Raw genomic sequence first — 72,089 nt, 5'->3', positions numbered from 1 at the left:
CTAATAAGTTTTTAAAATTATATTGATAAAGATCTTTGTACATTTGTGTAACTTTGATTCCTAAATATGTGAATTGTTCATCTTTATTAAAGGGGAAAGGACTAAAATCTATTGTTTTTGCCAAATCGTTAATGGGGAAAAGAGTACTCTTAGAATAGTTCAGTTTGTACCCTGATATATTGCCGTATGTACGTAGTATGTCAATGAGAACTGGTATAGATTGCCCAGGATTCGATACGTATAATAAAAGGTCATCTGCATAAAGCAACACTTTGTGTATCTTATCATATCTCGACACCCCAGTAATCCTATCATCCATTCCCAAGGCAATGGCCAGCGGCTCTATAGCTACATCAAAAACAAATGGTGACAGACAGCAGCCCTGTCTTGTGCCACGACTCAGTGGGAAATAATTTGATGTCACCGAATTGGTGCGAACTGCTGCCAGTGGTGTTGAATAAATTGTTTTAATCCAGGATATGAAAGTTGTGCCAAATCCAAATTTGTTCAACGTTGTGAATAAATATTGGCAATCCACCCGATCAAATGCCTTTTCAGCATCTAATGAAATGACTACCTTGGGGTGTTGGGTGGAATGTGAGGAGTACAACACATTGAACAAGCGACGCATGTTGTAAAATGACTGTCTCCTTAATATAAAACCTGATTGATCTGGGTCAATTATTTTGGGCATCACTGTTTCAAGACGCTGGGACATAGCTTTTGTGAGAATTTTGTAATCACAACAGAGCAAACTTATTGGCCGATAAGAGTTACATTCTCGAGGGTCCTTACCTTTCTTAGGCAATACAATGATAGTAGCTTGATTCATAGTGTCAGGTTTACACAGAAAAGGGGATAGTTTAACTGAAAAAGTTTTATAAAATTCGACTGGCAATCCATCTGGACCAGGTGATTTGCCATTTTGCAAAGAGTTTATGGCATGTGTTATTTCCTCACTTGAGATTTTGGCATACATGATAGTCTGGTCTTCGGGACTGATCTTCGGAATTTAGAGTTTTTCAAAGAAGGTCTGAATTTCACATGGATTGGTAGAATCTTGAGATGTATAAAAATTAGTATAAAACTCTTTAAATTGCTCATTTATAGTTGTGGGGTTGGAAGACAGTCCCTGCGCCGTGCGAATTTCAGTTATTGTTTGATCAGCCGAGATTTGTCTGAGTTGGTGAGATAATAATCTACCAGCCCTATCTCCATGCTCGTAGTAGGTTTGCTTTGTTTTCAATAATAATCTTTCAGCTTGTTTAATGGAGAGATTGTTAAATTCGGATTAAAGGACCAGTCGTTCTTTATACAGATCTGGATTTGAAGAGGTGGCATAATTGCTATCTAACCGTTTAATTTGCTGAGATAAATCAGTGAGGTGATGAAATTACAGTGGGCCTATTCATCTGTTAAGACAATTGACAGTATATAGCCATTTTACGGATTTGTCCCCTGACAGTTACAGTTCGGATTAATCCTTGATAACTTTTCTCTGACGCTTGTGCCCCAAAAATATAATTATTAAAAAAGTTGCTCCGCAGTGCTCAACAGACACGTCTTACTCCATTGCGTGCTCCACAGCGCCCCCGGAAATTTGTACATTTTTAAAGTCTGGTAGATTATTTATATCTCATTTCAACCAGAAAAAACAGACACTGTAAATAAATACAAATCTTTATTATAAATGCAACAGGAAATAATTTAACAATGACTGCAGTGTGATTGTAAAGTAGGATTTCTGTGACAAAACCCTCATGATGAATTTTTTTAATAGTCAATTCAACTTGTAATTACATCAAAATATGTAACTGCCTTTAATGCTGTTATCAGGACAAAGTCATTTCTAAAATATGAATTTGAGCACAATAAGTGGAGAGCTTCTACCTGTGCAAATGTCTTTTGACTTTGAATTCGTGGACATTTTTAATGATCCTGTTGTGTGGGCCGCTGAAGAGGAGGTACTGCTGGCCCACCACCACCAGTCGGCGCCCTGCTTGGAGTGCGGGCTTCAAGCATGAGAGGGCGCCGAGACAGAGTGACAGCTGTCACTCATTTACACCAGCTGTCAACAATCACCGTCATCTCTATAAAAGCCGGATCATTACTCCACCTCCTCGCCGAGAAATCTACTACCGTCAAAGGTAATCTTTTCTTCTGTACCTAACGATATTATTATCATTATTATTCTGCTTTGCAGCCGTGTTCCTGCGTCTCAGTCCCTGCTGGAGTGGTATACAGTGAGAGTCAGCGACGTCTTTGCCTCTCACTCCTCCTAAGGAAGCGACTGACAGGAGCTGCACGTTTGTTCTTTATTGGAGGTGGAGGTTCTCCCTCCCGAAGGAACTAGTTCCAAGGATTACTGGGTGTGTGGATACACACTCACCTTAACTGTTTTGTCATCTTCTGCCAGCAGTACCAGGGTCTGCAACAGAAGACGGTGACCACCTGGGGACTCAGGACTTGGCGGCTCCGGTGTTCTTCAGGCCGTTGGTGGTGGAAGCTGTGTGGGTCCCGGCTCTCAGATCGCCAGAGGTCTCCTATCTTCGAGCCTGCCCGCACGTCACCTTGTGTACAATTGGCACTATCTGTATCTGTATTTAGTTGTGCGATTCACAACATTAAATTGTTACTCTTTGTCTTATCCATTGTCCGTTCTTTTGCGCCCCCTGTTGCGGGTTCGTGTTACGACCCTTTCCCAACAGATCCATTCATTTATTGTTAAAATATAAAATGAAACAGCTTTTTTAAAAATAATAAAATAGTTGCTGTTGAAAGAGCCTTTTATTTAGAAGCAGGTGTTCTGCTGGATTCTTGGGACCAGATGAAGGTCTCTTCTGCAGCTTTGAACTCTGGTGGTGTTGCTGAAAAGCAGAGATGTTTTCTTTCGACTGGACTTCGCGGTGTTCAGCTCATCAATGGAAGTTTGGTTGTCTGCACAGCAAATTTACCTGATTGGGACAAATAAAAAATTTTCTTAAAATATAAAGAAACACTAAACAGTTTATATATTAAAAAAAGAAGAAAAAAAACCAGAAAAAAAAACAATGAAAAAAAAAAACGCCCGAAAGAAAAAATTATTTAAAGTTGAGCTTTTGTGGTCTCCGAAAAAAGCTGTAGCTTTATTTGGTAAAAATAAAAAAGACTGAACCATTTACAAATTAAAGCGTTCACTCAGATCAACTGTGCTAAAAGGCTAAGCTAACATTAGCCGATCAATAAACCTTCACAGCAGTTCAGCAAACGTCACGTTTTATTTTTACATTATTCTCACCTCGATAAAGCAGCAGAACTAAACTCCGCTGGTCAAACTGGGACTTTGCATATATCCAAAAAGTGGGAGATTTCAGACTGAGTGGATTTGCTCCATCACCCCGGCTGCCTGCCTCGGTCTGCCCAGTGATGATGCCTGAAGGCCGGCTTCTCCTTGCGGGTCGGCCCCGTCATGGTTCGATCGATATCCCACCAAGTCGTCAGTCCTCCCTCGGTCGGCGTCACTCTGAAAAGTAGCTGAAAAAAGCTTCTCCCAGCAGAGTGATGGGAGAATCGGTCTACTGCTGTTTTTTTAAAGCTTTTTTTGTGGTTCAGGCGATGCAAATTCAAAATGGCAATCGCTGAACTTTTGTCAGATTGTGGAAACAGCCAGAGTGTGATGTAGCAATCTCCACTCCCTTTAGGCTTGCCAACTCTCTGAAAAATAAATAAGGGATACCTCATCACCAGGGCCGACCGACCATTGCCTTCACCCTTCCCAGCGTCTGTGTGAAATGATTTTTAACCATTTGACTGTTGACTTGACCCTGAATTTAAGTAGATGCATACATGCATTTGTTCTGATATGAACACGTGAAAAACAAATTATTATTTAGCAATTTATTTTTAGTGCAAAATAAATTTTCACTCACAATTTCAATATGAGCATTCTGTCCTGCTTCAAAGCATAAAATAAAAAAAAATATTTAAAAATAAATCTCTCTGTAGTGCTATTGCTTAACTTAAAATTGTATAAATTAACAAAAAACAATTGAAAATTTGTATCATCCAAAACAATGTAACAGTGCAAAACAATGTAACAGTGCACATTTACACATTTAGTGTAATAAAAAGTCTGAAACGTAAACAATACTTACAATACTTATAGCTGTTGTCGCCAGCCATTTTCCTTTTCTCATTTGCCCCTGTATTTTTGCATTCTTTTTTTGTTTGTTTTTTTAGGAGGAGTAGTAACGACGTTAGACATTGCTGTCCGTAGGCATATGTGCAGTGCCAGTGTCGGTGTCTGCATCGATATCAGCCATGCTGCTTTGTTATTGTCGTCCAGCGACCGTCGTCGGCTCATGATGTCGATATCTTCTTGCGAGCAGATGTCCCTCGACCAATGAGATAAGACTGATTCTGTATCGTCAACTCGTGTCTGTCAGCTCATTGGTGAAAAGCAGGAGAGAGGCTGGGATCAAATTTACCGTAAGTTTCCATATAAAGCGCCAGTCAATTCCATTGACACTTTACAGACTTTTTGATTCTCACAGAAATACGGGACAAACTGCGTCCCGTTTCAGGTCAATACGGAACGCACACTTTTATTTCCAAATAAGGGACGATTCCATTTTTCAAGGGACGGTTGGCAACCCTAGCCCCCTTGCCGCTTCTGAAGCGAAGCGTCTGATGTCACGCGTCAGAAGCTTATGAAGCATTCAATGTGAAAGGCCCTTTACACAGAGCAGACCAGCTGCATGGATGATGGAGTCAGTAAACGTGTCATAATTAATTCAGTCAGTAAAAGCAGTCACAGTAGTTCCCATTCTATAAAGCTGTGCCAACATTTTTTTTTATTTTTTATTTTGCGTTTTCAATCAGTCTTGTGGTTATGTGTCACCTTTTTATCAAATTGCTGAAATCAAATCTCAGCTTTGCTGGTGAGATGGTAACACGAGGCTATATAACAGGGGGCACCATTTGTAGCTGACCTACTGTCAGAATGTGAAGGCCAATAAAATCTTGTTTGATAAAAGAAAAAAATATTTACTCATGTGGACAATGAACTGAAAAATGAGTAAAAGCTGCAACTGAATGAATATACAGATGTTTGCACTTCAACACGGAAAAAAAAAATAACATAGGTATCATTATGGCAACACTGTTGTGAAAGTGTAGTGACACGGACCCACAACAGGGGGCGCAAATGAACGGTCAATAGATGAGCCAAAAAGTAACAATTTAATGTTGTGAAATGTGCACAACGAAATACAGACAGTCTCAGAATATAATTACAGTCAAATCACAAAGGTGACGTGTGGGCAGGCTCGAGGATAGAAGACGTCTGTCCTGAGAAGAGCCGGAACCACACGATTTCCGCCACCACCGAACCTGGTGAATACTGGAGCCGCCAAGTCCCGAATTCCCAGGTGATCACCGTCCCCGGCTGTCGGATCTGGTACTCCAATGAAGTATGATATCTCGGCGATGAAGTGGAGATGATGTCTGGGTTTTATGGAGTGAGATGATGAAGAATGAGTGACAGCTGTCAGGAAGTAATGAGTAACAGCTGTCACTCCCGGCTGTGTCCGTGGCGGCAGCGCCCTCTCGTGCCTGAAGCTCGCACTTCAGGCAGGGCCCCCTTTGGTGGTGGGCCAGCAGTACCTCCTCTTCTGGCGGCCCACACAACAGGACCCCCCCCCTCAACGGGCACCTCCTGGCGCCCGACCAGGTCTATCGGGGTGTCGGCGGTAGAAGTCGGCCAGGAGGTCCGGATCCAGGATGAAGCTCCTCTTCACCCAGGAGCGTTCTTCGGGTCCATACCCCTCCCAGTCCACCAGATATTGGAACCCCCGGCCCATTCGACGGACGTCCAGGAGCCGGCGCACTGTCCAAGCCGGCTCCCCGTCAATGATCCGGGCAGGAGGCGGCGCCGGACCGGGAGCACAGAGGGGTGAGGTGTGATGAGGTTTGATCCTGGAAACATGGAAGACCGGGTGGATCTGCAGTGAAGCTGGGAGCTGGAGCTTCACTGCGGCAGGGCTGAGGACCTTGAGGATACGAAATGGGCCGATGAACCTGTCCATCAGTTTAGGAGACTGTACTTGGAGGGGGATGTCCTTCGTCGACAACCACACCTCCTGCCCGGGCTGGTATGCAGGGGCCGGGGACCGCCGGCGGTCTGCATGGGTCTTGGCCCTCGTCCGGGCTTTCAACAAGGCAGAACGGGCGGTGCGCCACACCCGACGGCACCTCCGAAGATGGGCCCAGACCGAGGGCACACCGACCTCTCCCTCCACCACGGGAAATAATGGGGGCTGGTACCCCAAACACACCTCAAACGGGGAGAGGCCGGTGGCAGAAGACACCTGGCTGTTATGCGCATACTCGATCCAGGCCAGATGGTTACTCCAGGCCGTCAGGTGCACGGATGTTACGCAGCGGAGGGTCTGTTCCAGCTCCTGGTTGGCCCGCTCTGCCTGTCCGTTCGTCTGTGGATGGTACCCGGACGAGAGGCTCACGGTGGCCCCCAGTTCCCTGCAGAAGCTCCTCCAGACGTGTGAGGAGAACTGGGGACCACGATCAGAGATGATGACGGTGGGTATCCCATGCAGACGGACGACGTGGTGAACCAGGAGATCTGCTGTCTCCTGGGCTGTTGGGAGCTTAGGGAGGGCCACGAAGTGGGCCGCCTTGGAGAATCGGTCCACTATCGTGAAGATGGTGGTGTTGCCCTGGGACGGCGGGAGGCCCGTGACGAAATCCAGGCCGATGTGGGACCAGGGGCGATGAGGCACAGGTAACGGCTGGAGTAGTCCTTGAGACCTTTTATGGTCTGCCTTGCCCCTGGCACAGGTGGTGCAGGCCTGGATATACTCCCGGACGCCCACCAGAAGCGCTGCCGGACAACTGCCACAGTCCTTCGCACCCCTGGATGACAGGAGAGCTTGGAACCGTGACAGAAGTCCAAGACTGCAGCTCTGGCCTCTGGTGGGACGTATAAACAGTTCTTCGGACCTGTTCCTGGATCCGGGCTCCGTGCCAGGGCCTCCCGGACGATCTTCTCCACGTCCCAGGTGAGGGTGGCCACGATAGTGGACTCCGGCAGGATGGACTCCGGTGGATCCGACAGTGCAGTTTTGACCTCCTCTTCGTGTACCCGGGACAAGGCATCCGACCTCTGGTTCTTGGTCCCGGGGCGATAGGTGATCCGGAAGTCAAAACGCCCGAAGAACAGTGACCAGCGGGCTTGCCTGGGGTTCAGCCGCTTGGTGGTCCTGATATACTCCAGGTTCCGATGGTCAGTGAAAACCATGAACGGCACAGACGCTCCCTCCAACAGGTGTCTCCACTCCTCAAGATGCCTCTTTCACCGCAAGGAGTTCTCGATTGCCGACGTCATAGTTCCGTTCAGCCGGGGTCAACCTGCGTGAAAAGTAGGCACACGGGTGAAGAACCTTATCGGTCTCTCCGCTCTGGGACAGCACGGCTCCTATCCCTGAGTCAGAGGCGTCCACTTCAACCACGAACTGGCGGCTAGGGTCGGGCTGCACCAAAACTGGCGCAGTAGAGAACCGTCGTTTCAACTCCTTGAACGCGGCTTGGCACCGATCCGACCAGGTGAAGGGGACTTTTGGAGAGGTCAGGGCTGTCAGGGGGCTAACTACCTGACTGTAGCCCTTAATGAACCTCCTATAGAAAGTAGCAAAGCCGAGGAACTGTTGCAGCTTCCTACGGCTTGTTGGTTGGGGCCAATCTCTCACCGCCGCAACCTTGGCCGGATCAGGGGCGACGGAGTTAGAGGAGATGATAAAACCCAGGAAGGACAAAGACGTGCGGTGAAACTCGCACTTCTCGCCCTTCATAAACAGTCGGTTCTCTAACAACCGCTGCAGGACCTGACGTACATGCTGGACATGGGTCTCAGGATCCGGAGAAAAGATGAGAATATCGTCCAGATATACGAAGACGAATCAGTGCAGGAAGTCCTGCAAGACGTCGTTAACCAAGGCTTGGAACATCGCGGGGGCGTTGGTGAGGCCGAACGGCATGACCAGGTACTCAAAGTGACCTAACGGGGTGTTAAATGCCGTCTTCCATTCGTCTCCCTTCCGGATCCGAACCAGGTGATACGCATTTCTAAGATCCAGCTTAGTAAAGATTTTGGCTCCATGCAGGGGGGTGAACACAGAATCCAACAATGGCAACGGGTATCAATTGCAAACCATAATCTCATTCAGCCCCCTGTAATCAATGCATGGACGGAGTCCACCATCTTTCTTGCCCACAAAAAAGAAACCTGCCCCCATCGGGGAGGTGGAGTTCCGGATCAGCCCGGCAGCTAATGAGTCCCGGATGTAGGTCTCCATTGATTCGCGCTCAGGTCGTGAGAGGTTGTACAGCCTGCTGGACGGGAACTCAGCGCCTGGAACCAAATCAATGGCACAATCGTACGGACGGTGCGGGGGAAGGGTGAGTGCCAGATCCTTGCTGAAGATGTCAGCAAGATCGTGGTACTCAACCGGCACTGCCGTCAGATTGGGAGGGACTTTGACCTCCTCCTTAGCCTGTAAACCGGGAGGAACCGAGGATCCTAAACACACCCGATGGCAGGTTTCGCTCCACTGAACCACCACCCCAGACGGCCAATCAATCCGGGGATTGTGCTTCAACATCCATGGGAAGCCCAAAATCACGCGGGAGGTAGAAGGAGTTACAAAAAACTCAATCTCCTCCCGATGGTTTCCAGACACCACCAGAGTTACTGGTTGTGTCTTGTGTGTGATTAAAGGGAGGAGGGTGCCATCTAGTGCCCGAACCTGCAATGGCGAAGGAAGCGCCACCAGAGGGAGCCCTACCTCCCTTGCCCATCTGCTGTCTAGCAAATTCCCTTCTGACCCCGTGTCCACCAGTGCTGGGGCTTGAAGGGTTAAATCCCCGCTCAGGATTGTAACTGGGAGTCGTGTGGCAATCTGTGTGTGTCTCACGTGAATGTTTTGACCCCCCCCTTAGCCCAGTCTCTGAGGGCGGTTGTGGTTGTGGCCGTTTGGGGCAGTTTTTCTGTGTGTGCTCTTTTGAGCTGCAGAGAAAACACTCCCTGCGGATCAGCCTCCTCATTTTAGCCCTGTGCGTTTCCCTAACAACGTCAGCAGGGGGAGCTGTTGCCCCACAGAGCGCTGCGGCTGTGGAGCGTGGGGAGGGCGGCTCCTTTTCGAAACCGGAAGGGAGAGGGGCGGCGCGTATCTGGCCACGTCCTTCGCCTCGCTCCCGACGGCGTTCCTCCAACCGATTGTCTAACCATATAACGAGATCGATAAGCCCATCTAAATCCCGCGGTTCCACCTTAGCTACCAGATGCTCCTTCAGGACTAACGACAGTCCGTTTATGAAGGCGGCGCGGAGTGCAACGTCATTCCAGCCGGACCTCGCAGCCGCGATGCGGAAGTCAACTGCATATTTGGCTGCACACCGGCGCCCCTGTCGCAATGACAGCAGCATTGTTGAAGCAGTCTCTCCTCTGTTAGGTTGATCAAACACTGTTCTGAACTCCCCCGCAAACCCAGTGTATGCTGATAACAACCGTGAGTTCTGTTCCCAGAGCACCGTAGCCCAGGCGCGTGCCTTACCCCGAAGCAGAGCAATCACATAAGCTATTTTACTAGCATCTGATGCATACATGACGGGACGTTGTGCGAAGACGAGCGAACACTGCATGAGAAAGTCCGCGCACGTCTCCACACAACCTCCGTACGGCTCAGGAGGGCTTATGTATGCTTCAGGGGATGGTGGGAGGGGTTGTTGAACCACCACTGGAACGTTCATATCCTGCACAGGGTCGGCAGGAGGAGGAGCTGTAGCAGCGCACTGAGCGCTCGCCGCCATCTGCGCAGAGAGAGCCTCCACCCTGCGGTTCAGGAGGATGTTTTGCTCGGTCATTTGATCCAACCGAGCCGTAAAGGCGGTGAGAATGTGCTGCAGCTCACCAATCATGCCTCCTGCAGACGCCTGCGCTCCCTGCTCTCCCATTGGTCGTTCAACAGCCGGGTGACGCCCCTCGGAGTCCATGACGCTGGCCGAGATATCCTGTTGAGAAAGTGTAGTGACACGGACCCACAACAGGGGGCACAAATGAACGGTCAATGGGCAGGCTCGAGGATAGAAGACATCTGTCCTGAGAAGAGCCGGAACCACACGATTTCCGCCACCACCGAACCTGGTGAATACTGGAGCCGCCAAGTCCCGAATTCCCAGGTGATCACCGTCCCCGGCTGTCGGATCTGGTACTCCAATGAAGTATGATATCTCGGCGATGAGGTGGAGATGACGTCTGGGTTTTATGGAGTGAGATGATGAAGTAATGAGTAACAGCTGTCACTCCCGGCTGTGTCCGTGGCGGCAGCGCCCTCTCGTGCCTGAAGCCCGCACTTCAGGCAGGGCGCCCTTTGGTGGTGGGCCAGCAGTACCTCCTCTTCTGGCGGCCCACACAACAAACACAATGGCACACACACACACACACACACTCACACACACAAGAGACTGTGAGGAAGATAAAGGAGAAGGAGAGAGGTGGAAGCCAAATTCACCCTTGGGGCACAATAACTCACCGGTACACTGCCACAGGATGTAGCAAGATTAGGTCTGAATCATATTTTTTCCTCCAGCATCATTTTTCTTTGCCATGATTAGCATGATGGTGAGCACTGAGATCAACTGCAGCCTTGCATTTATCCCTTTTCTTACTGCCAATCTGAAGAAGTGCACAACAAGAAAGCCAGAGTCTCGGGTAAATGAATAAAGGAGTGACTTCTTAATGGTAGACCATTTATGTGATTGACACTAGGGATGGAAAATTAATAGCAGCGTTTACAACAATTGAGCCACTGAAAAGTATGAGAACTGTGTATATGCACTTTGCTACCACCTGATCTATCAATCAAAGTTAGGCCTTTTTTTTTCCTGTGGACAGATGTGCTTATGTGAAATCCGACATTTCATGGAATCTCAGTGTTGACACTGAGATTCCATGATTTGAATTTTGATAATAAAACAAACTGAAGCACCAGAAGGTGATTCTACTGAATCCTTCATTTTACTGTCAACATGTACAATCAAATATATTTCTGACCAGTCCTTTTACCTTTGAGAATATGTCTGAATTCAGAACACTTAACGTAATGCATTGCTTTTTACAACATGCAATATCTATGAGAATAGGAAAACTGTCAAAAAATATGTGCATTTCTCATATGTCCAGATCAGATTTTTGATTAACCTGAGCACCCTGTTGTTTCCAGTCCACTTATGTTTTCATTAAAAGCAATTGGCAACACCTTTGCAGCCTTGAAGGGGCTGTATAGCCACCCAAGAATTTCAGTAGCTCCACCACAACAGGCAGTTCTACAGCCTGCATCCACCAGGCCTTTGGTCCTGCGTGGCACCAGTAATAATAATAATCATAAATTTAATTTATAATCCACTTTACATTTGCAATAAATCTCAAAGTGCTACAGCAATTAAATCAAATCAAATTAATTTTATTTATATAGCGCCAAATCACAACAAACAGTTGCCCCAAGGCGCTTTATATTGTAAGGCAAGGCCATACAATAATTACAGAAAAACCCCAAAGGTCAAAACGACCCCCTATGAGCAAGCACTTGGCGACAGTGGGAAGGAAAAACTCCCTTTTAACAAGAAGAAACCTCCAGCAGAACCAGGCTCAGGGAGGGGCAGTCTTCTGCTGGGACTGGTTGGGGCTGAGGGGAGAGAATCAGGAAAAAGACATGCTGTGGAAGACAGCAGAGATCCATCACTAATGATTAAATGCAGAGTGGTGCATACAGAGCAAAAAGAGGTGAATAAAAAGAAACACTCAGTGCATCATGGGAAACCCCCAGCAGTCTAAGTCTATAGCAGCATCTATAGCAGCAACTAAGGGATGGTTCAGGGTCACCTGATCCAGCCCTAACTATAAGCTTTAGCAAAAAGGAAAGTTTTAAGCCTAATCTTAAAAGTAGAGAGGGTGTCTGTCTCCCTGATCCAAATTGGGAGCTGGTTCCACAGGAGAGGAGCCTGAAAGCTGAAGGCTCTGCCTCCCATTCTACTCTTACAAACTCTAGGAACTACAAGTAAGCCTGCAGTCTGAGAGCGAAGCGCTCTATTGGGGTGATATGGTACTATGAGGTCCCTAAGATAAGATGGGACCTGATTATTCAAAACCTTATAAGTAAGAAGAAGAATTTTAAATTCTAATCTGGAATTAACAGGGAGCCAATGAAGAGAGGCCAATATGGGTGAAATATGCTCTCTCCTTCTAGTCCCCGTCAGTACTCTAGCTGCAGCATTTTGAATTAACTGAAGGCTTTTCAGGGAACTTTTAGGACAACCTGATAATAATGAATTACAATAGTCCAGCCTAGAGGAAATAAATGCATGAATTAGCTTTTCAGCATCACTCTGAGACAAGACCTTTCTAATTTTAGAGATATTGCGCAAATGCAAAAAAGCAGTCCTACATATTTGCTTAATATGCGCATTGAAGGACATATCCTGATCAAAAATGACTCCAACATTTCTCACAGTATTACTGGAGGTCAGGCTAATGACATCCACAGTAGGGATCTGGTTAGACACCATGTTTCTAAGATTTGTGGGGCCAAGTACAATAACTTCAGTTTTATCTGAATTTAAAAGCAGGGAATTAGAGGTCATCCATGTCTTTATGTCTGAAAGACATTCCTGCAGTTTAACTAATTGGTGTGTGTCCTCTGGCTTCATGGATAGATAAAGCTGGGTATCATCTGCGTAACAATGAAAATTTAAGCAATGCTTTCTAATAATACTGCCTAAGGGAAGCATGTATAAAGTGAATAAAATCGGTCCCAGCACAGAACCTTGTGGAACTCCATAATTAACCTTAGTCTGTGAAGAAGATTCCCCATTTACATGAATAAACTGTAATCTATTAGATAAATATGATTCAAACCACTGCAGCGCAGTGCCTTTAATACCTATGGCATGCTCTAATCTCTGTAATAAAATTGTATGGTCAGCAGAATCAAAAGCTGCACTGAGGTCTAACAGGACAAGCACAGAGATGAGTCCACTGTCTGAGGCCATAAGAAGATCATTTGTAACCTTCACTAATGCTGTTTCTGTACTATGATGAATTCTGAACCCTGACTGAAACTCTTCAAATAGACCATTCCTCTGCAGATGATCAACTACCCTTTCAAGAATTTTTGAGAGAAAAGGAAGGTTGGAGATTGGCCTATAATTAGCTAAGATAGTGTTTTGAAACACAAGGTTCGGTCAGATCGGCACACAGAAATGATCACACAGACTGCATTTTGCTAGAATAAAAAGGCGTATATTTATTCCCCACAAAAGCAGTTACATCAAACACAAGTGGTTGCAGCGCATTTTTCTCTTACCGTGACGCCTTTAAGGTGGAGAGCCAACACCTTCAGCAGAGTGCGCCTGTCAACCGGCTGGGCGTTCGTACGTTAACCCGCAGCAGACTCTGTTGAAGCATGGTTCTACTCCCTCTTTTCTAGTGTGTCCGCGAAGGGAGGGTGAGTGGCCAACTCAACCTCCCTGGCGCACATAATTTCTTTAATCAACAGGCATCTGAAAGTTATTTCAAAGATATAATAAAAGCAGTTCTTCACTCCCAGTTCAGAATGATCCCAGCATGCTTCACTCCCAGTCGTTAGTGGCTACGAAAACAAAGTCGTGCTATCAGTGTAATAATAACAAGTACATCCAGCTCTTCGCTCCCAGTTCAGACTGACCCCAGAGTGCTAAAACAAAATTAAATAACAAATACATTCTCAGGGTTACTTTAAGACAGGTGCAAAACAGCACAATAACATTTTTATTATACAGATAGCTGGGTCAAGTGATGGCTTTTTAAGTAATGGTTTAATTACTGCCACCTTAAAAGCCTGTGGTACATAGCCAACAAGATAGATTGATCATATTTAAGATTGAAGCATTAATTAATGGTAGGGCTTCCTTGAGCAGCCTGGTAGGAATGGGGTCTAATAGACATTTTGATGGTTTGGAGGAAGTGATTAATCAAAGTAACTCAGACAGAAGAATCGGAGAGAAAGAGTCTAACCAAATACCAGCTTTACTGAAAGCAGCCGAACATAAAGATATGTCTTTGGGATGGTTATGAATAATTTTTTCTCTAATAGTTAAAATTTTATTAGCAAAGAAAGTCATGAAGTCATTGCTAGTTAAAGTTAAAGGAATACGCGGCTCAATTCTTATTTTCTTCAATTAGTGATGAATAGTAAGATGTCCTAGCTTTACGGAGGGCTTTTTTATAGAGCAACAGACTCTTTTTCCAGGCTAAATGAAGATCTTCTAAATTAGTGAGATGCCATTTCCTCTCCACCTTACGGGTTATCTGCTTTAAGCTGCGAGTTTGTGCGTTATACCACGGAGTCAGGCACTTCTGATTTAAGGCTCTCTTTTTCAGAGGAGCTACAGCATCCAAAGTTGTGCTCAATGAGGATGTAAAGCTATTGACGAGATAATCTATCTCACTCACAGATTTTATGTAGCTGCTCTGCACTGTGTTGGTATATGGCATTGAAGAACATAACAAAGAAGGAATCATATCCTTAAACCTAGTTACAGCGCTTTCAGAAAGACTTGTACTGTAATCAAACTTATTCCCCACTGCTGGGTAGTCCATTAAAGTAAATGTAAATGTTATTAAGAAATGATCAGACAAAAAGGGGTTTTCAGGGAATACGACGTCTATTAGATAAGAAACCAACACTTTTATTTTTTTAACTATATGGATTTGAATGACGTGCGATTACACCAATCATGCTTGAACCCTCGTGCGCATGCGTGAATTTTTTCACGCGTGTCGGTGATGTCATTTCCCTGTGGGCAGGCCTTGAGTGAGATGTGGTTCAGCCCTCTCGGCTGAATTCCTTTGTTTCACACGCTGCTCGAGACGGCGCGCGTTGCTTTATCAAAATTTGTGAGGAATATCCGAGTGGACACTATTCGAGAAATTTAGCTGGTTTTTGGTGAAAAGTTTAACGGCTGATGAGAGATTATGGGGTGTTTCTGTTGCTGTAAGGACTTCCCACGGAGCGGGACGTTGCGCAGCGCTTCCAGTCGCCGTCGTCGGCCTGTTTCGACCTGAAAACATCCTAATTTAAGGCTTAATTCACCCAGGACGTCGTGAGAGAACAGATAAGATTCAGAAGAGGCCGGCATGAGGACTTTATGCGAACATTCCACTGTTTAAGGACATTTTGTAATGAAAGACGTGCGCGCAAATTTGCCGAGTCATTTCCGTGACGACTCGGCGAATCTGTGTGCGCCGTGACAGGAAAAACACCTCCATGTTGAAAACCATTTGTAAAATTCAGGCGGCTTTTGATGGCTTTCAACAAGTGAGTAACTGAGAAATTGTTTAACAGCTTGGGCATGTTCCAACTTGCCCGTTAAGGTTTCCAACGGACGTGTTTTTCCTGTCGCGACCCCCCCGCGGTCGGGTCCGGCCTGACATGCGACTCTGCCCGCATGTTCTTTCATTACAAAATGTCCGTTAACAGTGGAATGTCCGAATAAACTCCTCATGCTGACTTTTTCTGAAAGTTCTCTGTTCTCTGATGACTTACTGGGTCAACAGAGCCTGAAATGTGTAAGTTTTCAACTTGAAACGGCGAGACGCTGCCGCCTCGAAGCGCAGGTCACCGTCAGGCGCCGTGGGCCGTCCTTAAAGCGACACTACCAGACCAAAATCTCTCATCAGCCGTTAAAATTTTTACCGAAAACCAGCTGAATTTATCGAATGGTGTCCACTCAGTTGTGCCTTACAGTTTTTGAAAAAATTTTTATCAAACAAAGCAGCAGTCTCTGAGCCATTCCTAAACAATGAAAAAACGACGAGAGGGTGGGCGTCTCCTCACTCAAAGACTGCCCACAGGCGAATGACGTAACCGACAGGCGTGAAAAAACTCTTGCATGCCCACGAGGGTTCAAGCATGTCTGATGTAATCACACGTGATTCAAATCCATATGGTTTTTGAAAAAAATAATAAGGTTGGATACTTTTCTAACAGACCTCGTACTGTTAAGTCTTCAGTTTCTATGCCATATGTCAGAACAAGATCTAACATGTGGTTAAAGTGGTGGGTGGACTCATTTGCATTTTGAGCGAAGCCAACTGAGTCTAATAATAGATTAAATGCAGTGTTGAGGCTGTCATTCACAGCATCTATGTGGATGTTAAAATCCCCCACTATAATTATCTTATCTGCGCTAAGCACAAGGTCAGACAAAAGTCTGAAAAATCACAAAGAAACTCACAGTAATGACCAGGTGGACGATAGATAATAACAAATAAAACTGGTTTTTGAGACTTCCAATTTGGACTTCCAAATTAAAAGGAAAGATTGATTAAAAACAGAAACAAAAAGTAGGCAGATTATTAAAACAATCACTAGAACAATAGGGGAAGCAAAAATTTGAACGTCAATTAAAACATTGGTTAAAAAGAAATGTTTTAAGGCCCTTTTTAAAAGATTCAGTGGTCTGTGGTGCCCTCAGTTGAGGAGCCAGGGCATTCCACAGACGAGTGGCTACGTGGAAGAAGGCACAGTCTCCTATGGTGTGGGATTGCGTCCTAGGTATGAAAAGAAGATGGGTGTTGGAGGAGCGAAGAGAACGTGCAGGACAGAGAGGGGTGAGGAGTCCTGTTAGGGATGATGGGGCGTTACCATATAAAGTAAGTAGTAAAACTTTGTATGTGATCCGGGCAGAAATAGGAAGCCAGTGAAGTGAACAGAGGATGGGAGTGATGTGCTCATGCTTACGCACTCTCATCAGGACCCTGGTGGCGCTGTTCTGCACATACTGAAGTCTTTGTATGTTCTTGCCAGGAGTCCCAATGAGAAGTGCATTGCAATAGTGCAGTCTGGAGGAGACAAAGGCGTGGACAAGCTTTTCAGAATCAGAAAAGGAGAGTGTGGGCCTAAATTTAGCTATATTGTGAAGGTGAAAAAATTAGGTTTTACAGATGTGTTTTATATGTAATTCATAGGTGAGTTGTGGATCAAAAATGACACCAAGGTTGGTAACGGTGGTGAGAAGAGCAATATTTTGACCAGAAAAAACTATGCTGAGGATTTTGTGTTGTTGAATATGATGAACAGTGCCAATTTGAATTGCTTCTGTTTTTCAACTGTTAAGATGGAGAAAATTTTGCTGCATCCAAGCCTTAATCTCCTCCAGATAGGCTGTGAGGGTAGAAAGAGGGGTAGCTAGAGAAGGAGAGGAAGCAGAGGTTGAGGGAGATGGAGCAAAAGCAGATGGTGTCTCAGACACACTGCCACCCAGCCTCAGATACAACTGAGTATCATCAGCGTAGCAGTGGAATGAGACCCCATAACTGCTGATGATGCATCCAAGTGCCACCATATACAGGTTAAATACAAGGGGTCCCAGGACTGATCCCTGAGGTACCCCACAAGAAACAGGATGGCTCAATGATCTGGCATGCCCAATGAACACTAATTCCAATCTCTCAGATAGATAAGATCAAAACCAATCCAGGGCAGTGCCAGTGAGCCCTACAAGGTGCTGTAGTGGGTGGAGCAGGATAACATGATCCACCGTGTCAAAGGCTGCCTACAGTTCAAGAAGAATGAGGACAGAAGAAAACCCATGGTCAGAAGTGACCAGCAGGTCCTTTTTGACCCTGACCAGTGCTGTCTCTGTACTATGAGCTCTACAGAAACCAGATTGGAGTTTTTCCAGAATACTGTTTTCATGTAAATGATCTTGAATATAGACCAAAACTGTTGTGGTTTGCCCCTGGTCTGCTGGAGGGTTGCACGGCACGTCTCCGTCGTGGGCCCTGGAGGGTCATTCCAGTTCCCCGTGGATCCTGGAGTGTCGCACGGCATGTCTCTGTCGTGGGCCCTGGAGGGTCGTTCCAGTCCTGTTCCCCCGTGGACCCTGGAGGGTAGCACGGCACTTCTCCGTCGTGGGCCCTGGAGGGTCATTCCAGTCCCCCGTGGACCCTGGAGGGTCGCACAGCAATGTCTCCTTCGTGGGCCCTGGTGGGTCATGGGACTCCTGTTCCTATGTGGACCCTGGTGGGTCACATGGCATCTTCTCCGCTGTGGGCTCTAGAAGGGGTCGCATAGTTCCCACCCATCTTCGTCTCCTGCCCTGTGATCGTCTTGCCTTCTTCCTCCTGGGGTTCCTGCTTCTGGCTTAGTGAGTCACCCGGGGATCTCCCTTGGGGGGGGTGCTGTTGTGGTTTGCCCCTGGTCTGCTGGTTTGTTTTTCTGTGTTCCCAGGTGAAGTTGAGGTGGAGCTGCTGGGTGAAGAGGCCACGGTTGTGTCAGCTGTGGATTACGTCAGGGCTCTGCTCCAACCTGTCATGTTACTCATGGGCCCCGCCCCATCTGTCAAGTCAGCGCATGGAGCAGGGGTAGGCAACCTGTTCCAGAAAGAGCCATGAGGGTTCAGGTTTTCTTTGCAGCCACTGACTCCACCAGGTGATTTTACTGATTAATATCACTTTGAGCAGATAGAATCAGTTAATCAGTGAAATCACCTGGTGGAGTCAGTGGCTGCAAAGAAAACCTGCACCCTCATGGCTCTTTCTGAAACAGGTTGCCTACCATCTGGCATGGAGTGACAGAGCGGCGTCTCACAGCTGACTTTCATTCTGCTGAGTGGGAGCCTCGCAGCTGAATCTGATGGCAGCTCATCATCATTCTGCATTTAACCTTGGCGAGGTTTCTTTCCTTACCTGTCTCACCATCTCCTGAAGAACCTCCGCGTTCCTCCTGGTTGGAACTGGGTTGCCACGGGTGCCCAGCTGTGACATACCATCGCTCTCAGCCGGTAACCTTTACCTTCTGTTTTGTTTGGCATTCCGTTGGTACTACCGAAACACTGAGTTTTTTCCGCTGTGAACCTCCAAGCTCTTCATTTTTCCAGACTGGAGACTCTGCCCTCCATACGTACTGTCGAACTCCTCCGCTGTGGGCTTCCATGTCGAGGCAGAATATAATTCCTAGTATTTCTTCACAGCCGCTTCCAGGTGCAGAATGTAATTCCTCGTGTTTTTTCCTACTGCCACTTCCAGGCGCAAGATGTAATTAGTCGTGTTTTTCCTCCCGTCGTATTCTAGGCTTAGAGAGCACTCAAGTGCTAGGACCAATTTTATTCACTTTATACATGCTTCCCTTAGGCAGTATTATTAGACGGTATTGCTTAAATTTTCATTGTTACGCAGATGATACCCAGCTTTATCTATCCATGAAGCCAGAGGATACACACCAATTAGCTAAACTACAGGATTGTCTTACAGACATAAAGACATGGATGACCTCTAATTTCCTGCTTTAAACTCAGATAAAACTGAAGTTATTGTACTTGGCCCCACAAATCTTAGAAGCATGGTGTCTAACCAGATCGTTACTCTGGATGGCATTTCCCTGATCTCTAGTAATACTGTGAGAAATCTTGGAGTCATTTTTGATCAGGATATGTCATTCAAAGCGCATATTAAACAAATATGTAGGACTGCCTTTTTGCATTTACGCAATATCTCTAAAATCAGAAAGGTCTTGTCTCAGAGTGATGCTGAAAAACTAATTCATGCATTTATTTCCTCTAGGCTGGACTATTGTAATTCATTATTATCAGGTTGTCCTAAAAGTTCCCTAAAAAGCCTTCAGTTGGTTCAGAATGCTGCAGCTAGAGTACTGACGGGGACTAGCAGGAGAGAGCATATCTCACCCGTGTTGGCCTCTCTTCATTGGCTTCCTGTTAATTCTAGAATAGAATTTAAAATTCTTCTTCTTACTTATAAGGTTTTGAATAATCAGGTCCCATCTTATCTTAGGGACCTCGTAGTACCATATTACCCCATTAGAGCGCTTCGCTCTCAGACTGCGGGCTTACTTGTAGTTCCTAGGGTTTGTAAGAGTAGAATGGGAGGCAGAGCCTTCAGCTTTCAGGCTCCTCTCCTGTGGAACCAGCTCCCAATTCAGATCAGGGAGACAGATACCCTCTCTACTTTTAAGATTAGGCTTAAAACTTTCCTTTTCGCTAAGGCTTATAGTTAGGGCTGGATCGGGTGATCCTGGACCATCCCTTGGTTATGCTGCTTTAGACGTAGATTGTGGGGGGGTTCCCATGATGCACTGTTTCTTTCTCTTTTTGCTCCGTATGCATCACTCTGTATTTAATCATTAGTGATCGATCTCTGCCCCCCTTCACGGCATGTCTTTTTCCTGGTTTTTTCCCTCAGCCCCAACCAGTCTCAGCAGAAGACTGCCCCTCCCTGAGCCTGGTTCTGCTGGAGGTTTCTTCCTGTTAAAAGGGAGTTTTTCCTTCCCACTGTTGCCAAGTGCTTGCTCATAGGGGGTCGTTTTGACCGTTGGGGTTTTTCATAATTATTGTATGGCCTTGCCTTACAATATGGAGCGCCTTGGGGCAACTGTTTGTTGTGATTTGGCGCTATATAAGAAAAAAGTTGATTGATTGATTGATTGAAGTGGATCTTCCAGGTCTCTGGACTAAATTAATTGTGTTTTCTCAGTTAAGCATTCAGACTTAATGTAGTCTTTATTTCTTCCGTGAGTTTTTTGGTCTAAACGTAACTGTGTATTTCTTTGAGCATTTGGATAGTAATGTTTAAGTTATCAATACGTATTCTTTTACTGTGTGAGTTCTAGCTCGACATCTAACTTCTGTGTTTAATGTGGCTCATTCAGGTTAATTCCAAGGTCATGTTCCATCTGCAGTAAGTGTTTAAACTTTGATGCTTCTGCTGAATTCCTCCTGTGTTCTTTCACCTGCTACGTCTCACATTAATCAGCTGCAAATAATCAGCCTTTGATCTATTCCGCATCGCTAAGTGATCAGCAGATATTCTATAATCACGGTTAACCCCATCAGCACTGGTTCTGGAACAGTGAGCACCGAGAAGTAGTTTTTTTTCTACTGACTGAACTGTTTAACCATTTGGTGCCTTCTGTGAGCAGATCCACTTACTGAACACCTCAACAGCTAAGGTCCTGAGACAAATGTAATTGGTTATCGGAGTGCAGCACAGAAAACCTAAACACACAGAGACTTGATCCTGAACTGAACTTTGGTTTTGAACTATATTCTCATCATTTGAACTTTGACTTTGAACTGAACTTTGGATTTGAACTCTGTCATCTTTTGGAACTCTGTCCCTGAGCTGCAGCTGAAGGAACTATTTGAGTTTCATGTCCATGGTGCACTTGCACATATTCATCAGCCTTCTCATCTCCCTTGCAGTTCATCCAGCCCCAGTAGCTCCACAGGCTCACTTCACCTGGTCCCTGTCCAGTCAGTCCCGGGTCCCAGTCCGGTCCGTCCTTGGTTGGTCCTGTTGTCCTCCTGGTCCCAGTCTTGTTGGTCCCTGGTTCGGGTCCCGGTCTCCGGTTGGTCCCAGTCCAGTCAGTTCCTGGTCCCGGTCCAGTTGCCCTGTCTGTCCTGTCTACTGTGCAGTCTCCCCTGTTTGGTTAAATAAACTTTTGGTTGTTCCTCTAGTCTTTGTCTTACTGCTCCTGCACTTGGGTCCAACACACAACCCGGTTCCCAACCATAACACAAAACTGTTTTTTCAAGAATTTTTGACAGAAAGGGGAGATTACAGATGGGTCTGTAACTTGCCATATCATGTGGCTCGAGATTGGGGTTTTTAAGTACGCAGGATCGTAGCTGACATTCCCTCACAATGCAAAATATACTCCTCATCTGAATCACCAGAAGTAATTGTTCATTTGAAGCATAGTCATTCCAGTGGTACCCAAGAATCCTCAGAAGATACCTCATACCAAAGGCATCTAGTTGTGGCCTTAGGTCACCAGTTTGCGTACAAGTCTCACAGCCATACAGTAAGACAGAAAGCACAGGGACACATAAGACTTTTATTCTCCTGCAAAGGTATGGGCATCACCAAAAACCTCTGTCCTGCCACTTTATGCCTCCAAAAGCTTGTCCAAGTTGTCTCTTGATATCAAAGGCCAAAAGCTCAGAAAACATGAATGTCACTTCCAAGATATGGGATTGTCTCAACACCGCCACTGCATGTAGACACACTTCTGTTGGCCAAATCGACGAAGCCATTGAAAGCCCAGATCTTAGATTTCATCCAGGACCATCTCAAACCCAAACAATACAATTCTTCACTCAGCTTCTCAAAAGCTGCAATCCATTGATTGTAGGCAGTGGTGGGCACAGCTAACCAAAAAGTTAGCTTTGATAACTGTTAATCCGCTAACTGAAAAGTTAACTTTTATAAAGCTAAACCGAGAAATCCCTAAAAAATTAGCAGAACTTACAGATATTGCCATCTACTGGCCAGTAGATGGCAGTTTTTTCCTCCCTCTTCATGGCAGTTTTGCCTCCCTCTTCCTTTCTCTCTGGTAGTCAGCTCTCTTCTGCCTGCAGAGGATAGAGCTCTACCATTCATGGCTGTCTGTCTGCTGCAAAACATACAACAGGTAGGTACTAAAATCTTTGATTTCAGACTTTACAAATGTTTTTAACTTTAAGCTTTATTCACTATGCCCGCAAAAATATGTTAGCGGTCTAAACGTTATCGTAACAAAATTTATCTTAAGGTAATTGGTCCGCTGATGGTTTTCAAAGTTATCTGGAAAGCTAATCCGCCAATGAAAATGTTAGCTTCGATAATTAGGGGTTAGCAGATTCACAGAACTGTGTCCACCACTGATTCTAGGGTATCCATTGACTGACTGCTGCCATAGCTCCACCAGAAAATTCACATTTGCCATTTTAGACCAGCACTGAAAAAAGAACCAACTTAAAAAAAAACAAAAAAAAAACATTATAATTGGTAAAACCTGAATGAATGAAGTTGTTTGAACTTAATACCCCCTGGGGTCCTAGGGCATTTTTTGGGCAGTTCACTTGCCTGGCATAAATGTTAAACCCTGCATCCCACAATCAATATGTCTCTTTTTTCAGGACAACCTGTACTTTCAGAATATATATGCTATAGTGGTGTTTTATAAGTGGAATAAATGTTTACAATCAGAAATAAGAAAGGAAAAAAAAATTAAGCGGAAATAATGTTCACACACATTTATTCAAAATACACAGCAAACTACAATAAACAACTGTTTTGACACTTTCTAAAAGTAGTTTGGAATGTTGTACAAAAGACTGTACAAAATAAAGGTTCTAACAATAAACACAAATGCACATTTTGAACAATATATACAAAACGGTCTATGCGTCTTGTTGGTCTTGTAACATCTCAAAGCAATTTCTGTCTGCTATTACACAAAGGGCCACATCACAAATTTTGTGATGTGGCATCACAAACTTTGTGACTGTTCTTTTTGGAGTGTGTTCCTGCACTGAACACATGCTCTCCTCACATATGAGGTCCTCTTAAGCCCCTTTAACACCGGGCCTACTTCGAGTTGCTTCATGTGGCGTCATGAATACGCAGGAATGTCTGCATCAGGTGTGTGCAGGGGGGCAGAGAGGAGGTGAGAACGCAGCCTGCAGGTCCTCTGCACAGAGAAATCAGAGTGCACAGTTTGGCTGCAGCCAGACTGTGCACTCTGATTTCTCTTCTAGTTTATATTTGTTGTGCTGAGCTGCAGGTCTGCGTTCTGAGTTCTGTTATAGTTTATCTTTCTTCCCTTGATCGGGAGCTGCGCGCGCGCGCAAACAAACCGTCCGTGAGTAAATGTGGAGATGTCTGGAGTTCTACTTGACGTGGACATGTCCTGTCTCTGGCAATCAGTCTGTGAGCAGGACTTTTATGGACTTTATTTAAACACATTTGTGAGAGAATTTAAGCGCAAGTAGCTGCAGCAGCAGTCAGGCTGCAATCAGCGGTTTTTTGTTTTGTTTTTCTGCGCTATTTTTGAGCATGTAGTTTTACTGCATTGTGTACACGGTATAAAAACAATCCTGCGTGATTTATACTGCAGGAACAATGGAACACAGCAGGAATCATAAATTGGCATCGGGTAACGTTGTATTGTGAGGGTGTGGCTTCCAGTTTGTTTGTTTGTTTGTTTGTTGTCGCTGTTGTTTCATTACTTCCATTGTGTTGGTATGCCAGCATGAAATGGCTTGTTTGTCAAAAATACTTCATCCAGTAACCAAAACCTGCCAAAAGTGAGAAGAAGGTGGATGGCAGCCAAACATTCAGAAAGCATGAAGGAGAATAGCGCCACCTAAAGGAGAGCAGCTTCTATTTTAACTTTGTTATTTGTTGTTAACTGTGTAGTTTTTCATAATTTGTAGTTTATGTAATGATAGAAGGGTGGCTGCTGTGATTTTAAACTGTCATAGCTATTTCTTCCTGCTGTATATTGCCACCCAGTCTCATGGCATGTCGTGATTCAGCAGCACGAAATATACATGAATCTATTGGTTTGTGATATTGTCATGAAAAGTGCAAAATGTTCATCTTGAGAGCACAAATTTATTCTAATACATTCTGTGATGGCTGCACAAAATTTAAAGTGAAGTGAGGGGCCCGGGTGGTTATGGCTAGGGTTAGGGTTTGGTGTAGGGGTAGGGTTAGTAATAGTGAGTTAAAAAACAACCCTGCCACGAAAATTTGAATAATTTCATGACAGGAGCATGAAAAAAACATGAGACTGGGCTGTATATTGTATATTTACTTTAGAATGCATAACTCACATTGTAGCACGCTGACATCAGGTGTATTGGGGAGCACCCACTGATTCCTCTTCTTTTTTTCTTAAGTCTTCCCGATATGCTGCAAAATGTGAACAGTGGAGGAAGTATGTCACTGTTGAGCTACAAAATCAACATGGCGGTGCACGATGGTGGTCTCCATGAGTGGGTCTATTCCCATGTAGACATGATTCTAAGCTCATGAAAACACATGGAGTCATTGTTGTTGGTAATAATGTACTAATATGGACATGGTTATGAATGCTATATTACCTGAACTGCTATGACCTTGAACCTCTACTGGTGGTTGGCTCTCACTGCGGTATTGTATCACTTCCTGTTCTGGAGCACAGTGGTGTTTTGCTGTATCTGTTAGCTGTTTAATGTGCGCAGTTAGATTGATCTAGTTAACTAGATAACGATTTGTTTCACAGTGTAATCTTCACGTGCCTTAACTAAAGCACTCCCTCTGCTGAATCACCTCTAAATTATTTACACATTATTCACTTTGCGTGTTTAAATGAGTCAACACCCCCGAGTCACACTAACTGCCAGAATGCTCGTAGTACGGGGGCAGAGGATTAGCAGCAATCTTCCACTTCAGCTTATTAATTAATCAAAAACCCAGACAGAGCTTTAATTCATTTGAAAGCTTGTCTCTTAGTCCTGTCCATCCAAACTGGAAGTCCCTGTACTGTAGCCAGGCTGACAAAGAGTCAGAGCTCTATTGAGCCGAGTATTCCTTTAACTTTAACTAGTAATGACTTCATGACTTTCTTTGCTAATAAAATTTTAACTATTAGAGAAAAAATTACTCATAACCATCCCAAAGACATATCGTTCTCTTTGGCTGCTTTCAGTGATGCCGGTATTTGATTAGACTCTTTCTCTCCGATTGTTCCGTCTGAGTTATTTTCATTAGTTACTTTCTCCAAACCATCAACATGTCTATTAGACCCCATTCCTACCAGGCTGCTCAAGGAAGCCCTACCATTAATTAATGCTTCGATCTTAAATATGATCAATCTATCTTTATTAGTTGGCTATGTACCACAGGCTTTTAAGGTGGCAGTAATTAAACCATTACTTAAAAAGCCATCTTTTGACCCAGCTATCTTAGCTAATTATAGGCCAATCTCCAACCTTCCTTTTCTCTCAAAAATTCTTGAAAGGGTAGTTGTAAAACAGCTAACTGATCATCTGCAGAGGAATGGTCTATTTGAAGAGTTTCAGTCAGGGTTTAGAATTCATCATAGTACAGAAACAGCATTAGTGAAGGTTACAAATGATCTTCTTATGGCCTCGGACAGTGGACTCATCTCTGTGCTTGTTCTGTTAGACCTCAGTGCTGCTTTTGATACTGTTGACCATAAAATTTTATTACAGAGATTAGAGCATGCCATAGGTATTAAAGGCACTGCGCTGCAGTGGTTTGAATCATATTTATCTAATAGATTACAATTTGTTCATGTAAATGGGGAATCTTCTTCACAGACTAAGGTTAATTATGGAGTTCCACAAGGTTCTGTGCTAGGACCAATTTTATTCACTTTATACATGCTTCCCTTAGGCAGTATTATTAGACGGTATTGCTTAAATTTTCATTGTTACGCAGATGATACTCAGCTTTATCTATCCATGAAGCCAGAGGACACACACCAATTAGCTAAACTGCAGGATTGTCTTACAGACATAAAGACATGGATGACCTCTAATTTCCTGCTTTTAAACTCAGATAAAACTGAAGTTATTGCACTTGGCCCCACAAATCTTAGAAACATGGTGTCTAACCAGATCCTTACTCTGGATGGCATTACCCTGACCTCTAGTAATACTGTGAGAAATCTTGGAGTCATTTTTTGATCAGGATATGTCATTCAATGCGCATATTAAACAAATATGTAGGACTGCTTTTTTGCATTTGCGCAATATCTCTAAAATTAGAAAGGTCTTGTCTCAGAGTGATGCTGAAAAACTAATTCATGCATTTATTTCCTCTAGGCTGGACTATTGTAATTCATTATTATCAGGTTGTCCTAAAACTTCCCTGAAAAGCTGTTGTGTGGGCCGCTGAAGAGGAGGTACTGCTGGCCCACCACCACCAGAGGGCGCCCTGCCTGGAGTGTGGGCTCCAGGCACCAGAGGGCGCTGCCGCCTCACAGAAGCAGCCAGGGTGACAGCTGTCACCCATCACCTGAGACAGCTGATTCCAATCAACAGGGAGGTATATCAGCAGGACGGCATCTCCACCTCATTGCCGAGATATCACCCTATCAAAGAGGTAACAATCTCCGCCCAAACGTGCTATTAATTACAGTTGTAATTCTTGTTGATTGTTTGTAGGATAGCTGACTACTGGACAACTCTTGGATAAGTGCTCACCTTCCTACATTCCTTTATTGTTGTTGACGAGAGGTGGAGGTGGAATCTCCACCCTCCGTGTTGCTGGGTGCAGCCGCACCCACACCTGACTGTTTCTGTTCCTTGCCAGCAGTATCGGATCCGACGAGCGGAGGCAGTGGCCACCTGGGAGTTCGGGACTTGGCGGCTCCAGTATTCCCGGGGTTCGGTGGCAGAGGAAATCGGGTTGGTTCCGGTTCGACTTGGACAGACGTCTCCTATCGTCGAGCCTGCCCACACGACACCGTTGTAATTGGACTCAATTTCAATATTGTAATCGGCTGTGTTTGTTGTGCCTGTTTCACAACAGTAAAAACAGTGTTATTTGACTCCTCCATTGTCCGTTCATTTGCGCCCCCTGTTGTGGGTCCGTGTTCCAACACTTTCACAACAGGATATCTCGGCCAGCGTCATGGATCCCGAGGGGCGTCAACCGGCTGTTGAACGGCCAATGGAAGAACAGGGCGCGCAGGCGTCCTCGGGAGGGGGGATCGGTGAGTTGCAGCGGATCCTCACCGCTTTCACGATTCGGTTGGATTTAATGACCGAGCAGAACGTCCTCCTGAACCGCAGGGTGGTGGCTCTCGCCGCACAAGTGGAAGCGCGCCCCCCGGGCGCCGCTGCGGCTCTCCCTCCCGTCGACCCTGTGCGTAACAGCGACGTTCCACTGGTCGTTCAACGACCCCTCCCACCTTCCCCTGAAGCTTACATAAGCCCCCCAGAGCCGTACGGAGGCTGTGTGGAGACGTGCGCAGATTTTCTTATGCAGTGTTCGCTCGTCTTCGCACAGCGTCCAGTCATGTACGCGACCGATGCTAGCAAGGTAGCTTATGTAATAAACCTGCTTCGCGGCGAGGCACGCGCTTGGGCTACAGCGCTCTGGGAGCAGAATTCACGGCTCCTTCTGACATATGATGGGTTTGTGAGGGAGTTCAGAACCGTGTTCGATCACCCTAATAGAGGAGAAACCGCTTCAACTGTGCTACTGTCGATGAGACAGGGGCGTCGGAGCGCAGCTGCCTATGCAGTCGACTTCCGCATCGCGGCTGCGAGGTCCGGCTGGAATAGAACTGCCCTCCGCGCCGCCTTTGTAAACGGACTGTCATTTGTTCTTAAGGAGCACCTGGTGGCTAAGGACGAACCGCGGGATTTAGATGGGCTCATCGATCTTGTCATACGGTTAGACAACCGGTTAGAAGAACGTCAGCGGGAACGAGACGAAGGGCGTGGCCGGGCATGCGCCGTCCCTCTCCCTTCTGGTTCCGACCGCGCTCCGCCTTCCCCACGCTCCACGGCCCCTGCGCTCCGTGGGGCCACAGCTCCCCCTGCTGACGAAGCTATGGACACGAGTAGGGCAACATTTAGGGCACCAGATGCACAGAGGAGGCGGGCCCACGGAGCTTGTTTTGTTTGTGGCTCGACAGAGCACCACGTAAGAGACTGCCCCGAGCGGTTAAACACCAACGCCCACCCCTAGAGACTGGGCTAGGGGTGGGCCGAGACATTCACGTGGGACACACCCACATTGCTACACGACTCCCAGTTACGATCCTTTATGAGGAATCCACCCTGAAGGCCCCAGCACTGGTGGACACGGGCTCTGAGGGGAATCTGTTGGACAGCAGATGGGCCAGGGAGATAGGGCTCCCTCTGGTGGCGCTTACCTCGCCTGTGCAGGTTCGAGCACTAGATGGCTCCCTACTCCCTCCAATCACGCATAAGACACCACCTGTAACTCTGGTGGTGTCAGGAAATCACCGGGAGGTGATCGAGTTTTTTGTGACTCCGGCCACCTCCCGTGTGATTTTAGGATTTCCCTGGATGTTGAAGCACAATCCCCGGATTGATTGGCCGTCCGGGGTAGTGGTTCAGTGGAGCGAAACCTGCCATCGGGTGTGTCTAGGTTCCTCGGTTCCTCCCGGCTCCCAGGCTAGGGAGGAGGTCAGAGTCCCGCCCAATCTGGGGACGGTGCCGGTGGAGTACCACGACCTTGTTGACGTGTTCAGCAAGGATCTGGCTCTCACTCTTCCCCCCCACCACCCGTATGATTGTGCCATTGATTTGGTTCCGGGCAGTGAGTTCCCGTCCAGTAGGCTGTACAACCTCTCACGGCCTGAGCGCGAATCAATGGAGACCTACATCCGGGACTCGTTAGCTGCCGGGTTGATCCAGAATTCCACCTCCCCGATGGGTGCAGGTTTCTTTTTTGTGGGTAAAAAAGACGGCGGACTTTGTCCATGCATTGATTATAGGGGACTGAACGAAATCACGGTTCGCAATCGATACCCGTTGCCCCTGTTGGATTCGGTGTTCACACCCCTGCATGGAGCCCGAATTTTCACCAAGCTCGATCTTAGAAATGCGTATCACCTGGTTCGGATCCGGAAGGGAGACGAGTGGAAGACGGCATTCAACACCCCATTAGGTCACTTTGAGTACCTGGTCATGCCGTTCGGTCTCACAAACGCTCTCGCGACTTTCCAAGCGTTGGTTAACAATGTCTTGCGGGATTTCCTGCACCGGTTCGTCTTCGTATACCTAGACGATATACTCATCTTTTCTCCGGACCCTGAGACCCATGTCAAGCATGTACGTCAGGTCCTGCAGCGGTTGTTGGAGAACCGGCTGTTTGTGAAGGGCGAGAAGTGTGAGTTCCACCGCACGTCTTCGTCCTTCCTGGGGTTCATCATCTCCTCCAACTCCGTCGCTCCTGATCCGGCCAAGGTTGCGGCGGTGAGAGACTGGCCCCAACCCACAAGCCGTAGGAAGTTGCAACAGTTCCTAGGCTTTGCTAATTTCTACAGGAGGTTCATTAAGGGCTATAGTCAGGTAGTTAGCCCCCTGACAGCCCTGACCTCACCAAAAGTTCCCTTCACCTGGTTGGATCGTTGCGATGCCGCGTTCAAGGAGTTGAAACGGCGCTTCTCGTCTGCACCCGTTCTGGTGCAGCCCGATCCTAGTCGCCAGTTAGTGGTTGAAGTGGATGCCTCGGACTCAGGGATAGGAGCCGTGCTGTCCCAGAGCGGGAAGACCGATAAGGTCCTTCACCCGTGTGCCTATTTTTCCCGCAGGTTGACCCCAGCCGAACGGAACTATGACGTCGGCAATCGAGAGCTCCTTGCGGTGAAAGAGGCTCTTGAGGAGTGGAGACATCTGTTGGAGGGAACGTCCGTGCCATTCACGGTTTTCACTGACCACCGGAACCTGGAGTATATCAGGACCGCCAAGCGGCTGAATCCCAGGCAAGCCCGCTGGTCACTGTTCTTCGGCCGTTTTGACTTCCGGATCACCTACCGTCCCGGGACCAAAAATCAAAGATCGGATGCTTTGTCCCGGGTACATGAAGATGAAGTCAGAACGGAGTCGTCGGATCCCCCGGATCCCATCATCCCGGAGTCCACTATCGTGGCCGCCCTCACCTGGGACGTGGAGAAGACCGTCCGGGAGGCCCTGACACGAGACCCGGACCCCGGAACCGGACCGAAGAACAAACTCTACGTCCCACCAGAAGCTAGGGCTGCAGTCCTGGACTTCTGTCACGGTTCTAAGCTCTTCTGTCATCCTGGGGTGCGAAGAACCGTGGCAGTCGTCCGGCAGCGCTTCTGGTGGGCGTCCCTGGAGGCCGACGTCCGGGGTTACATCCAGGCCTGTACCACCTGCGCCAGGGGCAAGGCTGACCACCGCAAGACCTCGGGTTTGCTACAGCCGCTGCCCGTGCCTCATCGCCCCTGGTCTCACATCGGCCTGGATTTTGTCACGGGTCTTCCGCCGTCCCAGGGAAACACCGTCATTCTCACGATAGTGGACCGATTCTCCAAGGCGGCCCACTTCGTGGCCCTCCCGAAGCTACCAACGGCCCAGGAGACAGCGGACCTCCTAGTCCACCACATCGTCCGTCTGCATGGGATACCACCAGACATCGTCTCCGATCGCGGCCCCCAGTTCTCCTCGCACTTTTGGAGGAGCTTCTGCCGGGAACTGGGGGCCACGGTCAGTCTCTCGTCCGGGTATCACCCCCAGACCAACGGGCAAGCAGAACGGGCCAACCAAGAGATGGAGCAGACCCTACGTTGTGTGACAGCCGCGCACCCGACAGCCTGGAGTACCCACCTGGCCTGGATCGAGTACGCCCACAACAGTCAAGTATCATCAGCCACCGGCCTCTCCCCTTTTGAGGTGTGCTTGGGGTATCAGCCCCCGTTGTTTCCGGTGGTTGAGGGAGAGGTCGGTGTGCCCTCGGTCCAGGCCCACCTACGGAAGTGCCGTCGGCTGTGGCGTGCCACCCGTTCTGCTTTGTTGAAGGCCCGGACGAGGGCGAAGAACCATGCAGACCGGCGGCAGACCCCGGCTCCCACGTATCGTCCTGGGCAGGAAGTGTGGTTGTCCACCAAGGACATTCCCCTACAAGTGGACTCCCCAAAACTACAAGAACGATACATTGGTCCGTACAAGATTCTCAAGGTCATCAATCCCGCCGCAGTGAGGCTTCAGCTTCCGGCCTCACTGCGGATTCATCCAGTGTTCCACGTCTCCAGGATCAAACCTCATCACACCTCACCCCTCTGCACTCCGGGTCCGGCACCACCTCCTGCCCGGATCATCGACGGCGAGCCGGCTTGGACTGTGCGCCGGCTCCTCGACGTCCGACGGATGGGCCGGGGTTTTCATTATCTGGTGGACTGGGAGGGGTACGGCCCCGAAGAACGCTCCTGGGTGAAGAGGAGCTTCATCCTGGACCCGGCCCTCCAGGCCGACTTCTACCGGCGCCACCCGGACAAGCCTGGTCGTGCGCCAGGAGGCGCCCGTTGAGGGGGGGGGTCCTGTTGTGTGGGCCGCTGAAGAGGAGGTACTGCTGGCCCACCACCACCAGAGGGCGCCCTGCCTGGAGTGTGGGCTCCAGGCACCGGAGGGCGCTGCCGCCTCACAGAAGCAGCCAGGGTGACAGCTGTCACCCATCACCTGAGACAGCTGATTCCAATCAACAGGGAGGTATATCAGCAGGACGGCATCTCCACCTCATTGCCGAGATATCGCCCTATGAAAGAGGTAACAATCTCCGCCCAAATGTGCTATTAATTACAGTTGTAATTCTTGTTGATTGTTTGTAGGATAGCTGACTACTGGACAACTCTTGGATAAGTACTCACCTTCCTACATTCCTTTATTGTTGTTGACGAGAGGTGGAGGTGGAATCTCCACCCTCCGTGTTGCTGGGTGCAGCCGCACCCACACCTGACTGTTTCTGTTCCTTGCCAGCAGTACCGGATCCGACGAGTGGAGGCAGTGGCCACCTGGGAGTTCGGGACTTGGCGGCTCCAGTATTCCCGGGGTTCGGTGGCAGAGGAAATCGGGTTGGTTCCGGTTCGACTTGGACAGACGTCTCCTATCGTCGAGCCTGCCCACACAACACCGTTGTAATTGGACTCAATTTCAATATTGTAATCAGCTGTGTTTGTTGTGCCTGTTTCACAACAGTAAAAACAGTGTTATTTGACTCCTCCATTGTCCGTTCATTTGCGCCCCCTGTTGTGGGTCCGTGTTCCAACACTTTCACAACAAAAGCCTTCAGTTAATTCAAAATGCTGCAGCTAGAGTACTGACAGGGACTAGAAGGAGAGAGCATATCTCACCCATATTGGCCTCTCTTCATTGGCTTCCTGTTAATTCTAGAATAGAATTTAAAATTCTTCTTCTTACTTATAAGGTTTTGAATAATCAGGTCCCATCTTATCTTAGGGACCTCGTAGTACCATATCACCCCAATAGAGCGCTTCACTCTCAGACTGCAGGCTTACTTGTAGTTCCTAGGGTTTGTAAGAGTAGAATGGGAGGCAGAGCCTTCAGCTTTCAGGCTCCTCTCCTCTGGAACCAGCTCCCAATTTGGATCAGGGAGACAGACACCCTCTCTACTTTTAAGATTAGGCTTAAAACTTTCCTTTTTGCTAAAGCTTATAGTTAGGGCTGGATCAGGTGACCCTGAACCATTCCTTAGTTATGCTGCTATAGACTTAGACTGCTGGGGGGTTCCCATGATGCACTGAGTGTTTCTTTCTCTTTTTGCTCTGTATGCACCACTCTGCATTTAATCATTAGTGATTGATCTCTGCTCCCCTCCACAGCATGTCTTTTTCCTGGTTCTCTCCCTCAGCCCCAACCAGTCCCAGCAGAAGACTGCCCCTCCCTGAGCCTGGTTCTGCTGGAGGTTTCTTCCTGTTAAAAGGGAGTTTTTCCTTCCCACTGTCGCCAAGTGCTTGCTCACAGGGGGTCGTTTTGGCAGTTGGGGTTTTTCTGTGGTTATTGTATGGCTTTGCCTTGCAATATGAAGCACCTTGGGGCAACTGTTTGTTGTGATTTGGTGCTATATAAATGAAATTGATTTGATTTTATTTGATTTGATTACAACTGTGCTAATCAACGCCTGTAAATCCTACACACTGCAGCTTTAAACAGGATTTTGGCAGAGAAAGAATTGTGTCTTGTTCCTCTGAGGGAGAACTGCCCACTGTTCTAAGTTTACAGCATTACAATTGAACGAAACATCTCTGCAAAAATAAGTTAAAAACCACTGCCTTAGCGTGTCTTGAAATAAGGTAGGTTACATCCCCAAATGACTACATCTGCCAGTTTGAGACCTTTTTGATAGGTTAATGTGACTTTGCCTAGTCTTTTTGTCATATACTAGTATAGACAAGACACACATAAAAGCTCTCTGGAGTGCAGTGTAATGGTTGTACCTTGTCTACATTCATCAACAGGGATGTTACATAGCTTGTGCAGGGGAACTACTGTAATTAATGCAGTGGGAACTTTAGGGGACGGGTAAGATTTTAAAATGCTTAATAATTCATGGAGCACAAGCTGTAGCATGTTCTGGTTTCCTCATATCGTCTGTCTGGCCTTGGCTTGGATTAAATATTCACTGAGATATCATGCAGGCTGCAGATGAGAAATTCTTTGTTACCATAGCTGATTACTGTCTGACCGAGGCGTTTGCGCGTGTGTGTCAGTCGTGGCCGATACCTCAGGTTCTACATCAAGAAGTGTGTACTGCAATGAGATCATTATCTCCTGATATCCAGTGTGAGTTGGTTTCCAGTTCTCTGCCAACAGAAATTAGAAAGGAAAACAGGCCTGGTGAATATCGAGCACATTTAATCTAATTGGTGTCACTTTTCTGCCTCCATTACAGAGCTTTAATCGTCCTATCTGTCTGCATGTGGCTTTGTGGTGTTTAGGGTCAGTGGTCAAGGCCTAATCTGTCTACTCAGATCACATTAACGCACCGCAGAGCTTCAACACTGAGATAAACAAACCCGCTTTTCAAAAACAAAAAGCAACAACAGTATTCCTTTAATTTGCATCATTGAAAAGTAACTGTACATCTGTGGACTGGGACTTCTAGAATAAATAGAAACTCAAAGAACTGAAAACAGATGGAAGATATAGTGCACATGGAGGAAAAACAACCACTTGACATTCTCTCACAGTTACTTTTGAGGAAAGACTCCAGGAGATCTCTTGATCTCTAAGCGGGTAATAAGCACAGGTGTATGGTGCCTTCCATTTACTTCGAAAGTCGTAAGTCGTTACTAGAAATAACATCACAACTGAGGTAAATGTCTTCCATTTTCCATACAGCCCCGCAACTCAGAAAATAAGTTGGATGCCTCCAAGATTATAGACGATACAGTGCTGCAAAAATGTTCATTCCACCAAAGAGTCCATAGGGAAGAGAACAGATGCAGAAGTTAAAGTATTGTTAATGTACTGTTCAGTTTGCAACGCAGTGTAGGCAGTCATTGCTTTCAGCAACAGCTGCAAGGTTAGCCAATATTAGTGGCTCCAATTGATAAATAACACATTAAGCGGTATTTCACGCATAAAAAAAACAGGGCACTATGTCCATAGAGTGCGGTAGGACCAAGCAGCAACACTCGAGCCTGTATTTTGACCCAACCCGAAGGTCATTAATATTACACTTCCTTGACTTGCTGCTTGAGGCTGGATCCAAAACAGAGAACATTCAAATATTACTCTGCATTCAAATGCCCAACTTTAGAGCAGAAATAAACATGTTTACAGCTTGGTAAAAAAAAAAAAAAAAAAAAAAAAGGTTTTGGTCCAGTTTTATCAGTATGAATACTGATAAAATAAGCACCTCATAACTTTTATTGTCCACACCAAAATAAATTGTTAGGACAACCACCACACAGTCCCAAAAAATATGACTTAATAAACACCTGAACTGACACTAGCCTGTTAGCTGGCGGTTTGGAATTGAAGAGAGGGGCATGCTCACGCTTTTTTTTTTTTTTTTTTTTTTGTCACACACTGAGCCATTCACACTCTGCTCCTTTATGCATTAATGACTTCATGGTGAATCAGTGTGGGTGGGATCTCAGTATGGCCACACCCATACAAGGTTCTCGTTTTGGCTGTTCCACGTCTTATTAGACAACCAATGGATGATGATGATGTCATGCAGACTTTGTCCAGTATATATGCAGTCTGTGGGTAGGACAGTACTGTGTGCACAATTTTTGAAATTAGACACAAAAAGACACAAGTACAACAAAAAAATTAAAAAAAAATACAGCTTTCACTACTGATGTTGCTGGCAGTAGTCATGTTGGATTGTGAAGTCAAAGTATGTGGGGTTCAAACAAACTGATGAACTGGATTCCCACTTCAAGGGGTGTTCCGTTGACAGGGGTGGAGGAGAGAGACTGGGAAATTATGACCTCCAAGGACAAATAGAATGTACCAGTAGGTAGGGGTTAGACTGACTGAATGAATTGTTTCAATGAATCAGTTTCAACATGTTCAAGAGACAAAACTAGTTCAAGGTGCTCAGAATATGCAACACCTCACCCGCATTTCAAAGACATACAAAGAAAATGTTACTTGTGCTTTTAAACAGTCGAGTTCACAAATAATGAAACATCTGAATTCATTTCCATAAAATCTGCTGTTTTCCTATTCATTGTGCTGATAACAGTGGTGGACTTGTACAGCAAAAAGTGGGTGCGTGAGTTAGTCCATTCCATCCAGCCTTTGTAACACCCCTGTCAAACCTTGATGATTTAGCCAACGTATGCCAACCATATTAAAAATACTGGTATACGCTGGCATATGTCTAATACGTTATTGGTAAGTTTAGTACAAGTTAAGAGCACACTGAAGAACGTTGATATACGTTGTAATACGGAGAGTACATCAAAAAATTTTGGGCATGCATAATATTTTTGATGTATGCCAGCATATGACTCATACATCCTGTATACACAGGTCATGAGTTGTAGGACTGTTGACACACATTTCTTGTAAGTTACTCATAAGTCTAAATACATCATTGATGGTGTCCATTGATTAGCTCAACAACTGAACGCTGCAGTCCTCAAGCGAACAGTTCAGACTTTCAAATATGAAAACCATTCACACATGGAGTAAATATAAAGTCTTAATCTTACCTGTTCATTTCAGTTGGATTCATCATCACAGCCTGACTAAATGTATCCACATAAAGTGCCCTGATTTTGGAAAATGACATGTGAAAATAGTTTAGTTCCTTGTCGTGGTTGAAGAAACGTAGCGTGTTTTGTGCATTTCTCAGCCTGAACCAGAGAATGCCAATGCTTTGTGCCACAACAACACAATTAACTTATTTTAAAAGTTGAAAGAGTCACAGTGCCTCATTCATTTACCTCAGTGTTTAACACAGATATGTCAATTCTTCAACATGCTGCACACGATGAAAATAAATAACATGATCCATCAAGACAAAGATAAAATAAAATTTAAAAAATGTTAAATTACTCTGTGTGGCCTTGGTGTGGATGGGCAAGGCTGCGTGACACGTACATGTGCTTGATGACGTGCTCATCAATTTTTACATTTTCCGCCTGCCAAACAAAAGGGCTATGCTGACAGTAGAAATGCAAGCCTAGCCAGATTTAACCATTCCAACCCGTACCATACTGTGCAGTACTGACTCCAACCGCTCTGTGCAAAACAGAACTGTCAGCATACGCTGGCTAAATTGTTATAGTGTGACAGCCGCATAACATATTCGACATATCCACCGCATTCATTTTTCATACGTCAGCATACACTGGCTAAATCGTCCAGGTGTGAAACACCCTAAGAAATAATTCAAAGCCCCCATCTCTAATTTTAAATGGGCATAAAACAAGAACAAATTGATTAAAGTCTGGTGAACTGTCATGCATGAGTTCAGTCAAAAAAAGGCAACTGTCAACTGCTGGCTATGGCAGCTTGTATTCACATGATCTTACTACTTAAGCTAATGGCAGGGTTTTCTCCAACCTTGCATCAGTTCTATGGAACAGCCTGCCAGCCAAAATTATCAGCCCTTTGGTACATGCAAAAGCCTAAATCCACAAACTACTCAACAAATCATCTGCATTGCAAATTGATTCATTGTTTTAAAGCAACAGAAACAGTAATTAAGCAAATTGAGTAAAAAAATCAGTCTGTTTCAAAAGCCTGGAAGCATTATGAGGATGATGTCTCATGGGCAGTGGGCAACAATACAAAGCTCGTCCCCCCCACAAAGTGTCAAAGTGAAGCATGTCTACGCCCCTGCTAATAAGTCTATGTTGGCTGAGGAGAGCTCTTTGAAGGTATCAGGCAGCTATGCCTCTGAAACTGAGACTGGCTCCCTGACACTTGTCTAGGATTTTCTTAAGAGGCTATTAGTGCCTCCCCACCAGCAAAAGAGAACTTCCCATTATTCATCCTGCAGTCTTTAGAACAGAAAGCTTACAGCCCCCAGGCACTGTTTGAATTGGGGCTGCATCAGTGTTCCCTTTGCTCTGAAATCTATTATGCACTCTAATCCCTCCAACCTCCAGCCCCAAACACACATCTTTGAGTCATGAGTCGACTCCGCGTCCGCCCTGAGTCGGCATTTAAAGCTGCTTTCTCTGTGGGTGGAAGGTTTCTGCCGTGTGTCAGTTCTTTGTTTAACACAGCATCATCAGTCTGCTTTAAGATGGCTTCACTGTGAAAGGATTTAGATCCGCCAAGGTGCCAAAGGATGTGTCCCTGCAGGCTCAGTCGGAGGAGGTATAGATGGCACTGATTGGCCGACTGGCAGAGCTGGAAATCAGATTTGCCGTGATGTCATACAGGAAGCCATCTGTGGGTCATATTAGTCATCACTGTCAAAGCACAGCAGCAATCAGTGTCGTAAGGACGCCACTTTAATTTTCTATGTAAATCACTGGAAGGAGAAAGAGGAATATCAGTGTACTGCAATTGAATAAACAATGCTGCAGATATACATATTTAATGGCATGCATAATTGATTGTTTTTGCTTGCAGGGAGTCCTTTGCAGTATATGCTGAGCAATGGAGACATAAAAATAAAACATGAAGTGGTAAAGTCATTAAAACACTTTCAGAGAAGTAGTGAGCAGAGCGGAACTGACTCAACTGCCTGACGTTCAGCACTCCACCTCCACTAGTGTTGGCACTGGTGCCCGTGGCTAACTGTTGAGTGATTAATCACAGATCACTGTTAAATGTGTGACCAATTAAGGGAGCTCAGACCACTGAGGCTCACCTCGTGAATTCACCTCTGAAATGTGTTACTGTTAAAGCATCAGGTGCACTTCTGGTTGTTTCTTGCCATATCAACATGCAGCTCCATATCAGAAAAAAAGAGAGAGAGAAGCCAAAAGGAGTTGCTTTTATTATCAAGCACAGGGTGTGTTCACCTTTCTGCCTCAAAATACCACAATCAGATTTTTTTCTTCTTCTTCTTCTTCTTGTAGGTATGTGACATAAATATGATCTGTTTGCAGTGTGAACATGCCAAAGCTGATTATTATCCCCTACACCCATGACATGTGAGCTGAAATGACCTGTCTTTTTTGTCACAGGCAATTCTACAAAAAATAATAAACTAAATAAATAATATAAAAAGGAAAAGATGTGTAATAAATGCTGCTCATTTTCCTTTTTTCACACAACATGAAGCTTGATTTGTAGCATTTTTTTTTTGTTGTTGTCATTTTAGGTGTCATTTGATACAAATCTCTCAAAAAGTTGGCAATGTAGAGTGACGGCAACATTTCTACTTAATAAACAACATTACATATTTTCATTTTGGACATTGATCATACACTCAATCACTTTCAACCACTTGGAAAGACACCCCTTCATATTTATCACTGATGTTCAGTTTCATACCAGGAAATAAGTAATGGACAAGGATTCATGATCATTTTGAAACAGTAGAACTAATGTACAGTCAATTTTATCAAACAAACAAACAAACAAAAAATGTCTGCTGAGACACTGTCAGCATGGGTGCAATTTGGGCGCAATTTGGTGGGGGGGCAGGGGGGACATGTTCTCCCCCCCCACCTTTTCAACCAGGGGGGACAGAATATGGTATGTCCCCACCACCTTCTGACATATATGTGTGTACTTGAAACATGCTATGCCAGTCTTATGTACAAAACCATGTCAGAATAGTATCTTTTTTTCTGCAAGTTTGTATTTTAGCAGCATTGACCTGTTTCTTGTTTGTCACATTCGGAATTTTCTGGGACTGCATTTGCCCAGATTTGAAACCAAAAATAGTTGCCTCTAGGGACTAGTGTCTACACATAAGTATCAATGGACCATATACTAATTTACTAAATTCTGATAGTTAGAAAAGGAAATCAGAAAAGCTATCTGGGACCTTAGAAAGCCCATCTGCAATTATTACTTTATCTCCAAAATCAGTCTATGCAAGCAAAATTATGTACAGCATGAGGGGTGGTGGCCAAGTGGTTAATGCGCTTGGTTTCAGTGAAGAAGGTTCCGGGTTCAAATCCCACCCCTGCCACATTTCTCCATGTAATGTGGAGTTGCTTCAGGAAGGGCATCCGGTGTAAAACCTGTGCCAATTCAACATGCAGATCCACCTTGGATTTGCTGTGGCGACCCCGGGTGCAAAAGAGGGAGCAGCCGAAGGGACTTACTATGAGTGTTGATAAGTAATTTATCATAAACTTATCATCTGTTGTTTTTTCAAACTTATGCAAAGACAAATCTTGAGGAAAAAAAATACAGTATGTGATAGTTAACAATTATTAAGAGCCTGTTCTTTCATATTTCTGAATACATTTTACCACATTGCAGTTGTTTTTTTTGTTTTTTTTTAAATGAAAACTCAACCTGTCATTCTTTTTGAGTTCTACACATGTGGTCATACCTTATTTATACTAGGATGTTAATAAAATCAATGCTGGCTATTCTCAGAATAAAGTACTTATATCCACAGTTTCAAATTTCATAAGTCAAATGGTGTCCACTTTATGGTCTTCTCAAAACATTAAAATTACTGTTCTGGATGCTCAGAATGCATCTGAGCTTATCTAGAAACCGTTGGCCTCTGGGGGCCTAAAGCAGCCCCCAGACCCCCGGCCTATGGGCTTCGGCCCTGCGGGCCTCGCACTCTCCCCCAATTTCTAGTTCTAAATTGCACCCTTGACTGTCAGTGTGATTCAGGGGCGGGGTGGAGTCTCCATGTCATGGTAGGTGCATTGTATTTTTTCCTGCTTTTATGTCTTTTGCCAGTCACACCTATGATAAAAAAAAATCTAACACTTCTTGTTTGTCTTTCTGTCTGTCTCAACGAGGGTCACATAATGTGGGGCCCATAGCCAGTGTTTGACCCAATCTCCCTTAGCTTAGACCTGTTGTGGAAATTGGCACATCATCTGCAAATCAGTTAATTGCTGATAGGCATAAAAAAAAAAGCCAGAATGTCTTCTCTGTATATGTAGGAAAAATAGCCCAGTCCTCAAAAAGTTCCAACCGCTGCCCCTGTGATTGGTTGAGCTGTGATCATCTTCTTTGCTTTATAATTCAGCACAGCAAACTTGTAACCTGCACCCTGCTAACACTGGCCTCTACTGGTGGTTGGCTCTCACTGCGGTATTGTATCACTTCCTGTTCCAGAGCACAGCGGTGTTTTGCTGTATCTGTTAGCTGTTTAATCTGCGCAGTTAGATTGATCTAGTTAACTAGATAACGATTTGTTTCACAGTGTAATCTTCACGTGCCTTAACTAAAGCACTCCCTCTGCTGAATCACCTCTAAATTATTTACACATTATTCACTTTGTGTGTTTTTAGGAATCCGCTAGCTTAGCGCAGCTACTAGCTCTTAGCCGGTTTAGCATGGCGGCTTCTCCTGTCTCTCCCGCACTTTTCTGCTCTGGGTGTGAAATGTTTAGTTATTCCTCGGCCTCCTTTAGCAGTAATGGTACTTGTAATAAGTGTAGCTTATTCGTAGCTTTGGAGGCCAGGCTGGGCGAATTGGAGACTCGGCTCCGCACCTTGGAAAATCCTACAGCTAGCCAGGCCCCTGTAGTCGGTGCGGACCAAGGTAGCTTAGCCGCCGTTAGTTCCCCTCCAGCAGATCCCACGCAGCCGGGAAAGCAGGCCGACTGGGTGACTGTGAGGAGGAAGCGTAGTCCTAAACAGAAGCCCCGTGTACACCGCCAACCCGTTTACATCTCTAACCGTTTTTCCCCACTCGGCGACACACCCGCCGAGGAACAAACTCTGGTTATTGGTGACTCTGTTTTGAGAAATGTGAAGTTAGCGACACCAGCAACCATAGTCAATTGTCTTCCGGGGGCCAGAGCAGGTGACATCGAAGGAAATTTGAAACTGCTGGCTAAGGCTAAGCGTAAATTTGGTAAGATTGTAATTCACGTCGGCAGTAATGACACCCGGTTACGCCAATTGGAGGTCACTAAAATTAATATTGAATCGGTGTGTAACTTTGCAAAAACAATGTCAGACTCTGTAGTTTTCTCTGGGCCCCTCCCCAATCGGACTGGGAGTGACATGTTTAGCTGCATGTTCTCCTTGAATTGCTGGCTCTCTGAATGTGTCCAAAAAATGAGGTGGGCTTCATAGATAATTGGCAAAGCTTCTGGGGAAAACCTGGTCTTGTTAGGAGAGACGGCATCCATCCCACTTTGGATGGAGCAGCTCTCATTTCTAGAAATCTGGCCAGTTTTCTTAAATCCTCCAAACTGTGACTATCCAGGGTTGGGACCAGGAAGCAGAGTTGTAGTCTTACACATCTCTCTGCAGCTTCTCTCCCCCTGCCATCCCCTCATTACCCCATCCCTGTAGAGTCGGTGCCTGCTCCCAGACCACCAATAACCAGCAAAAATCTATTTAAGCATAAAAATTCAAAAAGAAAAAATAATATAGCACCTTCAACTGCACCACAGACTAAAACAGTTAAATGTGGTCTATTAAACATTAGGTCTCTCTCTTCTAAGTCCCTGTTGGTAAATGATATAATAATTGATCAACATATTGATTTATTCTGCCTTACAGAAACCTGGTTACAGCAGGATGAATATGTTAGTTTAAATGAGTCAACACCCCCGAGTCACACTAACTGTCAGAATGCTCGTAGCACGGGCCGGGGCGGAGGATTAGCAGCAATCTTCCATTCCAGCTTATTAATTAATCAAAAACCCAGACAGAGCTTTAATTCATTTGAAAGCTTGACTCTTAGTCTTGTCCATCCAAATTGGAAGTCCCAAAAACCAGTTTTATTTGTTGTTATCTATCGTCCACCTGGTCGTTACTGTGAGTTTCTCTGTGAATTTTCAGACCTTTTGTCTGACTTAGTGCTTAGCTCAGATAAGATAATTATAGTGGGCGATTTTAACATCCACACAGATGCTGAGAATGATAGCCTCAACACTGCATTTAATCTATTGTTAGACTCGATTGGCTTTGCTCAAAATGTAAATGAATCCACCCACCACTTTAATCATACCTTAGATCTTGTCCTGACTTATGGTATGGAAATTGAAGACTTAACAGCATTCCCTGAAAACCCCCTTCTGTCTGATCATTTCTTAACAACATTTACATTTACTCTGATGGACTACCCAGCAGTGGGGAATAAGTTTCATTACAGTAGAAGTCTTTCAGAAAGTGCTGTAACTAGGTTTATGGATATGATTCCTTCTTTATGTTCTCCAATGCCATATACCAACACAGGGCAGAGTAGCTATCTAAACTCTGTGAGAGAGATAGATTATCTCGTCAATAGTTTTATATCCTCATTGAGGAAAACTCTGGATGCTGTAGCTCCTCTGAAAAAGAGAGCCTTAAATCAGAAGTGCCTGACTCTGTGGTATAACTCACAAACTCGCAGCTTAAAGCAGATAACCCGTAAGTTGGAGAGGAAATGGCATCTCACTAATTTAGAAGATCTTCACTTAGTCTGGAAAAAGAGTCTGTTGCTCTATAAAAAAGCCCTCCGTAAAGCTAGGACATCTTACTACTCATCACTAATTGAAGAAAATAAGAACAACCCCAGGTTTCTTTTCAGCACTGTAGCCAGGCTGACAAACAGTCAGAGCTCTATTGATCCGAGTATTCCTTTAACTTTAACTAGTAATGACTTCATGACTTTCTTTGCTAATAAAATTTTAACTATTAGAGAAAAAATTACTCATAACCATCCCAAAGACATATCGTTATCTTTGGCTGCTTTCAGTGATGCCGGTATTTGGTTAGACTCTTTCTCTCCAATTGTTCTGAGTTATTTTCATTAGTTACTTCCTCCAAACCATCAACATGTCTATTAGACCCCATTCCTACCAGGCTGCTCAAGGAAGCCCTACCATTAATTAATGCTTCGATCTTAAATATGATCAATCTATCTTTATTAGTTGGCTATGTACCACAGGCTTTTAAGGTGGCAGTAATTAAACCATTACTTAAAAAGCCATCACTTGACCCAGCTATCTTAGCTAATTATAGGCCAATCTCCAACCTTCCTTTTCTCTCAGAAATTCTTGAAAGGGTAGTTGTAAAACAGCTAACTGATCATCTGCAGAGGAATGGTCTATTTGAAGTGTTTCAGTCAGGGTTTAGAATTCATCATAGTACAGAAACAGCATTAGTGAAGGTTACAAATGATCTTATGGCCTCAGGCAGTGGACTCATCTCTGTGCTTGTTCTGTTAGACCTCAGTGCTGCTTTTGATACTGTTGACCATAAAATTTTATTACAGAGATTAGAGCATGGCATAGGTATTAAAGGCACTGCGCTGCGGTGGTTTGAATCATATTTATCTAATAGATTACAATTTGTTCATGTAAATGGGGAATCTTCTTCACAGACTAAGGTTAATTATGGAGTTCCACAAGGTTCTGTGCTAGGACCAATTTTATTCACTTTATACATGCATCCCTTAGGCAGTATTATTAGACAGCATTGCTTAAATTTTCATTGTTACGCAGATGATACCCAGCTTTATCTATCCATGAAGCCAGAGGACACACACCAATTAGCTAAACTGCAGGATTGTCGTACCATCAACCCCAGGAGGCACCCTCCCCACAACCCAGGAACCCCAGACCCGGCCACACTTGGCTAGTCGGCCCCACAAGCCAATTCCCCCCCAGAGGACCGTCCCATCAACCCTGGAGGTGGAACCTGGAAGGAAACATAAGAAACACAAAAATCCAACCACCGGCGGACTTCATTAAACTACCCCAGGGGCAAATAAAACAACCGACAAACCCTGTTACCTCCCCCAGCACCCCGAAAGACCCCAGATCACTCCCAGAGCCCTTCGTCAGCTCAATTTTGGCGAACGGCACAAAATTACTAAACCGGGGAAGGAAACAGGAAAAACTAACCCGGCCCCAACCCCAAAGCGCAGCGGAAAACCGGAAATACGTCCGGTGCCCCTACCCGACCATACCACCAGCCTATCGGGAGGGGCGGAACTACCGAAATGGCGAACGGCAACAGATCGGCCCACCCCTCCGACTGAGGTATGTTCCCGCTGCACCACACCCCGGCAACACCAATGACGAACGGTCAAAGGCCCATCGAGGCTGGAGTGGAACCGGGTCTTAACCAAACCCAAAAAAAACGCCCCTGACAACCCCCCCTAGGTGCAGAGGTCTTCTGAGAAACACTCAGCATGACCAACCTGCACCACCCCACAACCCACAAGACGAACGGTCTTAGGGCGAGTGAGGTTGGGGTTAGGGAAGCAGGGAAATAAAAAACAACAAACAAAACGACCCCATCCCAAACAGAAAATACCTAAATTCAAATAATAAAAACCAACGATTGACTGAGTCCAGCCAAGCTCCGAACCGCCAGTCATTCACTCCACCAGAACCGCCTCCAAATCCCCAAACAATTTATAACCCCTTACAAAAAAACAAAAACAGCCCAAATAATTTTTTTTTTTTTTGTCCATTATTATGCCTGTCCCAGAACACCTGGAGATACGTCATCACTGTTTTTCTTGACGCTTATGTGACGGGGCAATATGGCGGCTTCAGCTCGTCCGAGCTGCATGGGCACATCCGCAAGAGGAGCCAGAGGTCCCGTCGGAGGAGTCTCAGTGGGGCGAAGAAGAGGCAGCCCAGATCTGTGTCGGGGAAAGCCCAGAAACGAAAAGACCCGCTCTGATGTCTGCCCTCTCTCGCGTCCACGCTCCTTTATCTGATCATCTAGACGAATAACCAAAGATATTAGCTCATCTAAATCTTTTGGTACGTCACGGACTGCTAGCTCGTCTTTTAATGAATTGTTTAAACCATCCACAAACACTCCTCTTAAAGCTGCGGCATTCCAACCGGACTGAGCAGAAAAAATTCGGAAATCCACAGAATAATCCGCCGCACTCTGCCTCCCCTGCCTGAAATTCAGCAACCGTTGGGCAACGGTATGAGCAAAAACCAGAGAACATTGCATCAAAAACGGAGCACAGGCTTCAGCGTTTCCCGCATAAGGCTCCGGATGACAAATAATCGGTTCGGAAGCCGAATCTCTGGGTGACGGAGTTATCTGCACCGGTATCAATGGTGCCGCAGCTGGAGCAGCAGGAAGCGGAATGGCTTACGCTGCAAGCTCCGTAACGCGGGCATCTGTTTGTTTAATTTGGTTTGCGAGACGCTGTAATTGCTCCCATATTTTCTCCAAGTGTTCTTGAACTCTTTCGGCAAATGGAACCGCTTCTGCCGCTGGGTCCATTTTAGAATGGCCGGGAACTACTGTTATGTGCCGACGCGGGTTGAGGAGCGGACCTGTGTCTGACTGAACCCAGCGCTAAATAACCAGAAAGCGGTTCCAAAAAAAAAACAAAACAGTTTTATTTTCCCCTTCTTGTGCAATACTCGGTGTACAACATAAAAGTGCGTTTGTCTGGCGGAGTGAAGGACGGCGCGCTCTCCAGCGCCCAAAGGGATCGAAGCCCGGCGCTTCTGGACTCACATTCACCGCCAAACACCCCCCAGGTGGACACGACAAACTGACTCTGTGAAGGATAGAAGAGGTGAGGTAAGTCAACAGCTACAACTAATATCCTTCAAAGGCACACACTATCAGCAACACATTCAGGTCTGAATTTAAGCTTTATGTAAATGAGCAGCTTCTCACAACAGGTGGAGGATCATCAGTCCGCACTCCACGGCCGTGAGAAACGAGCTGCACAATTCTCATCAGTGTTCAAATATACTGCGTAACAAAATACCAAATTACTATTAACACTTATTCAGACAATCAATCACCTCTGATGTGTGCTGACAGCATGTGTCCCTCACCCGTCCTCCTTCACAGGCACGATGTGTCAAACCCAGGCGCGGTCCTCAGTGTCTCACAAACGAACGTCACAAGGTCGAGTTCCCGGCAATTCTGCTTGAACCACTCATGGCTTAAATGCAGAACGCCCTCTCATTATCTGCCTCAGCTGAAAGTTTTTAAGGTTGCACGTGAGCATCATCCACAGGTGCTGCAAATCCTGCTGATGAGGGTGAAGGACTCTTCTGCCAGCACCTTCTCCACAGACAAAAAAAACAGTTTGCATACCACCTGGAGAGCAAAGAAAAGAAAACAACACCAAAATGTCCAGCCCAATCCCCCAACACACAACATTTTTTTTTTTTTTTCAAATTTTCAGCTGAATGTCTAAAATCTGCAACAGCTTGCTGCACAGGGAGATCTACCTGAGACGCACCACCTCCTTTGCTAAATCTTAATCTGTTACTGTGCAAAACGTCATTAGAGTGTCATATTACACCATGTATCTTCATACCATATATTAATTTCTGTCACCAAAAATAAAGTTTCTTTGTCTGTTGCATTCAAGGACCAGATCACCTTTTCTGGGAACCTTGGTCATATTAGAACATTATTATCCATCAAGCCTCTGAATGCTTTATTACCTTTGCCAACCTTTGTCTGTTTGTGAACAGCCTGGTACCCACAATTTTGATGTATCGTTAAGAAGGTTTTACTGAAGATTCATATCCTGATAGGCAAGAAGTGATTCAGTTTTCAAAGTCATAGGTCAAAGGGCAAAGTCAGGAAAAATCTTTGAAAATTGGAAAAAAATCCCTATCTTTAACATTGAAAAAGTTTTCAAAAATTCATACCTCTGTCAAAAAAGAATGAACTTCTTTCATATTTGAAAATGCTATGTGGGATGGTATCCTTTGTCAGCTGACAAAGTTAGATCCAGATCTGATCCAGATTACAGATTTTGTGGCCATTAAAATTTAACATTGAAAACCCCATTTAATGTATATTGTACGATATCTTAATCAAACATTCCTCAGTCACTCTCATATTTGAAAGTGAGGTGGAGACTGGCATTCACTACTGCCTGACAAAGTTTGTTCTGGATCTGATCCGGATTGTGGATTTTGTGGATTTGAATTTAATATTGAAAAGCCCATTTGGTGTACATTTTGCATTATATCTCAATCAAAAGTGCCTCAATCACTCATTTTTCTGTTATGGATTTACCTGCACCACCACAATTGGATGGAGGTTCTATTTTATACTTATCAGTCAGAAATCAAGTGCCACAAAGCAATGACAAATTGTGCAAATTGTGCATAGCATAGTTTGATCAAAACACCCTAATGCTTATTGAACATATTTCATACTTTTCTTTAAAAGTCATTAAAAGAATTAATTAAAGTCATTACATTTTAATTTTAACTTTAATTTTAATTAATTAATTTAATTCAAATTTAATGAAATTTTAATTCATTAAAAGTCATTAAAATAATTTTATTTGACACCACTATACGAGGTCTGTTAGAAAAGTATCGGACGTTTTTATTTTTTTTTTTCATGTGTGATTGCATCAGCCAAGCTTGAACCTTCGTGCGCATGCATGAGTTTTTTCACGCCTGTCGGTTGTGTCAATCACCTGTGAGCAGGCTTTGTGTGAGCAGTGGTCCACCCCTCTCGTCTGATTTTTATTGCGAATAAATGTCTGAACGATTTGGAGCTTTGCTGCATCTGTTGGGGAAAGTGTAAGACATGGACCCACACAGGGGGCATAAATGAACGGACAATGGAGATGCCAATAAATACAAATTAATATTGCAAATGTGCACTACAGGTCAAATACTGCTTTAGTCTGTCAATCAAAAGTTCCACCAGAAGGTGACATGTGGGCAGGCCCGAGGATAGGATATGCCTTATCCAGAGAAGAGCCAGGACCCACAAGGTTCCACCGCCAACGGTGACCTGCAACACACACACACCAAATCCCGAGTCCCTAGGTGGCCACTGCTCCCAGCTGTCAGATCTGGTACTGCTGGCAGGAAAAACAAACAGGTTACGGTGCGTGTGTGTACACCCAGCAAACAGTCACCAAAAATACAGTTCCTTCCTGAGGGAAAAACCTCCACCTCCAAACACAGGAACTCAGAGTACGTGCAGTGCCTTATGAATCACTTAATCAAAGTCTGAAGTGAGGAGTGGAGACACCAACTCCTCCAACTTCCACAAACTCGGCTACAAGCTGCAAGTGTTCAAAAAGGTTAACGACTGCAAAAAGCTCTGCTGCAAAGAACATGTGCGTACGGCACAGAACGGCTGAGTCGGTTTACCTGTCTGGTAAGCTCATAACTCGGCAGGGTTCTGATGATTCTCCCAGGTTTTTATGGTGATGATGTGATGATGGTTGATGACTGACAGCTGTCAGCTCAGGTGCTCCCGGTGCTCCTGCGAGGCGACTGCGCCCTCTGGTGCCTGAAGCCCAACATCAGGCAGGGCGCCCTCTGGTGTTGGGCCAGCAGTACCTCCTCTTTGGGCGGCCCACACAACAGGACCCCACCCTCAACGGACGCCTCCTGGCGCCCGACCAGGCTTGTCGGGATGTTGCTGGTAGGACTCTGCCAGGAGGGCTGGATCCAGGATGAAGCTCCTCTTCAGCCAGGAGCGTTCTTCAGGTCCGTAACCCTCCCAGTCCACCAGATATTGGAGGCCCCGACCCCTCCGGCGAACATCAAGGAGCCTGCAGACTGTCCACGCAGGCTTGCCGTCGATGATGCGGGCAGGAGGCGGCGCTGGTCCGGGGGTGCAGAGGTCTGAGGTGTGGCACGGCTTTATTTTGGACACGTGAAATACGGGGTGTATCCGCATTGAAGCTGGGAGTTTCAGCTTCACTGCGGCTGGACTGATGACCTTGATGATGGTGTATGGTCCGATGTACCTGTCCGTGAGTTTAGGCGAGTCCGTATGCAGAGGTATATTAATGGTTGAAAGCCAAACCTCCTGCCCGGGCTGGTATGCTGGGGCCGGGGTACGTTGGCGGTCCGCATGGCTCTTCACCCTCATCCGGGCTTTCAGAAGGGCAGAGCGAGCTGTTCGCCACACCCGACGGCACCTTCTGAGGTGGGCCTGGACCGAGGGGACCCCGACCTCTCCCTCCACAGCCGGAAACAATGGGGGCTGGTTGTTGTGTGTTGGGGGGGCGTGGCTGGATGTTTTGGTGTTCTTTTCTTTTCTTTGCTCTCCAGGTGGCATGAGGGCTGATTTGTCTGTGAAGAAGGTGCTGGCTGAAGAGTCTTCACCCTCATCAACATCATGGAAAGCACCTGTGATTGGTGCTCACGTGCAACCTGGACGACTTGCAGCTGAAGCAGATAATTGGATGGCGTTCTGCATTTAAGTCATGTGTGATTTGAGCAGAACTGCCGGGAACTCGACCTTGTGACGTTCGTTTGTGAGACGCTGAGGACCGCGCCTGGGTTTTGACACATCGAGCCCGTGAAGCAGGGAGGGGTGAGGACACATGCTGTCAGCACACACTAAAGGTAATTAAGTGTTTAAGTAATTGTTGATAGTAACTTGGTGTTTTGTTACACAGTATACTGGAATTGTGAAGAGAATTGTGCAGTTTGCTTCTCACTGCTGTGGCGTGAAGGATAAGTGATCCTCCACTTGTTGTGAGAAGCTGCTCATTTGCATAAAGTAAAAAAAGGACACTGACCTGAGTGTGTTGCTGATAGCGTGTGTTTATTGGAAGATATAGTTGTATCTGTTGACTTACCTCACCTTCTCTTTGCTTCACAGAGAATCAGTTTGTCGTGTCCACCTGGGGGTGTTTGGCGGTGGTAGGAAGTCCAGGAGCGCCGGCTTTAATCCTTGCGGGCGCTGGAGAGCGAGCCACGAATCACTCCACCAGAGGGACGTTGTTTTTATGTTTTTACACTTTTAAGCACAGGTGAATAATAAATAGTTTCTGTTTGGAACCGCTTTCTGGTTATTTTTAGCGCTGCGTCCTGTCTGATGCAGGTCCGCTCCTCAACCCGCGTCAGACACATAACACTGGTACCCGAAACACACCGCGAATGGGGAGAGGCTGGTCGCTGATGATATTTGGCTGTTATGGGCATACTTGATCCAGGCCAGATGTTGACTCCAGGCCGTCGGTTGCGCGGAGGTTACACACCTTAAGGCCTGCTCCAGATCTTGGTTAGCCCGCTCTGCTTGTCCATTAGTCTGTGGGTGGTACCCGGAAGAGAGGCTCACGGTGGCCCCCAGTTCCCTACAGAAACTCCTCCAGATGTGCGAGGAGAACTGGGGACCACGGTCTGAGATGATATTTGTGGGGATACCATGCAGACGCACGACATGGTGGACCAGGAGGTCTGCAGTCTCCTGGGGCGTCGGGAGCTTCGGAAGGGTAGGAGATGATGAACCCCAGGAAGGACAAAGAAGTATGGTGGAACTCGCACTTCTCGCCCTTCACAAACAGCCGGTTCTCCAACAACCGCTGCAGGACCTGATGTACATGCTTCACATGGGTCTCAGGATCCGGAGAGAAGATAAGGATATTGTCCAGGTATACGAAGATGAACCGATGCAGGAAGTCCCGCAAGACATCATTTACCAAAGCTTGGAACGTTGCGGGGGCGTTAGTGAGGCCGAACGGCATGACCAGGTACTCAAAGTGACCTAACGGGGTGTTAAATGGCGTCTTCCATTCGTCTTCCTTCCGGATCCGAACCAGGTGATACGCATTCCTAAGATCCAACTTGGTGAACATTTTGGCTCCATGCAGCGGCGTGAACACTGAATCCAACAGAGGCAACAGGTATCGATTGTGAACCGTAATCTCATTCAGCCCTCTGTAATCAATGCATGGATGTAGTCCGCCATCCTTCTTGCCCACAAAAAAGAAACCAGCACCTAACGGGGAGGAAGAGTTCCGGAATAACCCGGCAGCTAAAGAGTCCCGGATGTAAGTCTCCATTGATTTGCACTCAGGGCGTAAGAGGTTGTACAGTCTGCTGGACGGATACTCAGCGCCCGGAATCAAATCAATGGCGCAATCATACGGTCGGTGTGGGGGAAGCATGAGTGCCAGATCTTTGCTGAAAACGTCAGCAAGATCCTGGTACTCAGCCGGCACCGCCATAAGATTGGGGGGAACACGGATCTCCTCTTTAGCAATCGCACCGGGTGGGACCGAGGATCTTAAGCACTCGCGGTGGCAGGTTTCGCTCCATTGAGCCACAACCCCAGTCGGCCAATCGATCCGGGGATTGTGCTTACTCATCCATGGATAACCCAAAATGATTCTGGAGGCAGAAGGTGTTACAAAAAACACAATCTCCTCCCTGCGATTCCCAGACACAACCAGTGTTAAGGGCTGTGTCTGGTGTGTGATTAATGGAAGAAGGGTGCCATCTAGTGCCCGTACCTTCAAAGGTGAAGGAAGGGCCACTAGAGGGAGCCCTACTTCCTTAGCCCATCTGCTATCAAGCAGATTCCCTTCTGACCCTGTGTCGATGAGTGCTGGCGCATGAAGGGTTAAATCCGCACAGAGGATCATAACTGGGACTCGTGCAGATTTTCGTGCATTCCCCGCGTGTGTGTTATGACCCACCCTTAGCCCAGTCTCTAAAGGCGAGTGTTGGTGCTTTGACCGCTTGGGGCAATTCTTCTGCAAATGCTCACTCGAGCCGCAGATAACACACTCTCCGCGGGCCAGCCTCCTTTGTCTGTTTATTGATCTCATTTTGGCCCTGCTCATTTCCATAGTAATGTCAGCAGGAGGAGCTGTTGTCACGCGGACTTTGGAGCGTGGGGAAGGCGGCGCTGATTCGGACCCGGAAGGGGGAGAGACGGCTTGTGCCCGGCCATGTCCTTCGTCTCGCTCCCGTCGACGTTCTTCTATTCGGTTGTCTAACTGTATAACGAGGTCGATAAGCCCATCTAATTCCCGCAGCTCGTCCTTAGCCACCAGGTGCTCCTTAAGGACCGGAGACAGTCCATTTACAAAGGCGGCGCGGAGCGCTACCATATTCCAGCCAGCTCTCGCTGCTGTGACATGGAAGTCAACTGCAGACTGTCGTATCGACAGCAGCACATTTGAAGCAGTTTCGCCTCGATTCGGGTGATCAAACACCTGTCTGAACTCCCTCACAAACCCAGTGTATGTCATTAGAAGCTGTGAACTCTGTTCCCAAAGCGCCGTAGCCCAGGCGCGTGCCTCACCTCAAAGCAAATTAACGACATAAGCCACCCGGCTGGAGTCTGACGCGTACATTACGGGACGTTGTGCAAAGACGAGCAAGCACTGCATTAAGAAGTCCATGCACGTCTCAACACAACCTCCATATGGCTCCGGGGGGCTAATGTATGCTTCAGGGGACCGGGGGGGGGGGGGGGGTTCGTTGAACGACCACTGGAGGGTCTCTGTTCAGCAACAGGTCCGCAGGAAGAGGAGCAGCAGCCACGCCCTGTGCGCGCGCTTCCACCTGAGCGGTGACAGCCTCCATCCTACGATTGAGCAGTATGTTCTGCTCGGTCACCAAATCCAGCCGAGCAGTGAGGGTGGTTAATATTTGCTGCAACTCTCCCAACCTGCCTCCTACTGGAGCCTGTGCACCTTGCATCTCCATTGACTGTTCAACGATTGGTATGTGCCCCTCGGAATCCATGACGGTGGCCGAGTTATCCTGTTGGGGAAAGTGTAAGACACGGACCCACACAGGGGGCGTAAATGAATGGATAATAGAGATGCCAATAAATACAATTTAATATTGCAAATGTGCACTACAGGTCAAATACTGCTTTAGTCTGTCAATCAAAAGTTCCACCAGAAGGTGACGTGTGGGCAGGCCCGAGGATAGGAGACACCTTATCCAGAGAAGAGCGAGGACCCACAAGGTTCCACTGCCAACGGAGACCTGCAACACACCGGAGCTGCCAAATCCCGAGTCCCCAGGTGGCCACTGCTCCCAGCTGTCAGATCTGGTACTGCTGGCAGGAAAAACAAAGAGGTTACGGTGGGTGTGTGTACACCCAGCAGTCAGTCAGCAAGAATGCAGTTCCTTCCTGAGGGAAAAACCTCCACCTCCAAACACAGGAACTCAGAGTAGCCTTATGAATCACTTAATCAAAGTCTGAAGTGAGGAGTGGAGACGCCAACTCCTCCAACTTCCACAAACTCGGCTACAAGCTGCAAGTGTTCAAAAAGGTTAACGACTGCAAAAAGCTCTGCTGCAAAGAACATGTGCGTACGGCACAGAACGGCTGAGTCGGTTTACCTGTCTGGTAAGCTGATAACTCGGCAGGATTCTGATGATTCTCCCAGGCTTTTATGGTGATGATGTGATGATGGTTGATGACTGACAGCTGTCAGCTCAGGTGCTCCTGGTGCTCCTGCGAGGCGACTGCGCCCTCTGGTGCCTGAAGCCTGACATCAGGCAGGGCACCCTCTGGTGTTGGGCCAGCAGTACCTCGTCTTCGGGCAGCCCACACAACAGCATCAATTTTTTTTCAGAAACTGTGAGAGACCTCCATGTGGACACCATTTGGAAAATTCAGATGGCTTTCAGGGAGCATTTTATGGGGATTACACAGATTAAGGAGTGCTCCAGCCGGTTTAAAGATCGCCCACAGCGTCTGAGAGCGCGGTGCACTCTGAGTGCCGATCGACAGGCTGAAACCCCCCTGAAACAACCAGATCATTTCCAATGTGAAGGCTTTGTTGATCCGGGACGTCGTCTGACTTCCACAAAAAAGGCATAAGGCGTGGACATCAGCACTTTTTCAGCACATTCCACTGTTACAGGAGTTTTTTTCATGGAAAAAGAAGCAGACGGATGCGCCACCGTGCCGCTCATGGCATGGGACAAAACCACCTCCGTGTTGGTCTCACAGGACGGCTTTGAGATGGATTTCAGACGGCTGTCGGTGGCTTTTTAGTCGTGTGACTATCTGAGAAATTGTGCATGAGCTGGACATGCCCCAACATGTCCTGTGAGGCTTCATCACGGCGTTGCTTTGCGCCATGCGGCTCCGCCGCGACGTGCGGAATTCCTCTGCATGTCTGTCTCAATGTGCCGAAAAAGTGCTGATGTCCACGTCTTCCGCAATTTCTGTGCTAGTCAGAGGACGTCCCGGATAAAACACAGCGTTCAGTTTAGAAATGAAGGGCACATTCCACTGTTACAGGAGTTTTTGTCATGGAAAGAGGAGCGGAGGAATTCCGCGCGTCGCGGCGGTGCCGCATGGTGCAAAGCAACGCCGTGAACTCCTGTAACAGTGGAATGTGCCAAAAAAATGTCCACGCCTTCTGCCTTTTTGTGTAAGTCAGACGACGTCCTGGATCAAGAAAGCCTTCACGTTGGAAATGATCTGGTTGTTTCAGCGGGGTTTGAGCCTGTCGATCGGCGCTTGGAGTGCGCCGCGCTCTCAGACGCTGTGGGCGGTCTTTAAACCAGCTGGAGCACTCCTTATTCTGTGTAATCCCCATAAAATGGTCCCTGAAAGCCATCTGAATTTTCCGAATGGTGTCCACCTGGAGGTCTCTCACAGTTTCTTGAAAAAATTGATGCAGCAAAGCTCCAAATCATTAAGACATTTATTCGCAATAAAAATCCGATGAGAGGGGTGGACCACTGCTCATACAAAGCCTGCTCACAGGCGAATGACGCAACCGACAGGCGTGAAAAAACTCACGCATGCGCACGAAGGTTCAAGCTTGGCTGATGCAATCACACGTGATTCAAATCCATATGGTTTTTGCAAAAAATAAAAAGGTCCGATACTTTTCTAACAGACCTCGGAATTTTATTCTTTAGCATTTAGATAAGGGATTCATAATATGATACTGCCAATATGATCCAAATTCATGCTGTCTGGAAACAACTTAGAATTTCAACCCCTGAAGGGGAGAAATTCAAGGGACCAGATGCTATGACCAACATTTTGTAGACATGGAAGTGATTTACAAGAAATCTTATGGATGTTAACCTATGATGAGTCAGAGGTAATCTCAAAACCTCATGCATGTGCACATGCGTTTCCTCCTGTAGTTAGTCTGCATAACGCCAGTGAAGGAAAGGACAATATGGAATTTCCCCCAGATAAATATGTCATCTTCATTAAAATCATCTGTAATTTTGCAACATCTTAGAGAAATATAACTACATTATAATGCTTGGATTTCAGTAGAAATTAAATTTTCTCAGTTTTGTGAAATTTCAAAGACCCTATAGCTTTAACATTTAAATTCCCTTCTAGTTATGCCCAGTAACTCTTACATAATACATTCGTATCATCAGCAAAAATGTAAAAATTAAACAAATCTGGCATTTACATTTATTAATCACACACAATATAAATAAACCAGTACATAACCTTGTGGAACCCCACAAATTTTGTGTCTTAATTGTGAGTGAATATACTGATTTTGACATACTGGAGCCTATTTTCTTCTGACCTTTTAGCTGTAAAAGGTTGGTTAAAAAAAACAGACCTCTTTACTGTATATCACAAAGCTCTCATGATGCTATGCATCACATCCAAAACCTGAAATATATCTGCATATCTTTATTCAGAATGAAGATCCATAGTGAGAGGTGAGGACACAAGGATTGATAAACTAGTCTATGAACATAATTATGTCAAACTGTTAATTCACATACAGAAAATCACAAATTAAACCATTTGAAATTGCATTTTCGCACACCACTAATCCTTTCAGATGAGTTTGGGTTTCTCTTTCCTTGACATCTGCCGGGCTTCATACAATTGGTTTGATGAAATATCAAATATTTATACTCCAGTGTGCAACAATAAACCAACAGACAGCCACTTAAGGCTTAATTATTTGAGCCAAAATACTTATCAAGGACCTGGATATAAATAATAAAGGTTTGAAGGCCATTAAATAATAAAGGTTTGAAGGCCATTAAGGGAAGAGTGTGTGTGAGCGCGTGTGTGTCTGTGCATTTTAGTTTTTATTTTTCACACCGACCCCTGTTGAGTGCCACACGGGCTGCTGATTGAGCAGATTCGATGCGGCTGCATTTGTGACCAGCAAGGTAGAGGCGATTCATCAAAGACTCTGTGGGGCCATCTGTAGAGCAGACTGACAAATGTCTCCCTCTTTTGTCATAAGGACACACGTCTCACAAAGCTGGCGATTAATGTCCCTTTTACAACGCATTTATTTGTCACCCAGGTATTTATTCCCATGGTGTCTGGCCCTGTATTACCATGGCTGACAAGCTCAGGAGCCATTTCCAGGCTGCGGTCCGCGGAGGACAGTCCATGAAGGTAGGGTCCTGCAGAATTTTGATGGGCTCCGGCACTTCAACACCCCCACCATCACCCACCACTACACCTCCCTCACCAAGTTCACCCCAGCGCACTTGCTTCCTGATAGATGAGGAGGTGGGGGGGGGACATCAGAGATAGAGATGAAAATGTTGCCCACAGACTTCATTCGCATTCAGGCGTTCATGCATTTAACAAAAGCAAGGCTGGTGAAGGAAGGAAGATGAAGGAAGGCGGCACAAGAGGGTGCAACCTGTTGTTTAAACATTCAGTATCTAACCTGACCATAAAGCATTAAGCGGTGCCCTTGTCCTAAAGAAAAAAAGAAGAGAGATGAAATCCTCCTTGTGCATTAAGACGAGGTTTTGTAAGGGTTAACCCGCTGCTAGAACAAACCCTGCTGGATCTGATTGCTCTGTTGTCGATCTATTCATCTCTTCGCAACAGCACCAATTGCTGCAAACAACATTTGGTAAATTTGACAGAGGTGCCATTAGACAAGGTCAGGGCCGCGAAGCTTGTTATCTCATCACATAGGTATAGTGTTTTCAGTGTTGAGTGCACCAGTCCCTGGCCCCTTCACCTGCTAAAGGAATGATAACAATTTATTTTCAAGCGATACGGCTCCGGAGGAGATGTTGTGCCTTAATCGTCACTCTCAGAGAGAGGCGGAATTACGCCGAAAAACATTTGATGCAATGCGTACTGTGTACAGACTATTGTTTTCTTCGGTGGTGGCTGCTGTTTTTTTTTTTACGTCTCCTTTTTTTGTGATAGAGTGCAAATGCTGTGCCATTGTAAATGTCACCCAGGCAGTTTTGATATCATTACGGTTTTGCCTCCATCTGCAAAACAGACCAGCCTGCTGCGTCTGTTTTGTGTGAGGTGCAGAAAAGAAGAATAAAGCAGAAGACAGGTGCCGATAGTGTAGCGAGAGAGAGAGAGAGATGAGTGTAAAAGAGAAGCTTAAACCGCCATACCAAAGGAGCTGCCCTCTGGAGCTGAATGTGCACGTGGCAGTACAGAGTCACTTGTTGGTAACAAGGGAGTCAAATCAGAATCAATTATGAATGTTCCATCAGGAGGATTTGGAGGCCATCTGAAAGGAGTCAGGTATGAGACAGTAATGAGAAATGGATCACAGAGGAGTGCAGCCCTGCAGGCTCCGATGTCTCTGGGCTGCATCTTACTCACTGCTATAAATACATTTGCATTCATCCACTTCTTCTTCATTTTTTTTTTTTTTTTTTGAAGTGAAAGAACTTCCGTCATTGGTGGAAACAGATCAGCTAATCAGCAAAGTTTTTTATTAACAGATTATCTTTTCAGCTAACTTTGGCAACTATGAATGGACTATTATTATCACTTTACCGAGGCGTTGCTAGGCTGGTAGCATAGATTTACGTCGGCACTACCTGGCTATACCCGCCCGATGTGCGTAAACAAATGACGTCATAGCGTGCACAGTCCAATAACTGTCCGCAGAGGAAAAGATAAAAAGGCAAGAAGTGTGTGTGTTGGTCCCAATATGGATATTCCGGATGATTTTCTCATGGATAGTATGGCAATGAACAGTAGCCAAAGCAGCCAGCTTGATGAGGACGCCAGCCGACACAAAAAAAGTTAAAGTGAGCCAACTTTTTATGTACGTGTTACGTGTTGTGTAGCTCAGTAAGTGATAATAATACAATAACATGCTTTTGGAGGGCAGTATGCATTTTCAGAGTCCCTCCGTCCATGCCGTCGCCCACAATGACAGATATTCGCCCTCGTCTAACTCGGGCAAATAGCTGTAATTTTGGGAGACTGGACGTGAACATCAGGCCTCTGAAAATGCATACCGCCCTCCAAAAGCATGTTATTGTATTATTAGCATCCACTAAACTTAGCTATGCTAACTTTAAGTCAGCTAACCTTTTTTTGTTTCCTTTTTTGAATCAAGTTTAATGATCGAAGATGTTTTGAAACCCTATAATCATATGTTTGTTCCTTATAAACTATATACCCAATAAGCAAATATTGACACATCATGCAAAGACAGCAACCATCCATTTTCTATACCTGTTTACTCCAATTCCATTTAAGTGTCACGGGGGGGCTGGACCCTAGAGTTCCTTTATTCAGAGAGTAGCATCAACTGAGAACATGGTGCCATTTTAGGGCCAGTTGTGCTGAACTACGAAATGAACCTTTTTATATTTTCAGTGTTTGCTTTTTTTTTATTATTTAATTATTTAATCAGTTAACCACATACATCAACACATCAAGGTACAGGTACTATCAAAATAAATATAAAAATAGTTGAACTATCAAATTTACATGAATTTACAATTCATGATGATTTATTTAATTAATTAAAAGCCTGATTTATGCTTCTGCAACTCTGTAACTCTGTGTCATGATGTGCGTGACAGTTTTAAAGTTCTCCATCACTGGATTATGCTTTCTTATGGATTAATTTGACCCTCAACAAGCTTTTCTTTCTACAGTCATCACCTCCAATTCAAAGGTAAGCTGTACAATTTCCTCTTTTTCTGATTCCGTGTTGTAAATTTGTAAACTTTTCTGCCAAATGTATGTGATCCCGAAATGTAATCAGCATGCGCATTGCAAAAACTGTTAAAATATGAGAGGAAAGAGCAAAAGCCAAAAAGTGTCTAATCACAGCCTTTTGTGGTGTCTGATTTAACAGGTGCACATCAGGCTGCAGGTCCTAGTCTGAGCACAATTTGAAAAAAATAAACGTCTGTTTTTTTAATCACAGAAATGACTCCAGTCCCAAATGCAAGGAGTTTTTAATGGAAATACATTGCGATCAGACGGGACATTTTATCCAATGTCAGCGAAAAATCCGCTGTACAAAATTAGTTACATATGACGTTTATTACATGGAAAACAATACAAAAACACTGGGACTTTTTAGTCCAGTGACTGCGAATATCTGGTTTATACGATGACAGTTTAGGTGAGTTTTACTGTACATAGGACTGAACAATAAATTTACCTCTCAAAATGTTGTCGATGATGTCGGCTTCCATCCCTCACGGCTGACTTTATTTTACCATTTTTTTCTTCTGCTCGGATCTAAAGAGAATCTGTACACCTTGAACCCTTGTTGTGTCTATTTGTGCATCCAAATACACAGCAACCCAGCATTTTCACTGAATAAATAAATAAAACAGCTGGATTTACATGCAGATAGGTTAAAAGCGAATGCTATTTTGTCCCCAAGATGGCGTCATGAGTCATGTGACCTTTTTTTTTTTTTTCAGCTCATCATGTCACTACTCTCTGAATAAAGAGACTCTACTGGTGCTTATCCCAGCAGTCATAGGACGTGAGGCCAGGTACACCCTGGACACACTGAAAAAAATTTGGAGGAATATTTACTTGAAAAAAACTTAGGAAAGTTTTTTTCACTCAGAAAGGGGAATTCTTAAGTAAATTTTACTTGCATATATTAGTTCTTCTAAAAGAATAACTCAAGTAACATTTAGTAGCAATCATAAATTCAATATTTTCATTGAATTTTACTCTATATTTATAAAGAGTAAAACTTTTCAGCTGTTCCCCTTGTTTTCACTCAAGGTTGCCACAGCAGATCCAATTTGGATCTGCATGTTGATTTGGCACAAATTCTACACTGGATGCCCTTCCTGATGCACCTAATTGCACTAACCAATTTGCCACCCCCACTGTGCTGAGTATATAAGTCCCTTTGGCTCCTTCCTTGTTTTCACTCAGGGGTCACCACAGCAGATTTTGGATCATTAGTTCATGAATGTGTTCATTGTAAAAAAAAACATCGATGCATCTTGCACCCTTTAGGGCCATCTGTCATTAGTATGGATCTGTATCCCATTTGTATTCTGTGCCTTCTGTGTTTTATCCATGATTTCTCATATGTTATCATTAGTTTTGTTTCTGTTAACCTTGTATTTGTTCACTCTGGGTCACTTAGTCACTCCAGTCTTAGTTTGATTCTGTTTATTTCATTTCTTGTATTATGCTTTGGTCACCGGTTCGGTTTTCTTTTGAGCATCTTGTATTCTTAGCTTAATTCTGTTTATCATATTTTTGTATTATGCTTTAGTCACAGGTATTGGTTATTATTATCACTTTACCGGGGCACTGCTAGGCCGGTATCGTAGATTTACATCGACGCTACCTGGCTATATCCGCCCGCTGTGCATAAACAAATGATGTCATAGCGCGCAGCCCAAGAACTGTCCGCAGAGGGGAAAAAAAACTGTCCGCAGAGGAAAAGATGAAAAGGCGAGAAGTGTGTTTTGGTCCCAATATGGATATTCCAGATGCTTTTCTCATGGATAGTATGACAATGAACAGCAGCTAAAGCAGCCAGCTTGATGAGGACACCCTGCTGAATTTGCAGAGCAGCGCACGCGCCAGCCGACACATCAAAAGTTAAGTGAGCCATCTTTTTATGTATGCGTTACGCATTGTGTGTCTCAGTAAAAAGTGATAATAATGCAAATAACATGCTGTTGTCGTGCGGTATGCATTTTCTGAGTCCCTCCGTTCACGCCCAGTCGCCCGCAATGACAGATATATGACAGAATATCTCTCATTTTGGGCGACTGGGCGTGAACGTCGGGCCTCTGAAAATGCATACCGCACGACAACAGCATGTTATTCTATTATTATTTATCTTCAAATGTTTCTTCTGATTATGTTCTGTTTGTCACTTATTGCTCATCAGTTAGTTCTTTTTATTTATTGCACTATTCTGTAGTCACCAGTTTTGTTTATCTGTTGTTCTCATTTCTTTTGTTTTCTCTTGTATTTTTATATTGGGTTTTTGCTTTCTGTTAATTAGTCAGTTCCTGTTTAGTTTTGCTTCAGTATTGACTTTCTGATCAGTTCTCATAGTTTTTTCTTTTGTACTTACTATATCTTGGTTTGCTTTTAGTTCCTATGATTCTTGGTCTGTCCTGGTACCCTTGTATCATATTCTGTTTTTGCTCTGTTCTCACGTCGTCCTCATTTATTTGTGTTCACTCCACTTCCTGCACCCGCCTCTTTTCTTTGTCTCCCACACTTTGATTCTATCTGTTTTGCATTTTCATTCACTCCTGCTCTTGCACCTGCTCACGCATCTTTGTATCTGACATCACTCCACTTTGTGCACTCCCTTCCCCATTATCTTGCCCATGCTTAATCTTTGTTCACTAGTCACGCCCCCTTCCAGAACTTTCACTGACACCTGCATCTTGTTCCACTAATTACACCACCAGTTATTTAAGCCCTCACAGTCTCACAGCTCACTGCCTGATTGTTGAATGTTATTCACTTTCCAGCCGGTCCTCGTCTTGTTTTGCCTGCCAGTGTTTGACCTTGCTTTTCCTTGACCTTGAACTTGTCTTTGCCTCTGAACACCTCCACGCCATGCTTTTTGACCTCAGCCTGTTTTTTGGACCAAGCCTCAGCCTCACGTCTGTCTGTACCTTTGCTTCGCTGCTGGACCTCCCGTGTACCAAATCCCTGCTTGTTTAATTAAACCTTTTTCTTACACCAGTCTGCCTGTGAGAGTTTTGCATTTGTGTCCTGCTCTGTTTGTGCCACGCCTGACACTTTTTTCTAAACAGAATTTCTTTTATCAAATTTCTTCTCACTGTTTGACAAATTTAAGTTTTTTTGTTTTTTTTAATAATCCATAATAGGCAGAGGTGAAGCCAAGTGGTTAGTGTGCTTAGCTTCAGTGTGGAAGGTTACCGGTTCAAACCCCACACCTGCCACATTTCTCCATGTAATGTGGAGGTGCATCAGGAAGGGCATCCAGTGTAGAATTTGTGCCAAGTCAACATGCAGATCCAAATTGGATGTGCTGTGAACGCAAGGGGAACAACTGAAAAGTTTTACTTTTGATGAATAAAGAGAGAGTAAAATTCAATGAAAATATTGCATTGATGATTGCTAGTAAATGTTACTTGAGTTAGTCATTTAGAAAAAGTAATATATGCAAGTAAAATTTACTTAAGAATTCTCCTTGTAAACTTTACTTGGAAATTCTGAGTGAAAAAACTTCCCTAGTTTTTTTCAGGTTTTTATTATGTTATATACTTTTACTGTGAATAGACTCTATGTTGAAAGGAAGCTACTGTTTAATTTAATTTGTTCATTTAATTATTTATGTATATCTTGATCTGTTCTTCACTTGCTAAGCCTTTTTCACTCATCATCATCACTCATCTTCAACCGCTTTTCCAGGTTCGGGTCGTGGGGGCAACATCTCCAGCAGGGGACCCCAGACTTCCCTTTCGCAGGCCACATTGACCACCTCTGACTAGGGGATCCCAAGGCATTCCCAGGCCAGTGTGGAGATATAATCTCTCCACCTAGTCCTGGGTCTTCCCTGGGGTCTAGTTCTTTCGGGTCATGACCCCAACACTCATTGACCATAGGTGAGAGTAGGAATGAAGATTGACCAGTAGTTCGAGAGCTTCACCTTTTGGGTCAGCTCCCTTTTCGTCACAAGAGTACAGTAGAGCGAATGCAAAACCGCCCCTGCTGCGCCGATTCTCCGGCCAATCTCACGCTCCATCGTCCCCTCACTCGTGAACAAGACCCCGAGGTACTTGAACTCCTTCACTTGGGACAAGACCGTATTCCCAACCCGGAGTAGGCAATCCATCAGTTTCCTGCTGACAACCATGGTGTTGTGTGTTGGGGGGGGGTTTGGCTGGACATTTTGGTGTCTTCTTTTCTTTTCTTTGCTCCCAGGTGGTATGCAAACTGATTTATTGTCTGTGGAGAAGTGCTGGCAGAAGAGTCCTTCACCTCATCAACATGATGTGCAGCACCTGTGGATGGTGCTCACGTGCAACCTTAAAGACTTTCAGCTGAGGCAGATAATGAGATGGCGTTCTGCATTTAAGTCATGTGTGATTCAAGCAGAATTGCCAGGAACTCGACCTTGTGATGTTCGTTTGTGAGACGCTGAGGACCGCGCCTGTGTTTGACACATCGTGCCTGTGAAGGAGGACGGGTGAGGGACACATGCTGTCAGCACACATCAGAGCTGATTGATTATCTGAATAATTGTTAACAGTAACTTGGTATTTTGTTACGCAGTATATTTGAACTTTGATGAGAATTGTGCAGCTCGCTTTTCACTGCCATGGCATGCGGACTGATGATCCTCCACCTGTTGTGAGAAGCTGCTCATTTACATAAAGCTTAAATTCAGACCTGAATGTGTTGCTGATAGTGTGTGCCTTTTGAAGGATATTAGTTGTAGCTGCTGACTTACCTCACCTTTTCTATCCTTCGCAGAGTCGGTTTGTCGTGTCCACCTGGGGGGTGTTTGGCGGTGAACGTGGGTCCAGAAGCACCGGGCTTCGATCCTTTTGGGCGCTGGAGTGCGTGCCGTCCTTCACTCCTCCAGACCGACGCAGTTTTTGTTTGTACACTTTGTCATGCACCAAAGGGGGAAAATAAATTGTTTTGTTATTGGAACCGCTTTCTGGTTGTTTTAGCGCTGGGTTCCGTCAGACGCAGGTCCGCTCCTCAACCCGCGTCGACACATAACACATGGCCTCAGATTTAGAGGTGCTGATCCTCATCCCAGCCGCTTCATACTCAGTTGTGAACCAATCCAGTGAATGTTGGAGGTCACCGGCCAATGAAGCTTTTTGAAGCCTTTTTCAGTACCTCCAAATTTGTATAAACATTAAAATTTGAGCTCTTTAGGTCCGAGGTTAATATTTCATTTATTATATAAAAAAACACATCAACGTCCAATATCACTCTAATATGAAAGCTGCTGACAGCATTGGGCTTGTAGTCAGACCCGCTCGCTTTCTTCACCTCCATGAAGAACTAACTTAACAGATGTTCAAGGTCATTAGCCGGTAAGCTTTCAATCTGTGTGTTTCTTCTGATGCTGTTTCAATATGTATGAAGTATGTTCTTGTCCGAATTGGTTTTTCTAATCGTGTTTTTAGCTTTCTGGTTTGTAATGAAGTTCTCAATTTGTTCTTGACTGTTCGGAGCTGTGTTTTCATCTTGCTGGAATTCATTTTGCACTTACACTTCGAGCTCGTTTGCTGGTAATTCCTCCATTTTCGTTATTCACTTTTTGTTTTGTTTTATTTCATGCTGTGAACATTGTAAACAAAGTCACAAATCTGACACACAATCCGGACTGATTGTCATGGTAGCGGTCTGATATCAAAAAATATCAGACTGGAAATCAGCCAATCAGAGTGTGCGTACCGTCGTAGCCATATAATAATAAAGTATTATTAACCAAGTGAGAGGTCTGTGTGGGAAATATCAGAATGAGATGTTTAGTATGGACTGAGTGCAGCATGTCTAGATGGATGGATAGATAGATGGATGGATGGATGGATGGCTGGATGGATGGAGAGGTGTGTGTGTGTGTGAAGGGAGAGAGAGACAGTCAAATTGTTCTCTGCTGACCACAGCCTCAATCGCTGGAAGCCTGATGATTGATTCTTGTTTGCAGGCAAGCCTATGAGCCTTATTAAATCAATATGTAAACTCAGGCGTATAACAAATTGTGGGGGTAATGCCCGTAGCCAGCCACCCCATAGAGGTGAACTTGCATCAATCTGACAAAAATCCAATGAGTTTTCCTGATATTTCTAACAGAACCCCAACAGATACCAAGAATTTCTACCCCTGCTTCTTTTCCTGTAAATAATGTCTCATTTAGCCAAATTCATGACTGCAACGATCACTCCGCTGCATCCTAATGGAAGCCTACGTATGCCAATCTGAAATAATGATGGAACATAATGTTATTTTAGCTGCACTCATGTGCACACATACAAAGGCACTTGCACACACATGCACGCACAGGCTGTCGCCATCCCTCACTGAGCATAGCAGGGTTCTGAAAGGGCAACTTGGCTGGCCATCTGGCCTGCATATCAGCAAAGGTTATTGTGTCAACATCATCATTACAGAACACATTGCTGTTTAGCAAAGGTTATCAGGAATCTGCATAATTATGTGTTGCAACATGTGTACAAATAAATGCTGCTAAACTGAGGTATCACTTAAGAGAGGTATTCTGGAGACTACGAATTCTAGGCCACATTCATGGAAAATGTGTTTTAAGCAACCCAGTCTCATGCCATTTCATGATGGCATCACAAAAAGTAAATGAATCTATTGTTTGTGATACCGGAAGCACAAATTAATTTTGTGAGGGGAGCATGAAATGTGGTGTCATGCGTTGGGGTCTGTGGGGGTTATGGTTAAGGTTAGGGTTAGAAGAAGGGAGAGGGTTAGGTTAAGGTTAGGGGAAGGGGTAGGATTAGAAAAAAACATTTTTTTTTTAAAACCATGTCACTAAAATCGGACTCATTTTGTGACAGAAGCACGAATAAACAAGTGCAATCTGAGATTTCTGACACCCGCCAATCCAGAGCCGGAGTCTTTCATGCCTAAATATCTATCTGTGATGCAAATTAGTGAGAATCATGAAGCTGTTTTGACATAATCCCTGAAAGTTTATATAAAGTGAAATCTTGATCCAGAATCCATATCCCGATCACCTCTTCCATGCTCTAATATCCTCTGTGGCGAAAATTTCATCAACTTCCATGCAGTACCTTTGACGTAATCCTGCTAACAGATAGACAAATAAATAAATACATGCAGGTGATTTTATTACATCCCTGGTGGATGTAAAAAAAAAAAAAAGATTGGGCTGGTTTTGTCATGCTTGACCCTGGCTCAGGGTTTAGGTCCAGGTTTCGACTTTATGTCCTCTATGGTTTTCTGGTTTTAGTTTTCATATGTTTGTATTTTCTCATGTAAATCTCAGTTTGGTTCTATTTATTGGTTCTATTTATTGCTTTTCTTTATTTTGCACTTTCGTCACTGGTTCATTCTTTGGTTAACATCTATTTTGTAGCTGGTTATTGTACTCCTTCACTCTGGGTCCTTTAAGTTACTTTAATTTGTTAGTTTAATTCTGTTTATCACATTTACTGTATAATGCTTGGTCACAAGTTTTTGTTATTATTTATGTTCAGTGTTGCTCATCAGATTATGTTCCATTTGTTAGTCATTGCATTTTCTGTTTATCAGTTATCTTATTTTATTAATTGCATTATTCTGTATTCACCGGGTTTTGTTTATTTGCAGTTTAACCAGTAGTTTGTTTTGCCATTTTTATTGTATTCACTGTTCTGTACCAGTCAATAACAGTTCCATTCTAGTTTTAGTTTTATTCATTAGTTTTCTTGGTTTCCCCTTTTTGATTTGTCACGTTAGCTCTTAGGTTTGCCCCTTTTGTTTTGCTCACATTAATTATTTGAACATGTCATGTTTCTCATAGTTAGTTTTTCTGTCACTCACCTCTCTTGCTTTGCACTTCTTTGTTTTACCCTCCCACACTCTCTTGCCTTTCTTCCCTCTTCTTTGTTCACTTAACCACACCTCTTTCCAGAACCTTCCACACACCTGCTTCACATCAACCTGATTAGTTTGCTCCTCATTAAAACCCTCACAGTCCACAGCTCACTGCCTGATTGTTGACTTTGTTCAATTTCTTGCCCCTTGTTTTTGTCCAGCTTGCGCTTGTGTGTTTTGATCTTGCTTTTGTGCTCCGACCTCTGCCTTACCATATCCTGAACACTGCCTGTATTTTGACTCTGCCTTTGTTTTGCCTGCTTTATACCTCGATGCCGTGTAAATGAACCCTGCCTGGTGTATGGACCACGTCCCAGCCTGTATCATGTCTGATACCTCTACTTCCATGTCTGACTACCTGTGTACTGAACCCAATGCCTGGTTTCAAGATAAAACCTTTTATTGATCTAAACCAACCATACCTGTGAGTCTGCATTGGTCTCCTACTGCTTCCGGTTCCAGCCCACCACGAGTCCTGACAGGTTTTAAGCCACTTTATTTGAATGGGTTTTTTTTGTTGTTGGGTTTTTTGTTTGTTTGTTTGTTTTGTATTCTATGCCAAAATTTTTCGTGTTGTTTATAATGTCTTTATTTGTTCCACTTATCTATGAAGCAACTGAGGTTTGTAACTCCAGGTGTCATGAGTGGCTCCCCTCACGAATCTCATACACAGCCACTCACCTTTATGCGGATCATCTATTCTTTCTCAGCAGATGTGTCATACCATGCCATACCTTTTTCATTTCTTATGGAATGAATTGATTTTAGCTCCCAAAATGATATGTAAAAAATGTGTTCTCTACACAGTGCATTGGTCTGCAGAAATACTTACCATTTCAGACCTCTTGTGGCATACTGCAACATTTCTCCTTCTTTGCTTTCAGCTTACCATATTTATATTATAGTAACATGCTACACACATCATTTTGACATTAACAATATTTTCAATAAACTGGCATGGCAAAGGGCAGCATGGTGGCTTTGTGGTTTGCACTGTTGCCTCACAGCAAGAAGGTTATGGGATTGATTCGATCCGGCTTCCTCCCACATCCAAAAACATGCAGGTTAAGTGAATTGTAAAGTTTAAATTGTCTGTGGGTGTGCGTGCGGGTGTGACTGTGTTTATTTGTCTGTATGTGGCCCTGTGACAGACTGGCATCCTGTCCAGGGTGTACCCTGCATCATGCCCTATGACTGCTGGGATAGGCCCCAGCAGCTCCCCCCCCCCCCTTAATTGGAGTAAGCGGTTGAGTGAGTGACATGGCAAAGATCTGTTTTGTGCATCAAGTAAGGAACTGCTGTAGTATGGCTTTACCCAATGAATTCTCATTGACTGTCATGAGCAGTTTGACAATGTCGATATTTGCAGGCGAATGAAGGTCGAAGTCTTTAGGGTCCTGGGGCCTCATGTACAAAGGCTGCATACGCACAAAATCATGGCGTACGCCTTTCTCCACGTTAACGTTCAGATGTATCAAAAGTGTAAATGTGCAGTACATCATGCAAAAATCCTGGCTGGCATACATACATTTTTACAGCTATTGGTCCACTGCTGACACATAGAAGTGATGCTGGGAACTGTTAATAGTGTGAAAAAATAAAGTCATCAGAGTGATGTGCACACCAGACACACTTATGAACAAATAACACACCCATGTGTTTGCAGTTGTAAGGGTGGATATAAAACATGTGCAAAGTGGCTGTGTTAGTGTTGTTAGAGGACCTTGCAAATGGTGCTATCCAACATGAGCGTGTATTTACGGAATGCAAGGATTTACCTGCAAATGACGATAAATGGCTCATAAGCCAATTTTGTTTACTAAGGCCAGTGTTACTGGAATTACATGAAGAACTGCAGCCAGCCCAGAGCGCAATATGGTGATGAGCCAGGGGTTGTCTGTGTCCACACAGGTGCTGACCACGCTGGGGTTCCTGGCAACAGGGTAAGTTCCAGCAGGAGCTGGCTGATCGGTGAGGAGTGTAACAGCCAGTCTTGAGCTGAACCATGCCAGCTGTGTGGAATGCAATCATCCAAATGTCATCCAGGTACATCACATTCCAACATTAAAGTGCAATTTTCAGCAAGAGCCAGTTACCCTAATGTGATGAAAGCTATTGACTGCACATATATTGCAATAAAGCAATATATGTGATTATGAATTTCTTTTTGTTCATAGGAAACATTTCCATTCCATCAAAGTATAAATCATAAATGATGCGCAGTAGTGGAGCGGGGAATCAGGACATGGCCACTCAGGCAAACGTTAGCAGCTGCCGTGGAGGCGCCAGGGCCAGGTGAAACTTCACCACTGGTGAAATTCACCACAGTAAAACTTCACAGCTATGTGGACTGTGAGCAGCCTATGACCAGTATAATGACATTTATGAGTTCAGCATGGGATGATCCGTGTCACCTTCATGGGCTTCCACCACTCTGGTGAGAGTTGTATGACCACTATCGCGGCACTTTTTTGTTGAAGGGGGTAAATTCCTCTGCTCTGTCCCCTCCTTTGAAATCCTGCATCTGACCATTTTTCATATTTCAGTTGCTCTGAGCCTCAGCATTTATAAAGCCTCACACACATGCACTCATTTCTTGTTTGTTTCACATTCCAGCAAGCTGGTAGAACTAAGACCGAGCCACAGCTTTTGTCTTTTCTGCACTCTGCCTCTACAAGTGCTTTGATTTTTACACTCGACAACACAGAGACAATGGCGGACGTCATCAAACACAGTACACTTCACACTTATGGTACCATCAACATGACACAACCCGTTTTTCTGTGCATGAGCCAGCACACAGGACCTGAGTGTTGAGAACCCCAGTGGCTGGAGAAGACCAAGGGGATGTCCAGGGCTTAATTTGAGGGGGAGCATGCCGGAGCGCGCTCCGGAACCTCTGACGTTGGCTCCGCCAGCTATTTATACTGGATCCGTGATCCGCCACCTCTCTTGACTAACAAAATATAAAAAAAAAATCACCGCGATTGCTGTCACTGCCAATCACACCGCCGCCCTCCTGTCTGCTGTGTGGAATTGCGCCAAATCTGGCAACAGGTCCAGAGGCTACGCTCGCTGTTTTGATCCGGATGCTGACCGTAGCCGCAGAGCTCCGTGGCCACCGAGAGAGGACTTGGATTCTTTGCAGGTCCCGCATCCGTATCCCCGGAGGCAGTGAGTGAAGGGAGAGCATGCGCATTGTGTTCTGCGTGTGTCTGTTTATAATCTTCTCGCACAGAAGAAAAAAGAGAGTGTTTACACAAGAGAGAAAAGTGAGAAAATGTTAATGCCTGTTTGAGAAAAGTGTGTAGTGAGAGGTTTTACAGCCTTAAAACATTTATAATAAGTGTAAAAATAGCGCTACTTCGCAGATTTCCACCGCGTTCACACCGGGCGCGATCAGATGCTACAAATTCGCGGGGGTCGAGTGGCGACGGACGCGCATCCGGTGTGTCACTCTGCTTGGGTGGACTTTCGCTGCGAAAATTCACCCCGGTGTGTCATCAAATAGGAGGAGCTTCCATTCCGCTCGCCAGCTCCGGTTGTCAGTCAAGTTAACATGACGGACCTTGATCACACGGAGCAAGTTGTTGTGAAAGCTCCCAATACAGAGAGTATCATTATTTGCTGCAGGAGCTGCGTCTGGATGACAGCTAGTTTCAGTGGTCCTTCCACCTCTGCGGGACCCAGTTTGAGGACCAACTGTCCCGTTCACGCGCGCACATGTAAACAATTAAAAAAAAAGAAACTCCGTTGCTTGCTGCAGCTCGCTCTTCCACCAAAAAACTCTGTCATAATTGTGTTTAGAAACCAGTCACCATTTGTTTTATTATACATCTGTGTAGTTAATTAATAAAATATTCTCCACACAGACAATTCGCTCTTGCATGCACATAAAAATAAAAAAAGAAAAAAACAACGAAACTCCGCGGCTTGGTGTGGGGCTGCTCCTCGCTCTTTCCCAAAAAAAAAACTCTGTCATAATTGTCTTTAGAAACCAGACACCATTTGCTTTATTATACATCTGTGTAGTTAATAAGTAAAATAATCTCCATGGATGATTCCCTCGCGCGCGCACGTAAAAAAACAAAGAAAAAGAAACTCCGCTCCCCCTGCTGTGGGGCTGCTGCTCGCTCCAAAAACTGTCATAATTGTCTTTAGAAACCAGTCACCATTTGCTTTATTATACATCTGTGTAGTTAATAAGTAAAATAATCTCCATGGATGATTCCCTCGCGCGCACACGTAAAAAAAAAAAAGAAAAAGAAACTCCGCTCCCCCTGCTGTGGGGCTGCTGCTCGCTCCAAAAACTGTCATAATTGTCTTTAGAAACCAGTCACCATTTGCTTTATTATACATCTGTGTAGTTAATAAGTAAAATAATCTCCATGGATGATTCCCTCGCGCGCACACGTAAAAAAAAAAAAAAAAAGAAACTCCGCTCCCCCTGCTGTGGGGCTGCTGCTCGCTCCAAAAACTCTGTCATAATTGTGAAATAAAGGACAAAAGAGACATAAGTCCTGCTCACAGGCTGCTACCAGAGACAGAACATGTTCACATCTTCAGTCAAACTCCAGACATCTCCACGTCACTACATATTCAGTCCCTGATTGGTCATCGCGGCACGAAGAGATGAAAAAGTTCAGATTTTTTAACTTGGGGAGGAGGGCA

Source organism: Thalassophryne amazonica, chromosome 1 (assembly GCF_902500255.1).
Source record: "Thalassophryne amazonica chromosome 1, fThaAma1.1, whole genome shotgun sequence".
Taxonomy (NCBI): Eukaryota; Metazoa; Chordata; class Actinopteri; order Batrachoidiformes; family Batrachoididae; genus Thalassophryne; species Thalassophryne amazonica.
This window is presented reverse-complemented; position numbering follows the sequence as displayed.